Below are 71,602 nucleotides of genomic sequence, written 5' to 3'. Positions count from 1 at the left end.
CATTATGCAGGACAGATTGAACCCAAAAGTAAGTACCTTAATTCCAGCAGAAAACTGGAGATTTAGTTTGCAATGATCTGTTGATCCATTTACAAACATCCATCTATGTTTCCCGTCGAATGCAGCTTCACCAATTATACTGAAGAAACAATTTCACCAAGATTAGACCAGCCATTATACAAATCAAATACACTATAAAACCCGGATACTCGAAAAATTAAGCCACAAGTTATGAATAGCTTACCCTTCACCAAACATGTGGACTTGCACAAGCACATTATCCATTACACTTGCAACATGATTCTCATAGTAAGCATCTTCCACAGTTAACAACCTGATAAACACAAAATTTCCAAATTAGGCTTCAGTCATTCAGATCAAATCAACCACCCTCATTAATCTTTATTACAAATTAATTTAGACTACTTGCACATTACTCAAATCACAAATTTTAGTAACATGTTGTCAGTTATTTAATAAATTTGTCTTACTATTATAGTGAAATTAAAGAAAAAGTTGTATACATCTACATTTTAAAGAAATGGTCCAAAGTAACCAACCCCACTTCATTAGCATAAATGAATTTTATAATAACTGAAATTTCCTCAGTTTAGGAGTACTAAGATGCAGTATAATTAACAACTTTTTTCCTTCTCTTTTTTTGGATGTATTTTAGGTAACACAACAATGACCCAAAATTGTAATATAATTATTTATTCTAGAAAATCAAATTTGTTTAACTAATTGTCACACTTGAAAATCAAATGAAATTTAACACTAACCCTAATTTTTTAAATTTTTTGCAGCAATTATAATTAAAAAAAAAATAAAAAAAATAAAATTGAACTTACATATGATTCTGCGGATCAAAACGCCAAAAAACACCATAAGACCAACCATGGTTCAAGCATAAGTTCCTCAGTGTCTTCTTAACATATGATTCACCAATTTCCAACCCCATTTTTTATTTTTACCTTCCCCAAATAAATCAAAGAAATCTTCTTTTTCAAAGATTTTTTCTTCTTCTTTTTCAAATCTCAATCTTTCTCCTGCTATAAATCAATCATTTTACTGCTATAAATTTACCCACTTAAAGATCAAAACTTGCCAGTAAAAACCCAAAAAAGGAAACTTTTTTTCACCCAACAAATTTAGGAACAGAAGAAACACCCAAGTAGTAATTTCTGATTTCAGAGCTTTTCTGAACTCAGAAAAAGCAAAATTTCTAAATTTCCTCAAAGACAAATTAAATAATTTTCCTGCAAATTTAGAGACGAAAATGGAAACTGGGTATTGCTGATTTCACAGTGTTAATTAGAAAAAAGAGTGTTGTTTGAGCTAAGTGAAGCAGAAGAGCAAAGAATTGAAGATTGAAATACAAAAAAAGAAGAAAGAAGGGGTTTTATAAAAAAAAAAAAAGAAGAGAGGAGAGAAATGAGTAAAGGAGGAGAGGGAAAAAAGGGACCAAAAGTGGATTATGATTTTTCCTTTTTTGTAATTTAGCTATTGTTTTTGTCTCTCTCCTAAATACAAAAATCAGATGCTATGAAAGGGATCGAGGAGATCCTTCCCTTATTAATAATGCTTGTCATATCTTGCTCTTGGTATTGTCTATTTCATTGCTACTAGTTGTAATTTTTGTTGGTAATTTTTTTTTGAAATTTTTGTGAAGTATGTGTATTAAGTTTAATTACCATAAGGATTTTAACTTTATTGTACTTAGTATTTCATATTTTGATTTTTTTTAATTATCACGGTAGCTATCTCAAGTTAATCAAATGTTGACGAAAATAATAGGACAGTGAAGAAAAGAAAGATAGAAGATAATCAGGCGATCGATGGTTAACCAACTACCCCTAAAAAATAACTATGGAGTAGTACGTTAATTTTCAAAAATTAATTACTGAAAGTTTAATCAACAACCCTTAAAAGTTTCACTTTGCTTATCTACCAATCCTTCTCTTAAGTCATTTGATTAAATTTTCTCCAATTATTCGTCATAGAAATATTTAAAGACTCTTGTATTTAATTTTTTGCACTAGATTATCTAGTTGATAGTTAATTTTTTTTTTTTTTTTTTTACACAATAGTTAATTTAATTAAGGATTAAGCATTAATTGAATAATTGTATAAAAAAATTAAGGGTTGTATTACATGCATGTTTAAGGTAATAACAATAAAGTATGGAGTACTTTGCAATAGTATAATATTTGTAGGCAATATAGTCATAGTCCAAATAGTAAAGCAAAGATCACAGAGATCTTAAGTCACCATCCACAATTCAAAGTTAGCCGACCCTTAGCCTTTTCTGGTGCAAATACATTATGTAATTTTATTTTCATTTTTAAAAAATTTGGTTAAATTAGTTGAGTGCATGAGCAAAAGTATAAGAAATTAATTGACAAGATACGGGTGAATAATAACTAAATTCGAGGGATTAGGGAATAATGACAGTATATAAAATACTAGTATAATTATACCAGAATAATTCTTTTTTGACAATTATACCAGAATAAGGGCCTGTTCTGATACGATTATTTTCAGTTCAGTTCAGCTCTAATGAATTCATTTCAGTTCAGTTCAGTTCAGCTCTAATAAGTTCAGTTCAGTTCAGCTCTAATAAATTCAGTTCAGTTCAGTTCAGCTCCTAATTTCCTTCTCTTATAAAATATTCAGTTCAGTTCAATTCATTTCAGCTCTAATAAATTCAGTTCAGTTCAACTCAATTCAGTCAATCAGAACAAACCCTAATTCTAGATAATATAGAGGTGTATTGAAAGAACAGTAATATCGTATGTATAAAATTGCATTAAATGCCAAAAGGTAAACTCTAACTTGGTGTTGCTCAGCATCCAACTGCTTCGACCATGGAGCTCATAGTACTGCCACACCCTGTGAGGGACCACCGCCTAACCAATGGATGAAGCCTTATAAAAAGTTAAAAACATGGTTAATTATTATTATTATTATTATTTTTAATATATTTTTATTTATGAGGTTTAGGTGGTGAAATAGTAATATCACTCCTTACTTCATATTCCTAAGTTCAAATTTTATTGGTATAAAAAACGGAAGAACCAATAATGGATCTTGGCTAAATATATTGGTATGGAGGGGTCAAAACTTGAATCTCGAACTATTTGCTCATAACTAATCACTATCCCACAAAATTTTATAGTAAAATAGGACTATTTAAGTTTCATAACTAATTAATTAAATAATTTACCGAGGGGTGCATGTCTTGATTTGCCCCGGTGAAAGGCCCTCCTATAAAAAGAATTATGAGTAAATATATTTTGCTTAGATAACAATGACACGCATGGTTTAGTATATATGATCAACATTTCTCAATCCTTACTTGGATCATCCTTTAAAAACTCATGCGGCATTGTAGATCTAGCCAAATCGAAAGCACATTGATTTGACCAACACCAGGCACAGAATGGTATGGTTCAAGCCACATTAATACTAAATAACCACTAATTTTTTTTAAAAAAAAAGCCCTAATACCTAAAATTATTTTTCAACATAAGCAAATGTATTGTGTTTATAAGCACACGTACATTCTAGGATGAATAGTGCGTAAATTAAGATGTGACAATTACAAAGAAGCAGAATGAGTATTTTAATACTTGCAATGATTTATCAATACATGTACGCAAAAAGAATATAATCCGCTGGAGTACAAAATTAAAATATAATCAATAGGCTATACATAGAGTAGTCGTAATTAGCAACACAACAAACAAGAAGTTAAATAATAATATATGCATCAAAATCTAGGTTAATGTTTTTATCGATTATCTTGTAAATAATCAGCAGCCAGCTGTAATTTAGATTGAATCAAGGTGAAATTAAAAACAATGTACAGGTAAAGCAACATTTGATGACAGTACTCATACAAAAGGAGTAGGGTATTAAGATACTCCCTCTATCCCTCGATGAATATTCCTTCCATTCCTTAATTAGATTCCTAATTCTAGTATTTATTTCTCATATAATAGAGAGAAGTAGGAATCTAATTAAGTGATAGAGGGAGTAATAATTGCTTTTTATGAGCAATTTTTATAGAAATTAATAAATATAGATAAAAAGTAGTAAAAATGTATTAAAAAGGTAAATTTATATAGGATATACAAAAAAATAAGGAGATAAAGTAATAAAAGTATACAAAAAGACAAAATTTATATGAAAAAACTAAATTTACACAAATATTATTACAAATTAGAGGGAATTCTAGTAAAAAGAAAAAAAATGTTGAAAAAAGTAAAATCCTGTTCTCTTCAGATTATTTTCAGTTCAGTTCAATTCAATAAGTTCAGTTCACTTCAGTTCTTAATTTCCTTCTCTCATAAAATTCAGTTCAGTTCAGTTCCAATAAATTTAGTTTAATTCAGTTTAACTCAATTTAATTAATCAGAATATAGTTTAAATGGGGTAAATATTTTAAGACTAAAATTTGATTAAAAGAGACTATCATAAGGAACGAAGAGTAGTATGGAGCAGCGATTAGAGAAAAAGGGTTTTCGGTTTGGTCCAAAGCTATGCCTCGGGAAGTGATTGTATAATGTATTTTTATAATTATAAATTAGAACAAGGAATAAAATTGGAATTACAAGTGGACCCCCTCAATAACATAAACATAAAGTATACTGTAACAATTGTGGGGTTTGTAGGGATCATTTTCTGATATCATCTTCTGTCATTTTTGCCTCTTTTCTCGATCCACTCACGTCCCAACTAATTTTTAGTTTTACCTCATATGGTGATTGGCCAATACTTAAGATAAATTAAATGTTTATTGGGAAGTATTAGTACATCCTGAGCTTGATTATTTTCTGTCTAATTATTATTAGAACATCTAAGACAATATGTTCCTATACCATACGCGTTATATTGAGGTTGAAGCTAGTTTAGATAACATAATATGAAGTATAAGGACCTGTTCAGATTGATTGAAGTGAATTGAACTGAACTGAATATTTTATGAGAGAAGGAAATTAAAAACTGAACTGAACTTATTAAAGCTGAATTGAAAATAATCTGAAGAGAACAGTCTCTAAGTTCATATGATATAATATAAATTTAAACAAAATCAAATGAACTAAACAGATTCTTACAGGGTTTCAAAAAAAAAAAAAAAAAAAATAAAAAAAAAAAAAACTTAGAGTAAAACAACTTAAGATTGCATCAAAGGATCCAACAAAAAAACTACGTAAGAGATTAGTCGAGAGTCTCAAGAATTCTTTGTCTTGGTTCCTCCCCAATCCCCACCCACCTTAACTCATTCTTCCAACCTCATTTGGACCGACCTACTGCTCTCTATTTTGCTCATCTAAATTTATTCTAAACAAATTTATACAAGTATATGCGACGGATGCAAGAAGGACAAATGAAGAACAATGCAACATTCACAAATTTACGAGTTTAAAATAACAGTGAGTACCTTAGATATATCTATCCTCATGTACACATGATAATATATCTTATAAATCATATTAATACTAATTACGCAATAAGATAGGTTGTAAAATAACGACTTTGTTGTTGGTCATTCGTAAAGGACAAATATATCTAAAACACGTTCTAGTTTATATAATTTATTTTAAATACGATGAATTCAATCAAGTTATATACATATAAATATATCGATTTTAAAATGACGACTTAAGTATTTTAGGTTGGAAAGAGTAAGGTCCTAAACTTTTGAGCAGAGCAGAGCAGGTTAATAAAGTAGATCAGAATAACTTATTTATACTAATAAGGCTCGCAGAGTGGAATAAAACACCTTATTTATACTAGGTAAAACTAAGCAGAGCAAGGCTTAGCAAAGTGGAGCAGAGCAGAACATAATTGCCCAAAAAATTATAATGGTTTAGTGCTTAACTGAATATGATAAATGACACACATATTTACGTCATAATCCCAATTAAGAAGAAAAAAACAAATACTGACAGTGTAGGATTCTTAATGAAATTGGGATCCATGAAAAGGACCATGAAAATCACACCCACCATATTAATTTGATGTTTCTTAGGAATACAAATAAAGTTGCTTCAGTCAAGGTGACCATTGAGGGGCGCCATTGTCTTGGGAATTTTACCCAAGGAATTTTCGATTTGTGGTAACCTTGGGTGGTTAAATAATAGAGTAGAGTAGAGTAGACTACATCATTTAATTTTACAGTTAACCTACATACAAAGTATAGTGTAATTAGAGGGGTATACTTGTCATTATTCCCCCATCCTAATCCTAATTATTATTACTCATTCTTTTGTCGGAAGTCTTGAATTTCCTCAAACTATTACCATGATGCCATCTTGCTTATTATTTCACTACGACCCTATTAGCATCCGACCTTGCTACATCTATACATAGTAGTTAGATAACCCGTTAATAAGCTAATATGTTATTTGTAAAGATAATAATCTATGTAATTCGACCTATAAGATTGTTACTGAATATTCAATATATTTTCTAATATGATATTAATTTATAAAATCATAAAATGATTGATATTAGGAATAATGTCTGATCATGTTTAATGTATCTCTATTTTCAACTCATAATTTATAACCCTAATAATTATTTTATAATGAGTGAACCAAATTTGAAAGTATTGAATTGAATCCTACCACTAAGTAATCTCTACAAGAATGAAGTGAGTAAACCAAATTTGTTAGTTCGAGCAAGAGGATTGTGAATTGGCGATCACTATTAAGATAAGTCATGTATTAGTGTCTTGGTCAAAGATACAAGAGAGCATCTACAAGAAAAGAATCAACAGATTAAATAAGGCCATCTCATAGGTTATTGTAATCTTAGGAATTATAATAATGTTGTTGTTACTATATATGTTTAATCTGCGTAGTTATGAAAATGATCACATGATATTTAAATAATCTTCTTGGTTGTTGCATAAATTGTTAACAATTTATATTCATAGAAAAGTGTATATGTTTAAATCAAGTATATTTAACTTTAAGCATATTTGTACTCCCGAAATATGGCCACAAAATACCTACACCACCTATTCTCGAATTCTTGTGAAGCAAACTCAAAAATATGGTGGCCAAGCAAGCAAGGCTTGTTCAAAGTGAGTTCATTAGACCTCCTTAAAAACCCTTTCTCACAAACACATACACTAAGGCCCTATTTATTTGAGTTGTTGTCATCTGCTATGCTTTGCTTAGTATTAATAATCTGCTAATACTTGCCATACTAAAATCTACTAAAAAAAACAGGGCCTAACATTGTCAAAAAGATTAGGAGCATGCACAGCATGTCAAGGCATTGAATCTATACTATGTATTAAAAGGTGTTCTTAAACAAGCCTACATGCTACGTAGCTCCCTCATCAATTAATCGAGTTTTTAATTTCACATCCTTAAAAATATGAACTGTACAAGATTTGAACTCACAACCTTAAGTTTTAAACTAAAGTGTTAGCTACTAATCTATCACCATATTACATCTCATTTCACCAAAATATAATATAAATAAGGATTTCAATCATGTAATTAATGTAGTAACTCGGGACATTGTCCGAACCTAAAAACTAATTGGTAATTTATGGTGTTGCTATAGGCGTCATAAGTCTCATAACCGAATAATCGATATCAACGTCTCAATTAAACTTCAACTTAAGATTGAGTTAAAATGGACTTGTAATTATCACAAAAGTCATTCTTATATTATAAAGTGGATTTACATATTATTATAAAGTGGATTATTTATATATTATAACAAAAGGTCATCCCCATCACTTTTAAAATCTGTACATATATGAGTTTGATGGAAGTTGTTTCTATTAAATTTCTAATATTTGATGGCAACCGATTTTGTAAGATTATTTTAGCATTATGTAGGAGGAAAAATACAAAACAAACTCTTCAATGTAACATGATATAGATATGAAAATGAATAATATAGAGGCAATGGGTCCTTTGATTACAATGCATATGTATGTATTTCTCATCAATGCCTTATTGAAAAAAACTCTTCAATGTTACATGATCCTTTCCATTATCTCAATAATGGATTAGTATTAGAAATCAAACATAAAATTCATAAAAATACATATATAATTATATGGGTAGGTCGTATCTATTTTGTTTTGTTCCTTTCCTACCTTTCATAATGGTGAAAATGACCTAAATATATAAGGGACCTCTTAAGATTTAAGGACAAGCAAATTAATGGAGAAAATGACCTTGAAAATAAGGGACCTCTTAAGTTTTAAGGGCAAGCAAAGGGAGAATATAGTGATAGAGGTATACCCTATGCTAATTCTATGCTTTCAATGTGAGGGACCAAACCTAATTTTAATCACTTCTTCTTGTTTGTTTACAACGGTTCATAACCATTTCTTTATATTGTTGTTCATCCTCTTTTTGGCCTCTCTTAATTTTATTTTATTTGTGCTAAATTATTTTGTACGATGTTTTGGATATTTGACACGTATTAAATATTATGTAATGTAGGTACACTTCAATTATAGGATAAATATTCTATAATTCCTAATATGACCAAGCCTCTGCCATTTATTGGCCACTATTGACCGCAGTTTTGGACTTGTCTCGCTACTATGGTCCTTTAATATATATCACACTTTTGTTCTTTTCTTCGTCCTTTTTCTCATGTTTGCTACGTACCGTGAACAAGATCGATGAGGGCTCATTATCTTACGTGACTACTATGCATTTTGACCGAATTTACTATTGCCACCTTCATTTCAAATACGTAGTAATTTTTTTTTATTTTTTTTTAATTTTTTTTTACTCCGTAACACATTACCTATTTTTATTATCAATGTATTTGACATGTCACAAATACATATTAATCAAAGCTGTTTCTGAAAACAGAATACTCCTCGGTATGTTAGGTTAATAATATCAAGATGTCCTAGAGACTAAGTCTAATAAATGTCCACATGTCCTTCGGCTCCGCTTAGCAAGGGTATATCCGAGGGTTTCACTTTGATGTCCAAGAGCTCGTCCTGCAAAAGAGAGAAGGTTAGCTGCCCCGGGGGTGTGACCCGCAAAAGCCCCTCCGATGCTTAAGTCAGCGAACGTACTTTCTAGAGAGAAAGTAGAGAGAGAGAGTAATTAGAGAGAGAAGTGTAGAGAGAGAAGGAGAGAGAATTCAGAAAAAGTCCATTTCATTAATAATTGAAGAGTTATTTATAGATGTACTTTTCTGGTGGCAAGACTGTACTTAGTTGGACAGATTAGGAATAAATATGTACTTTGCAACCATTAATGATGGACTGGATAATAAAGGGGTATTTTCGTAATTTTAAGTCACTGGACTTAGGACAATGGAGTTGGCCCAAATAAAACCTAATAATATGTTTAAAGTTGCCTACTCACATTTTTTGTTTCCTTTACTTTTTCCACTACTTTTAAAAAAATTTGTACAACTTGTTATAGCACCTAATTTATGTAAGAATAAGTATGTACGGAATATATTAGAAAATAAGGTTTACATAACATGATATATAGAAACTTTGTGGGACGGAGGGATCAGAGTACATGTTCATTCTGTCATAGTTATGGTTGTTCACCAGTCAAGCTCACAGTCAAATTTCTACTCATTCGTAAATAAGACGGTATCAAAAACTAGTAGAAAGATATTGGCAGGGATCATTAATCTCCAGTATCCAGTTCACCACAAAAATACAAATCTGATTTGCATGAATGTATATTGAGATAATGAGATGCTCCGCATATTATATGGCTCCGTATCAAATAATAAAGAAAGAATGGGCATGGAATAATTATGGATCGTAATCTGCACCATATAAAAGCAAATATAATTTTTATGGACGTATATTTGAGATATGATTAATTAAATGTGATAATATAAAGTTTTAGGATTTATATAATTTGGATAAGAAGAGATTTAGGATTCTTTTTGTTTTTACTAAATTGATTAATTTTGTTTGCTTGTTTGGCCCCATATGGATTAGATGTTCATTGATTTTGTACACTAAAGTTGTTTCTTCAAGACAAATTTGAGAGTAAACATCATTATTAGATATATTAAAATTTGTAACTTCAACAACTCACAATTTGTAGATATTGCTCCCTTTATTTTACAGCCTTGCTTTGATTAGCTTTTCCATAATTTCTTAATTAGGTTTTCTAAATCATGTCATTTTGGAGCATTACCAAACCGAATGTTACTTGTGACGGTAAAAACTCCATAGTACTTGGTAATTATTTATTTTGAATAAATCAATCTTTAATTTTTATTTTGTACTAAATAAATTAAGCATACATAGTACGGGATGCATATATAATAAAATGGAGGAAATATTAAGCAAATTAATATAATACGCGTGAGTAGCATTACTAAAACGAGTTTAACTAGCTACTCCGTATTATGTACTCCGTACGTCATAGTACAAATAAATCATATTAGAAGTAAAGCGGTATTAACTTGTAATCACATTTATTGGAGGCTAGATTGTGTTGAATCTACTTTCTTCTAGAAGATAAGAAGAAAGATACTAATTCAATTAAATGAAAGCAACTAACATAAATCATACATTAATTTAGAAATGTGCTAGCTAGAACAAGACGACAGTTGAATCAACTGAAAAACATTGGCAAAAACAAAGTCAATTCTTAATTTTCAAGCTAGCTAGGAGATGTAGACCGCCACTCCTAGAAAAAAAAAAACCTTCCAGAAATTTGAGTAATTTTCATCTTCATTTTCATCTTAGACTTTAATTATTATAATGCACCTAAATCAGTCAAAGTGTTTTCATATAGACAAAATTGAATTATTGTACTTTATTTTCATATATGTTATTAATTATTATATTTTTATTTGACTCCCCTTTATTAGCAATACTGCTGTAGATATTTTGTTTTGTACAGTATGAAATATTCCAATTTGTACAGGATTGTTTCCAGATTAATATGTAGCAAACAGGTTATTGGTCCATGCTAGTCCAATAATAGTAAAAGGTAAAACTAAGGGAATTATTAATGATATATAAAATACAAACACTAACAATTACAACTCCACTAAAGAAAAACTAGGAGCATATTTCGCTATAATAATTAATAATGTGTGCATAGGACTATAGAAGAGTCAAGGGCATCCGAGGCACTTCTTCTAAAAGGAGATAGAGCATGCATAGTTCTTCATACGTACGGGTGAAAACGCATTGGCTAAAGGAACATGCTCATGTTCATGTTGTGTATATGTTTTCATTTCTCGATATAGTCTAATTTTGGATTCGCAATATTATATGATGTATGATACACGAATGAAAGTTCATTTGGTGTATAGTTTGATTGAAATCAAATGTGAATTATCGTCAATTTAGTAGCAAATTACTTTACATAGTCACGTTTCAGGAGTTTGCACTGATCTCATGGAATCACGTCTCATTAGGAGTTGGAAGAAATGAGTTTATTATATTCCTCGGCTTATTTTTTATCAGCTTGGGAGTCTATCAATGTTTGATAAATTGTATCTAGGTGTCATGTATGAGGAAGTTTTATTACTTGTATGTGCTTTTGATCATTGAAATTCATAAATAAGTTACATTCATCATTTATGTATAAAAAATGGTCCCCAAAAACATAATCTCCTTTTCCATGTATGAGAATATTGACTTAAGCACCTCTCCCTCTCTCAAATCATATCTTAACATTATAAACACACCCTTTATTTCACATTTTCACCCCCCTTCTCCTTTTAAAAGAATTTGGCCTTCCAGCATATAACAATATACAAGTATGATCAATCTTATCAACTTGACCAATTGAGATTTGAAACTGTCCAATAATTTTATGCACAAAAAGGCCCATTTTAATTGAATGTTATTATATTTTCCATGATTAAGATGTTGAAAAATGAAGCATACTTTAAAACAAATAAATGATTGAAAGACCTTTAAAACCGGCATTTTTAATTTTATTAGATTATGCTTGTTATAAAATTTGCTGTATACAATTATTATGAATGTCTGCCTATCCAAAACCTAAGAAACCCCATGTTAATTTCTTTTTTTTTTTTTTTGTTTTTTTGCTAAGGTGGAAGAAAAATAAATTAAAAATGCCATAATATAAATGATCATAGGGTGAAAAAAAAAAGATGACTTTTAATCATCATTTTTATACTGTAGTTCCAAAGTTGGCCCATTTTTTTCACTTCCAAAAAAAAAAAAAGTTGGCCCATTATTCTTGGAAAAAAAAAAAGATGAAAAAAGGAAAAAAGATTCTAATTTTTTTTTCAGCTTGCAAAAAAGCTTATAATTCTGTCTCCCCATAATACCACACGCCTCATCATGGCCGTTGAGAATGAGGTCAACGGCATCAAAGATTTAGCAATGTCATCACTTACAAAAAAAACCAAAATTAAAAATTAAAAAAAAAAAATTCACTAAAATTAAAAAAATGAATTTAACAAGCTAGAGGCAAAGTTTCCTTTTTCACTTTATTTTGTTGGTTAAAAGCCAAATTAAATCCCATTACAAAGATATGGTTTGCCTAGAATGCTTCTACTTTTATTGTGTTTTATCTTTCCATGTCAAAATATTTTTAATTAAATTTGCATGATTGGAAAAGAAGTCAATTTCTCATTGGTTAAGCATAATATAGTTTCTCAGATCATCAAGTCAATGATAGATACTTTACAGTTTGTATAAAGTCCATTCAGCAAAAATTCCTCTCCAATGTTGAAAGTTAAGTAATACTAATTGTAATGGATGTTGGATGATTTTTGGGGAGAATATGAAAACGTGTTAGTTTAGACTTTAGACATACCTATAAAAGGAAAGTAAGATCGAGTTGGAATTTGGAAAGCTAAGTCTAAGTAAAATTGTGCACTAAGAATTGTTGGCTATAGAAGAGTAATCTCTCAAATTATTATATTAGGTCTAGTTTCTCCATTCTTCATCGCATATATCCTTTGTAAGTCTACAACCATTTTATAAAAAATCTTCAATTTCAATAATGTATTAATGTATTGTATACAATTCATTACATGTGCACATACTGCACACTACATTGACCATGTGTATAATCATGCCTCGATCATAACATAATGAGGTAGCGCATGTATATAATGAGTGTATTAGTGACCCTTTTTCATAGACAAGTTTGTAATTGTTAATTTTAACGACGAAATATGGAGTATGTATTTTACTTTTTTTTTTTCCATAAATGATGTGATTTTTGGGGAAAAGAATGTGGAAATGCTATTGGAAAGAGAAGGATAATTTCATTAGTTTGAAAAGAATATATTATAGCCATTGGCCAAGTTTATGTTGTGGACCATTGAATACAGAGTTACATCATCAACAATCCTTGTTTCTTACAATCCCTTCTAATCCTAGATCAATGATCAAATAAACATGCGACTTAACCTAGTCAATTTACTGCTCCATATTTGGTCACTCAATCAACAACAACAATAATAATCAGATTAGCTAAAGAAAATCCAAATCATTAGTTATTTGTTAAAAATAATACTCGTATTACATTTAGGGACTGTTCTGATTAACTGAATTGAGCTAAACTGAACTGAACTGATCTGATTGGAGCTGAACTGAACCGAACTGAATAAAGCTGAAATGAATATTTTATAAGAGAACGAAATTAGAAACTAAACTAAATTGAAATTAAGCTAAAGAGAATAGGCCTTTATACTAATTATAAAGAAATTTGAAGCAATTTCTTTTTAAAAAAACTTATTAATAAATTGAAGAAAACTTATTAACAAGTGTCCACTTTACGTCATTCCCTTTTTGCTCAGAAAATCATCTTTCCCTCCTTGCCAGTTGCCACCACTACCATCGTTTGGGCCAATGTTGACAATAAACAAAATTAAATCTTTAATTAAGGGACTATGATTATGAAATCTTGGGTAAAAGCTACCAAGTAAGGCTAAAACGTAAGATTATTACAATTATATATATATATATATATATATATATATATATATATATATATATATATATATATATATAACACTTAATAGCCGGTTGTCCATTTTGTATAATTTTTTGATCTTAGGGCTTGTTCACTTCAGCTTAATTTCAATTTAGTTCAGTTCCTAATTTCATTCTCTCATAAAATATTCAGTTCAGTAAATGTGAACAGGCCCTGAGTACCAATTTAATACATATATTTAATCATGCCTGTATGCTCCTTAACTGAATAAAATACAATTTAACAAAAATAAGTTAAGTTTTGTTGTTTTGTTTTTTTTTTCTAAAAAAAAAAAAACTTTAAGCTCCAAAAAAAAAAAAAAAAAATGGCATCTTCATTCCCCTATTACCACCAATTAACATTGTATAGTAAAATTAAGTTAACTTAATGAAAACAAGTTAAAGTTGGCAATAATAGGATACAAAGGCCAAATATATTTTCCTCCAATGTTAAGGTCTAGGGGTGTTCATGAAGCCAAATTTCGTAAATTACATTAAAAATAAAAAAAAAAGCACAAAATAATAGGTAATTTTACTAAAAAAAATTGACTCAAAATAAATAATTAAATGGTTTTTTTATGATTAGGAAGACAGAGAAATGATTAATTGAATTGATCAAAGTATTTAATCAATTTAAATCTAATTCTTCTTGTACATACAAAGACTTGCTGCCTACTTTATAGAGATTTGAAACCATTTCTTGCATGTTAGCCTACAAGGCTACAACCTAATGTATTTTGAGTCACGCTTTAAGTGATATCTATGGATAAAATGTTGAACCAAGATGTAGTTCCAATTTGTTTGATCCCTACTAAGGTGAAGCCAAGAAGGTTCACGGCTTTAAATGATTATATATATATATATATATATATATATGATTATATATATATATATAAGAGAGAGAGAGAGGAGCTCAAACCACTTAAATTATCCCCTCATTATCTGATCAACTAGCTTAGTCGATCAAAACTGTTTAAAATATTTGAGATTTGAGATAAAATCCTATTTACATCACTTATTCTTTCGGCTCTCTTCATATCCAAAAACAAAAGCAAAAACATAAAAAAAAAGGGGAGTAATTAATTGAGATTAATAATGGATTGGTATAATTAGGTGAACAAAATAAGAGGCGCTAATGATCCAATGATAGAAGGGGTCAGTGTAGTGTACTAGTGTCCCAAATTCCAAAGGAATGTTATGGGTCCAAACGAGGTGGACCCCACCCACTCTAAAAAAAAGCCCAAAGACAGCCCGACACATAATTTTTCATCCTTCACATTTAGCAGACCTGTCATTGCCAGAGAATGTCTAAGCTAGCTTTACTTACACAGTTACACTACTCTACAGCCCGGTCCATTTTTTTTGACCCATCTACCGTTTTTGGTACTACAAATAACCAAGTTATTGGGGTAAATTTTTTTTTATTCTTGAGAAAGATAACAAATAAAGGAATAAAAACTATAAAGGCGCAGTAAAAGAAAAAGCTAAAACAAAAACGTGGATGTATATCGTATAATGACAGTTTGATCATGTTACCAAATTTACGCTCCAAATTTACCAAATTTACGATCCATATATTCTTGTGACTCCATATATTTGGTCTAGTTAGTAGCGTATGTTCAATTTAACATGGCTAAACGATAAGTCGATAAGGGAAAGAAATAATGGAGTGTGAAAAGGAAGATTCATTTTATTGTGGGTTTGGAGGTTTAATTAGCAGTTATTTTATAAGAAATCAAAAATAATTAATTTTCACATAATTATCATTTTGTTACAATCGAGTTGGAAAAAAGCAGAAGACTTTTTACTATTGGTCACTAGTTTCGAACATCTTCTTTATCACATAGATTTCTTATTGCCTATCAAACATCATAATTCAATTTGATGAGGCTATAACCTTATATAATGATTAAAGAGGACTTGGAGTACTAATTTGTTTATCAAATGCTAGAAGACCAAGAATGTTTGGACCTTGTTAACTTTAATAACATCATACTTGACTAGCTCAATAGCCCGTAGGTACCCTTAAACTGGCAATGTTGGCTAGTAACAAGCTAAGGGTCTGTCCACTTCAACTTAATTTCAGTTCAATTCAGTTCAGCTCAGCTCAGCTCAGTTCAGTAAATGTGAACATGCCCTAAGAGTGGATTGAACTATACATCTATAATCTCTAACAAGCTGTTTTCTCCTCTAAAAAATTGAGTAAAATTCTTCATGGATTAAAAAGTCTACAAATAAAACCCTATAAATATGCAATAAGTCAATAAGTATAAAAAATTTTAGGTGTATATGTTTAATTATTAGTAATGTTATCTATTTATGACCCTTATGTTTTTACTTCGTAATAAGTAATTTTTTTTTTGTATAATCAAAATACGTGTTATAAATACGCAAAAAGTACTACTCTTAATATATAGGTATTCAAAATACACTAAGGCTCTGTTTCTTTGAGATTCTGGGTAAGTAAAGCAGAATAGATTTCACACAAAGCCGAACAGAGCAAATTGAGTCAGCAGTGCAGGCTTTAGCGAGTAGAGTAGATTTCAGCAAAACAGAGTAGTCCAAAAGAACAGGACTTAATACAATAAGGTCTTATTTCTTTAATATGGAAACTTATTTTTAATTCAATTCAATTTGTCTTATAGTAGCTCTTTGGGCCTATTCCATGTCTTAAGCCTAGTGCACCCGAAATGATGAAAATACCCTTTCATGATCCAGCCCATCATTAGTCATTACAAAGTACGGAATTGCCCCTAATTTGTCCACTCAAGTACAAGTCTGCCACCTAAAAAGTACATCTATAATTATCTCATCATTTACTAATGATTGGGACTTTTCCGAATCTCTCTCTAGAAAGTATTCTCTCTCTTCTTTCTCATTCTAAAAAGGACAATTCGATGACTTAAGCATCGAAGGGACTTTTTTGGTTCGCATCCCCAGGGCAGCTAACCTTCTCTTTTTTGCAGGCTGAGCTATCGGACATCAAGGCGGAGCTCTCAGACAAACCTTTATTTGCAAGGTGGAACTTAGGGACATTTGGACATTAACTCTAGGACTTCTTGATATCCCCGGAATACCCTAACAGCCTTAGGAGGAATCTGTTTTCAAAACCGTAGCTATTTTTTTATACCTCAACTCAATTTAGTTTAGTTTAATTTAGTTGAGCTGAAAAAGTGTCGAGCCCCACGACTCTCCTCTAGTCTACTCACATACTCTCTTCAATACAGTAAACTAGTAAAGACCGCCCTACCGCAACAGCGAACAGCCACCAGCAAAACCGCTAATTCGCAAAATAGCCGCGCCATTTCTATGTCAGTACTTTTCTCTCTCTTCCATTTCATTTTCATTTTTTCCAGATTTGTTTCAGAGCTTTTGTAATTTGTTAATCGAATGCAATTTTTGTAAAATTTGGGTATCAACTTTGGATTTGTTTAGGAATTACTGAATTAGGGTTCGGCTGAATAAAAAGTTGAGCATATTTAGGTGAATTCGTAATTTATTTACTGTGTTAATTTCGTTTGATTATTTTATCAATTGACTTTCTGAACTTTGAATTTGTTTATTAATCAATCAGGTTGATATAATAGGTTCAATTGTTTGATTTATATGCTTATGAATTAATTGATTGACTGATTGATATTGTGTATGTGCCTGATTTTATGTTTATTTGGTAAAGTTATTATGCTAGTATGAATCAATTATCGGGGAGAAATTTGATATATTGTTGCCATTGCGTACTTTTGTATGGAATTGAAGTAGTGGTTGCTGTTGAAAGGTTTGATAATCGGTTGATCGTGTTATCTGTATTGTGAATTGTGTTTCTCGTTGTTCCGAACTTAATTTAATTAGGAATTGATGAATGATGTACTTAAATCAATTTAATCCGCAAACTATCTACAAACAACTAAGAATAATGATCTTAAGATTCATAACTTATGAAACACTTTCTCCTTAGTACATTTTTGGGTTACACAATTTGCATTACTTGAAAAGATAAGACATATAACATGTAGTACTCCCTCCGTCCCTTAATTATATGCCTATTTCTCTCTATTATGTGAGTAATAAATGAAATAAATAGACATATAATTAAGGGACGGAGGGAGTATGTCTTTTTTACTTTTGTTTTATCTCCATTTATGAAACCCTGGATTCCATTTCTGGTATAGCGAATTAGCTAGGGACTTGAATATCATAGCTGTAAATATGACGCTATTTCCGGACATTGATTTGCATGATTTATGTAGTTTTCTGATGTCAATGGCACTCGTACTTCATTTCAGCTGCACAAGTATGAGTCATTTTGACTTTTCTCACAACATATGGATGAAGCTGCAGTAGAAAAGAGCTGTGAACCCAGAGATGATCATAATATCAAAGACATCGCCGTTTGCTTGAGAACTAACGAGCAAGGAACCCAAAGATTATTCTTTTTTAAATCTCCCGTCCTGAAAGAAAAGAGCAAATTTTTTGCTGATCAGCTCCTGTCCCCTACCTTTGGTTCTTGCATTGAAGTTCATTGCTCAGTTGTTGACTATGATCACTATGTTCATCTCTTGAGCTACCTTCACCTTCCTGCCAGCTCACTTATTGACTCATGGAAAAGCATTAATTCAGCCCTCGGTGTTCTCCAGGTAGCAGTGTCTCTACAATGTGAAGAAATTGCGAAAACCTGTGTTGATTACTTAGAAGCTGTTCCTTGGGAAGACAAGGAAGAGGAGGAGATACTAAGAATTGTGCCTAAACTTGGTGATATAGCCTTGCCTATTTTGGCCCGGCTTAAGCCTCTAGATCCAAATTCTACCAAAAATGTATTTCTTGCTGCAATTCGATATGCCATGTCCATCTCTCCCCCTTGCCCTCCATTTGGGGATGAAATTAGGATCTCCGCTCAAGAGCAGATAGAGTATATGCTAGGGGAAGATGAAGAAACCCCACTAGTTACTGCTGATGATGAAGTAAGATCTGAGATAAGAAAGGGTCTTTCTCAGATGTTTATGATGTTCCAAAAGGAATTTTCATCACTCCTATCACACTCTGACCTTTCCTTTGAAAATTCTGAGAATAATATGTTGCACAATCTAAGTGGTCTTGAATGGTTATGTAATTTGCTTCCAAAGATAAATCTAATGGGAGATTTTGTCTTGAAGTGGGCTGATTTATCAAGCTTCATATTAAGCATGGCTGAACACCCAAAGCTGGAATCTGTCATGTGGAGTTTAAAGTTTAAGCTTATTGAGATTACTGCAAAGGTTTTGGATGCGGTGGGCTATGGCGTTGTAATTTTGCCTTCTGCATGTAGGATGCAATTGTTGAAGACATGGCTTCCTTATATTCAGAAAATGAAGCCTCTTCTGGATTCTGTGGGCAATGACGAGACAGGCTTCCCTTACAGGATGGATGAAGACCTATGCCAGGGCATCCAGGGAGCTATCGTTTCGGTTATAGTAGCATTGCCATCAAATGACCAGGCTGATATACTGGGTGATTGGATGGAATCTGAACAGTTAGGCTATCCTGACTTAACTGAAGCTTTTGAGATATGGTGTTACAGAACAAAGTCTTCTAAGAGAAGGTTAGTAGAGGGGTTGGATAGAGTAAGTAATGACTCGGTGAGCTCTGATTTATCTTCCTGATTATTCCTTTTGGCCCTAATCTGTCAGAAGAGTATGTAATTTGATCATTTTCTACTTACAATCCAATTTCAGCACCATTGAGAATTGTAAATCAATGGATTCAAGTCGCGAGCATTAACCTAAGGCAATGGTGACATGCTGTCCTAATTTTTACAAGCTGTCCTTGACCTGGTTTTCTACTCCTTTTATGCTTGCTGTTAGCTGTATAATTGTATATTGCCTTTTCATATATTGATTTAAGGCAATGGTGACATGCTTCAGTTCATGCTAGGCAATGTAAATGTTTGATGTTAATCAGGTTTTTCTGGACCTATGGTTCAATGTGGCTTAAGGTTTCAATTGAGATGACCAATTCATGGTGACAAGCTATAGTAGAATTACTTGAACCATGAATGTGCAGAATTTGTCACCATGTTGACATATTTTATACTTCACATGTAGTAACTAGTTTGTATCTTACCAGTAGATCGATGATAGGATCTAACTCTTGATTTTTTCCATACAGTTATGAATGAGAATGACCTTTCTTCAGAAGGTTCTTAGGGAGCCAGCCCTATTAAGTCTTTGAACTGTCTTTGTACATCATTCAAGTTAACAACCAAGAACAAAATCGCCTACAGCCCTACATCTAATTCTTTTCTGTCACTGGGCAATTTGATAGTCACGAACCATGCGAATTGAGAAGTACTAGCATTTAGGTCTCATACTCTCATCCTGGAATGGCCCAATATAAGATAGGCGCACCACACCGTGCATGGTGCTCACATGTTCCAAACCAAGCTGACCAAAATTATGGTGGCACATTGCGCATGAGGATGCCCACCTTTAGCCCAAAGCTCAAAATATGTTGTATTAAGCTCAAAACTTCATACAAGTTTACAAACCAAGAATAACTTTCTTCTCCTTATACGGAGTACACTTCTTGAATTTTCTTAGCTAAGTATTTTTTTGGATTGCTCATGAGTGCTCAAATAAATGGTCAAGCCTTCACACCCTCGTGCAGTTGATTTTATTGAGTCTGTCTTCATCTTAAAATTTGATCAAACGTTTCAATTTGGCTAATGTGTACAATGGTTAGTTTAGAATATTTGTAATTCAAGTCATTGAATTTATTGCATATTAGTATGACACATCAATCAACATTAGACATATCAAATAATCTAAATTCAAACACAAATTGAGTTTAAAGTCGAACAATTCTCTTTGAATAATTGGATATATCATTGAATAATCTTCATTGAGGGTATTTATATAAGAGAATTTAGTTATTCTTCTAAATATCTAATCTTGTAGTCAAATAAAGTGCATTCCATGACACCCACATTAAGAAGTTAACAATAGGAAGTTTCCTGCCATCAACCCCTTCAGAAAACAATACGGAGTATTAATCCAAATCCTTCCCCCTTAATATTTTTAGAAAAAAAAAATCAATCTTTTTCTTGTCTTCTTTCCCAAATAGGCCATATTATATTATTAACGCCCATTTCAATCTTTTTAGCAACCAAAAAAAACGCAACATCAATTTTCCAAATCAATCGAAATTTATAACACCCACTATTAAAGTGGATTAAATTAATTTCATAAAATTCATAAGTTTTCAATCTTAAAAGTGGTAGAACTAGAAGAAAATGGAGAAGAAAATGTATGTTACAAGAGAAGCAGCAAAAGAAATGAATAAGAATACAGAATGGGTAGATTATCCAGGTTTATGGAGTATTTACATTTTCATTCTCTTCTTTTCTTGGCTTCTTATTCTTTCTCTTCTCGGTTGTTCTTCTGGTTTGGCTTGGACCATTGTTCATCTTTCTCATTTCTTCGTAAGCTTCTTTTTCTCTCTCTCTTTTTTCTTTTTTTTTTTTTTTGATTTTTTTTTTACCTCATTTTCTTGATTGTTTTGATGTTTGATTTCTTGTTGATATTGTGAAAGTTGTTATTTATTTATTTAAAGGCTGGATCTTTAGGGTTCACTGTAATTGATAATCACCCAATCATAATACAAGTATAAGAATTTAGATATTGGGTGTTTCTTGTTAAATAAATCTGGACACTTTAGCTCTGTTTTAAGAAATTTATGTTAGTGGGGTACTGGGAACTTCTCTTGATTAATATAGGAAGAAATTTATCACTTTTTATTGAGTCACCAATAAAATAAGTCTGAAATTGGGCTTTGATTCTTACTTAGTTTCTTTCTCAAGATTGCAATATTGTATTTGAGATGAATCTACCAAGATCGCACATGATCGTGATTTATTAACTTTAATGATTATGTTATATTAGATTTAATTACTAAAGTGTGTTTGAATAGTACACAAGTCATAGTGTTGCAATTATTAAGAAAGAAGGAGAGGAGGTATTAATTCGGAGTTAAACATTTTGAGAAGTTAGTGTTGGTGGGGTACTGATACTGCTCTATATGCAGTTGCTAGCATAGTAGCATATCTTATGAAAAATTTGATGTTACAAGGGTTTCTTAAGTACTTAACTAATTAAGGACGAATCATTTTCTAATGATCTTCACTAATTAAGACAAAATATCGCAAGAATGGGAATCAAGCTATTGGTGTATGAGCTTAGTGCATTAAGGAAGGAATTTGTGTATTTATGGGAGAAGTATTGCTTTTGAAGATAATACTCTCTCTTTAGTTCTTTAAATTGAGTCGAAATCCAATAGAATCTTTCTTTGGACAAGTGAATCGCTAGGCAGCATGTCCATTAATCCATTATGCCCCTGGGAAGACGGAGAGTAACTAATAATGGATTTGTTACCAGTGATGAAGTGTATGTAGATGAATATCAAGTCTAAGTGAATAAAACTAAATGAATTAAATTGGTAGTTCTTTTACTAAATCGGGAAATTCATTTTCTCATCAAGTAAACTATATCATGAAGATAGTGTTTACGGATATTCATGATGAATATCAAAAGCATCATCAGTTGTTGATCTCAGTGTTAGATGAAGAATTGTTGATTTCATATCGCTTCACTTATCATGATGAATTCCCAATCTTGTAGATCAGCCTAGCAAAATCAAACATCTCATGTTATGCTTTCATGTTAACACCCCCCCCAAAAAAAAAAAAAAAAAAAAAAGTTGTGCTTTTAGTTTGTTTCACTTCTGAATAGAAGTAATTCTAGAATACAAACCCTAGCACACACATGGTTTACAAGAAAGTTACTTGTATGTTATCAATCAATCAATCAAAGCCATAATCCCATAAGTGGGGTCGGCTACATAAACCATGGTTGAATCAATTTATTTGTCACTTCAATCATATTGCTCTCATATAGACTCAGTTGTCTAGAGCAGTATGTATGCTTACTCTGGAAAACATATAATCTTCCATGGAGCATATTATTCATGAGGCACCTCTGCTCATTTCTGGGAGGTATAGTGTAGAAGCTTATGTAGTTGGGTTGTTATTTTAGGGTACTAGAATTGTTTGTTTTATGATGATTGCTAGGCTACTAGCTAACATATTCATTTTCATCATGTTGGATGCTTTGGCTACTAGCATATTTTCCTTACCATTTTTTCCCCACTGTTTTGTTTCCTACATATCTCATTATCTGTTGATCAAATTTTAAGTAATGTGTTCCACTTTTGCTCAGGTCACTTATCATTTCTTTCATTGGAAAAAAGGCACACCATTCTCTGAAGACCAGGGCATCTATAATGGATTGACCTGGTGGGAGCAGATTGAAAATGGCCAGCAACTTACCCGCAATAGGAAATTTTTCACCGTTGTCCCTGTTTTGTTGTGAGTACATAGGCCATCATAGTTACCTTATGAATGTGTTTACTCTTTAATTAAGTGTTTGACTTGTTTTTTCTATTAATTTTCCATCTTACTATAAGGCAGGAACAAAATATTTACAACTTTGTTAGATGAAAGGTTCTGGCAGTTATCTGTTTATTTTCAGGTTGTGACAGAATGAAGAAACTATGAAACCTGAGCCCCTGATCATCTGTATTATGTGGCATTATATGTATATTTTACCTATCAAGTGTTGTTGTATTTTTCCGTATTGGTTGACCCCTCTTAGTTAGATTTCGCTTCAGTCTGGACACTGTTCTTTGTGCATAAATTTGACCACTTGACTTTTCTCTTTATCTCAGTCCTATCAGCCTATCTTTGTAAGCAGAAAGCTTATCTTTAAGACAAGTACTGCAATACAGAATTACAGCAAGATTGACATGTGAATAGATAGAGTTATGTTTCTCACTTTGCTTTAATTTTGCATGATTTTTGGTCCAAAATGAATAGTCAAGTGTCCATGCCCATGTTAGAGTATCGGTTGTCTCATTGTGACACAGATAATTGCCTTTGTCAAGTTACTCTAAAGATCCCTGATGTGGAGCTTTTCGATTCTAATTGTCTGTGTTGTAATTTGAGGAATTTTATATGATTAGTTTTACTCATCCTTTTTCAGTCAAACTCTTGATGATTTTGTCTGTCTTGACCTCTCTAAACATTGAATTGCTCATGCTTGGTTGTGTTATTGGTACCCGGTAACTTTTATTATGAACGAATAGCTTTTTGTGAACACTTTGGTTATTTGGACAAATGTTTGATTGTGTCATCAATCACCATTGCCATCTGCCTCACTGTGATTTATGCTTTCCCTTGTTGGAGGTAAGATGTTTTGGTGTTTATAGTCTTATCACTTACCTGCTGTGTCGCTAAAGGAGACTGAAAACTGTTATTTTTATAGTTGTCGGAAGTTATAAGTCTTATAACTATGAACTCTCTTTTGTACCCTTTGCTTGTAGAAAAATGTTCTTATGTCCTGTGTCTTGCAGGTACCTAATTGCGTCTCACACAACAGACTACCAGAATCCAATGCTTTTCTTGAACACTCTTGCTGTTTTTGTGCTTGTGGTTGCCAAGTTCCCTCGTATGCATAGGGTGCGAATTTTTGGGATTAACGGTGAACAATGATTAAAAGTTCTCTAAGTATAAACTTCCAGTCTCAGCTGCTGTAAGCCTGTAACCCTGTAGGATCCTTGATTGTTATGCACATATTGATTGTTTTATAGTGAAAAGGTGTATTTTAAACAAAATTTTGGTGAAGTGTTTATATTTACTTCCATTAGTGGATGTTCGTATTAACATTCTGATTTTATTTGCTGATTACATGAACTGATTTCTTGTGAAATACATACCTTTTTCAATTCATGTCGGCGAACAGATAGGTAAAGCAATAGCCAATTGTAGACGTTTTGCACATTACACAGTTGTGAGATTCAGCTTTGTTTATTTCGGGCTTGCTAATGACCTATATTTCTTTGACGTATGCGGTATGCACTTGGGTGTATATGAACCGAGTGAAACTTGAAGGCACAGCTAGTCAGCTAGGCAAGCTTGAATTTCAGCTGGAAGCTGGTTAGGCTTTGCGAGATCAAGCTCGGCTTGTTCATCAAAAGTTTGGTTTGATATCTCTCTTAAAAGTCTCATTTTTGTTTTTGTAAGGTAAAGGAGAGTCATCCAAGGGGAGGAGTTAAAGGGAAATCTCCCAAAGAGCCCCCATGAAGTTTGATCGATAGACTAGAGGGATATGAGGTGGGGAACGATGTCATTACTCCAATTACTCCAAATTGTTTGTTGTAGACCTTGTAGTATTAAACTAGACCCCACAAATTGACTTGTGTAGTTGTGTTTCTTCCAACTGATTTCCTTCAACATTAAGAAATTCGTATGATTTTTCTCAAAATGCATGGCTTCTACTAATAATACTTGTAGTTACTTATGATTGTTGTGGTTGTACGTGTTAGGTGAACATGGCCTACTCTAGTTGCAACGCTCAAAAGTGAAGCTATGTGTGTTTAGTTTGGAGTTACTTAAGTGTAAATTGGCTCTAATCACCAACTTTTCCAAATTAGTTTGGAGTTTCTAGTGCTCTAACCCTTTACTTTTTACTTCTATGAAAGCATATGAGATCGAATTGTGCTCCTATGAGCATCTCAATCGCTCTATACCATGAAGAAAGCAAAAGACTGGGATGTGAAGATGAATGTTTATAGTTATAAAACCGAGTACAAGTGCAATAAACCGTATTATGATTGAGTTTGTGTAATGTTTTAAAACATTGTATTGTAATTTGTATTAGTAAGGCCCAATTTATAAATTAAAGGCATTAAACGTCCATTTTAACTACATTTTTTCAAAAACTAAGGGTTTGTTTGGCAATACCGTGGTTTTCTATTTTTTGGCTTTTTTGTTTTTCAAAATCATATGATATATGTCATATAATGAATAAAAAAATTTGTGAAATTTATTAAACTCATAATAATTTTGAAAACTGACAATAGAAAAGTAGAAACATTTTTTTCTTATTTCCTATTTTTGGTTTTTTATTTTAAAAAACTGAATACAAAAAATGATGCTAAATAAAGCCTAACTTATTTATTGAAAATCATATGACATTTACTTAAGAATTCAAAATTAACTAATACATATGTTTACATCTATAGTGGATTAAAGTTTTAAGAGAAACACTATATTTAGAAGTTATGATTGTTGTAGATAAGGTCTTCCAATTTGCACGTTCTTTAGTATTGTTGTTTCATACTTCCATTCACAAGGAATGATTAGTTATATTTTTTAGCTGGCCTTGATTTGACTCAATGCAGATGAAAAAATTGAAATTTTTTGATGCACTCAAGTACCCATTAATGAACTAATTTGTATTTTGTAGTGGAACACAAAGAATAATAACCCTCAACCACTCATTAAAAAAAAAATTAGAGTCGATATATGGATTAAAACTTATTTTGATAGAGAGAATGAACTTTGTTATGGATATAAACTTAAGAACTAACTATAAAAAAAAAAAAAAAAAAAAAAAAGGAAAACTGGGGCTAATATCAGCCAAATCACTAATGGTAACCTTTAGAGCTATGATTACGAGGGAGAGAAGCAAACATAATTCATATATACACTTAAATCAATTCAAAATAAACATAGTTTTTTTTTTTAAAAAAAGAGAGATTCTCGGCTTACTCCTAAAAAATTGTATAATGATGCAATAAAATAAAGGCAATGAAATTTGTCAAATCTTATCTACAACAATTATAACAATTTGTCAAAACAGAACAACTCTATATACAAAATTTTGACATTTTGCATTACTCTTGTATTTTCTTTAACCCCAATCCTATCGCTAATTTTAGTATGTTACGGCTACATCTATCTTTGTTTAGTTATAATACACGCTTCTACTCTTTTTTTTATAAGAATTATGGAGTATTTGACAAACTATTTTACTAAAAATTGCCCAATCGGGTTGATAAGTTGATAACCGACACCAAAACTATTCATTCTTATACGGCTACACCGTGTGGACTTTGAAGTTAATTGCACATTTGCACCTCAATTCTTATTTTAGTACAGTTTGTTGAGCCAATCTACAATAAATATACTTGTATAATTGTATTTTCGTAGAAGACTGAATAAGATTAATCCTGGAAATCGACCTTCAAAAAATATCCTACCCAAAACTTAGAAATCAAAATCTTCTTATACCCTTTATTTGATATTTAAAGTTTATACAAATTCTGAAACAAAAAACCCAGAAAAATTGAAGAAGAAAAATGGAGAAGAAATTGATGTATGTGAGAGCAGAAGCATCGAAAGAAGTGAATAAGAATACAGAGTGGATGACGTATCCAGGTGTATGGACTACCTACATTCTCATTCTCTTCTTCTCATGGCTTCTTGCTCTCTCTCTCCTTGGTTGTTCTGCTGGTATGGCTTGGACCATTGTTCATCTTTCTCATTTTCTCGTAAGTTTCTCTCTCCTCCCATTATTTTTGGGGTTTAATTTAATCCCCTTTTCCCGATTTCTTCGATTGAATTTTTGTTTTGTTTTTCTGGGTTTGGATCTCTGTTTTCTGGGTTTCTGAATAATCAAGGATTAATGGGTATATATGGCTGTATTTGATGATCAAGAAAAGGGGCGCAAAATTGGAAATTTGGTTGTTTTGAATGTATGGGAATTAGGGAAGATTTGTGTATTTATGTGGAAGATTTAGTTTTAGAATGGTATAAACCCTATAAAATTCTGCCTTGGAGGAGTAAATTGGATTAATAGTGTTTGATGAAGGATGGGTTATGAATGATTATGCTCGCTTGGTGAGATTATGTGGAATTCAATTTGTTGAGTAAACAAAATCCAAGAAATCTAATTACTTGATCTGAAAATTGTATATTGGTCAAGTAAACGGTGCCATAGAGGTGACTGATTAACTGAATTTTGCGGGTTTTGGTGATCGCGGTGTCATGGTGATTGTTGATTTATTTTGACTTTGGTAATCATGATCAGATTGCCTTGCAAGTTCAATTATCCTGAGGTTTATGAGCCTGACTAATCATGTGTTCAATTGTTCTTTATTTAAACTCAACTCAACTACCAATAGTTATACTGAATTCTGCCATTGAGCATATCTCTTCTGTGGCTCCTCTGGCTCGTCTCTTCTTGATTTCTGGGATGACTATTAGATGCATTTGTAGTTCTTGGTCGAGTAGTTTTTTAGGGAATTATACTGTTTGCTCTATGCTGTTTGATTTTTTGTTCAGTTGCAAAGAGTGGCAAGACATTTGGATGGTAATAAACCGTGTTGGTTGGTAGAAGAAAAATGTATACATATTTCTTGACCATGTTTTATTAATGCATTCCACTTTTGCTCTTTCACTCAGGTCACTTATCACTGCTTTCATTGGAAGAAAGGCACACCATTTTCTGATGATCAGGGTATCTACAATGGGTTGACTTGGTGGGAGCAGATTGAAAATGGCCAGCAGCTTACTCGGAATAGGAAATTTCTCACCGTTATTCCTGTGGTATTGTGAGTATCTTTAAAATCATATAAACTCTAAATGTCAGAAATATAGAATGGACATATGTAGGATGAAAAATGAGTCTATTTCAAGTTTTCGCCTTGTTTGTTCTGTAAGTTGCATTCTTGTGCTTGGGGTGAAGCCAACTGATTTACTTTTTAGGGGGCGGGGGGAGGGGGTGGTGCTGGAGCACAAAAGGGTAGTGTTCAGCTGTTAGCCATTGAGAGAAGAAAACACAAGGTTGAGGAGGCTTGAGCATGCGTCTTTTAGGTAGTTTAGGATATGATTGACTTCCATCCAAGCAACCATTATGCCAGAACCCAGGTTGCAATCTCGAGCTGACATTTTATATATGTATCACACAAACTCGCAGGGAGGCCCCTGTTAATCCCTCCGTAGATTCGTCCTTGCTCTGTGCACATTCAAACTTTTCGACCTTGCTCATAGGAAGGAACTATTGTTTGTCAACTTTATTAGAAGATTCTGGCAATCTGCTGCTTATCTGGTTGTGACTGAAGGCAGATATCTGGGAAATGTAAAGCCTTTAAGCCTTTGTCAGGTGTGGTAGCATTGTTTGCCCCCTCTGAGTCATTCGATTCACCTAAGAGTCCTAGACACAGTACTTCAAGTTGCACTGATTATTAATGTGGCAGGATAGTTTTATGTCAATGTCCTAGTGATTGTACTTGTAAGCAGAAAATCCCACAATATGTTACGAAGTATTTATTTATATAATACATCAATTACCAAAAACTCATGAATGATGCGCCTTTAAAAGTTTAGGGTGGTGTTTAACCTGTTGCTACAATAGTCATACTGGAGTAGAAAGTAAGTCCTAATTGACTTTTTAACAAGCTATGATACTCGGACTTGGCTGTCATATGAAAATTTTCCATGTTTGGGGTCCAAAATGAAGTGTCAAGTCTCCAGTTCTCCATTCCATGTTAGAGTATTAAATGCTTGACACAGATGCTTAAGGTGAACTACTGAGTTGGACTATCCAAGCAACATAGAAAGGTCAATTAACTTCGAGTGTTAACGATTTGGGCAGTGTAATTTGAGAAGCGTTTTTTAAGCTATCTATTCAGCAGTTCTCAATTTAATATTGAAGATTCGTTTGACTTTGTCTGTCATTTATGATATGAAGCCTATAGTTTGTTTCCTTAAAGTGATAAAATTTCTTTTGTGATTGGTCATTTTAATGGTTACAGATAATAGTAAGATATCATACAGCATTATGATTTGATAGATATTTGTGAACACTTTGTTGACGGGTGCAACTGTTTGGTTGTCTCACCATTTACAACAAGTTTTCCTTTTCCCTAGTTGGAGCAAGAGGATTGGGTGGTTATAATATGTCATTTATATGTTGCTTGGTAATGGAACACTTTGTAGTTGTTAGAAGTTACTATTGTTGAACTATTTCTTATGTGTGAAATTAGTTGTCTTACATATTTGCCCAGCCTATCTTATTCAACAATATGGTGTGATTTTATATAATGTAACCTTTAATACAAGCTGTGTTATTTCTATCCTTATTCCATCACTTGATTCAAGTAATCGTATGTTTGAAAATCTAATCATAGAGTAACTTGAAGCAAGGATATACAAAGTATGAGAAAATCCATTCATTATTCATTACTAATTACAGCACAAGTGACAGCCTTTTCCAGACATTTTATCATAGTACTTCATACTTGTATATGTTGATTCCAAAGTGGTATCTCTTGAGTAACTTAGCTTGCAGAACAAAGTATTTACTACGGATGTCTATTTTCTCACAGGTACTTGATTGCATCGCACACAACCGACTATCAGAACCCAATGCTTTTCTTCAACACTCTTGCTGTTTTTGTGCTTGTGGTTGCCAAGTTCCCTCATATGCACAGGGTTCGCATATTTGGAATTAATGGAGAAAACTGATTAAAGATTTCTCACTTCCATAATCTGCTATTGTATGATTCTTAATTGTTTTGCATATAACGGTGTCATTTTTATAATGGAAAGGGTGTATAACCAAATTTTTTGGCTAATTGGTCAATGGCAAGGCAATATCAAGTACCTGAGCTGACATGTCTAGCTTTTACGCATTTTTGGACGGCCTGTCTGCTGATTGCATGAACTAGTTACTCATGAAATAAACATGTTTGTCTATTAATGTCAGCATCAAAGGATAGAATAGGTGAGGCAATATCCATATGTAAAAGTGTTTACCATTGTCACAGCCTCACAGGCAATCCGCAAATTTAGCTTTTGATTATTTTAGGCTTGCCAATGTTCTTTGTTGTATGGAAATTAGGGTGTAAAAGGGCCTTAGTAGAACTCGATTACGCACCACCTCGGAAAGCTTGAACTTGAGCTAGAAGCTGGTTGTGCTCAAGACTTGAGAGCTTAGAGCAACTCCAATGGTTGTAGCTAGGGACTTGCTTGTAATTTGATTAATTCCCTAGCTACTAGCTTGACCATTAGAGCTAGAAAACTCAATTAACTTAGCTAAGCAAATTAGCTTTGCCAAGCTAATTTGTTTGAGAATTAAACTTGCCAAAATAAAATGCTCATTGCACCAATTAAGCTCTTTCCATGTATTTTCTATCCAACAATTACTATTAAGCAAATAACTAGCCATTGGAGCAAAAAGTAGCTAAAATGATAATTAGCTTAAAAGCTTATGTGGCATGTCAAGCTAATTGTCAAATTAGCTTGCCATTGGAGTTGCTCTTACGAGTTGATCCAAAATAGAAATGATCCTTTCCCATTTTAAATTAAGTAATAAGTTTTTTTTGAATAGCAATTAAGTAATAAGTTGAGAGTTGCTCATCTTCCTTGATCAACCATGATACAGTAGTATTAACGGGAGTATATACAGATTTAAAAAGTGCATTGAATTTTTTTCCATTAGAGAAGAGGTTCATCTTTGGTCATCTTATTAAAAGCTTTGAAATTAGAGAATGAAGAATCTATTATTTATATTTTGTTATTTATCATACAATAAGATAATTTCACCTTTGTCCCTGTTAAGCATGTCACATTTGAATATTTGATGCGAGTATATACTTCTATAATCTATACAAGTATGAAAGTTTAACTTCCCCACCATCTTACCATTAAATTAGGGAAAATTTCACATGAATAATCCAACCTTTGCCTCATTCTCCCTAAATAATCCAACATTTCGATTAACCCTGAATAATCCTAAGTTTATTACTTATATTCTCATACTGTGCCTATTTGACTGGTTACCTGAACTTCAAGTAACTTTTTTTTTTTTTAACTTAATTTTCCCCCTCCTTCCTTCTTCCCTCTTCAACTCTATTTCAAAATTTCAGCCACCATCACTACCACCTGTCTACCTGAACTTTCAGTCACCACCACCTCTACCATCACTTACCTCATCCCCACCCAAACCCAGACCCGAAGCCCTTCCCCCACTCCTACCTGTTAGAAATTAAGCTAAAATTGGACAACTTATCTGAAATTCATGAGACGCCATGGGAGATGTACCACTGCCCTAAATCAGAATTCCCCCTCTACGGTGCGGCAGGACTGCGGGATCCAACTCCAGGGTTAACGTCTCCTCTTCTGACTTCAGTGCACTCTAAAGAGAGGAGTAGGAGTGTCTCTTCAAGAAGTATGTAGTGTTAATTGTAGTATGTGGTAGACAGAGAGGTATAAAGAATTGGAGTATATAATTTTCTGTATCTTTCATAGCTTTTTGTAACACCCCCAAATCTCCCTCTACGGAAATACTAGTATAATACGTATAATTGTACCGTAGAGATAGACTTAGGAGTGTTACCGCCGCGTGATTACGTAAGGCTACTCAAAATTCTTAACTCAATAACAAAACTTGCAGCGGAAACTCAACTTTCGTTTATTAATACTTATAAAAATAGTAACATTGTTATGAATACTCAAAATAAAGATGAGACCAACATTCCTAAACTAGGTGAATCCATTCCCGGGACTCCATATGCTCAATTATTGACTCCACCTGAAATTAGTCAACAGTGCTTACCATTACGGTAAACAGGGCGAACCAAAACAAATAAGAAATACGGATTAGCAAATTATGCTAAGTACGATAAGTGCAAGATAATGTAAACTCAATTTATTTGCAAACATGCTTTAAAAATCAATTCCAATAATTAATCCAATAAATTCCAAAACCGATTCCAATGATTCAATATTCAAAATAATAGTTAATAAAACCAATTCCTTTATTAAGAACCAATTTCTTTTAATTCAATTTCTCACCCAAGTGTGTACACCCCCTAAGCTAGTCTCCTTATATTACAAGGCTATTCTTAAGGAAAGACCCGGTCATATAAAGTCCAAGGCCTTATCAATAAACCAAATCCGCATAGTGGGATTACCAACATAGTTATAAAGCATTTAATAATAATTCAATGGTTCAATAAATCCTTTTAATATCCAATATAATTCAAACTCCTTTTTAATAATTCCACACACTTCAAAATCAAAACCTTTTAAATAGATACTTGAGAATAAAATCTCATATTAATAACTTTTCAAAATCAATAACTCTTCCTTAAAAAAAAAACCTTTTATTTAATTCAACAAACCTTTTAAAATCAAATCCTTTATTTAAACATGATAAGTAATTCAAACCATTCAAAACATGATTTAAAAATCAATCATTCAAAATACTTTTATTAAAACAAATATTAAAATCAATACCTCCAAACATAATTTATTTCATAAACCATAATTCAAATCAATTTAATTCAATTATCATAAAATCATTCAAAACAATCACTTTCAAAGGTATCTAGCCACCTAAACGTACCTTGATCCTTGCTAGAAAAACCACACAAAAAGAACCTCAAGAACCTTGATTCCGAATATCAATCAACACTTCACACTTTTAAAGTTCAATCATGAATACACCTTGCAAATAACATAACCATAAGGTTATCATAAACTCAAATCTAATGTGCATGGACTATGAAACTCTTTTAAAATAATACTTTAATATAAAATTATAGCTTTGAAATAGGTATTTGTATTTTAGAAACTAACCATGAAGAAGATAAATGATTAGGATTAAAGAGAATTGAATTTTCGTAGGAAAGAATAGGCAGAACTTGCAGAGGTCATAACTCCTTCAATATAACTCCGAATTGGGTGCTTCTTGAGCCTAACCTCAAGGATTTTTTGAGAGGAAAAATCTTTTGTGAAACATCAATACCTCAAAAACTGATCAGAAGTGCCCAAAAACCGGCTTTAAAGGTATACGAAATAATATTTGTATGAAAAGTATGAAAAGGTTTAGGGAAAAGAAGAATAAGAGATAAGAAGAGAATTGGGTTTTCGGTGTGAAGAATATGAGAGGTATGAAGGGGTATTTATAGGCTAGCTCATGCAAGAATTATGACAAGAGAATGTAGGAAGAATTATGGTAAAAAGAATTAAGGAATTACTTGGAGAAGTGAATAAAAAAATATGGAAACTTTTGATATTAAGGTGATTAAGAATAATAGAATTTAGGAAAGTGTGTTTGTCATGAAAATAATAAAGAAAAAGAGATTACTTGGGGAATAATCAAAGATGAAATAAGGTAGGAAAATAAGATGATCAAATCTTTGTGAGATGGAAAATAGGAATTAAGGAAATAAGGTTTTTGAGGAAGATAATTAAAATACAAAACTAACAAAATAATTAACCTAAAATTAGCATATGGTGGCCGAAAATATTGAGCATATCTATGCGCATATTTTCGGACCTCCACTTATAGTTTTAAGGAAATATTTGCTAGATTTTAAGGATTAAAAATGATTGTGTAAATAATATATTTTGTATAAATAATTAATTAGGAAAATACCAATTATTCACTAAATAAAATAACTAAGAAAATCAGATTTTCTACACATAGAAAATTCGAAAATCATAGTTAATAATTTAGGAATTTTTGGCCCTTTTAAATAAATAATAAAATATAATTTTGTTTAATTAAAATATCCGAAATATATATAAATAATCCGGTTTTTAAAATAAAATAAATGGATAATAAATCTTATCTAAAATCCAAAAATAATAATTAAGTTTTAAAATACTTGAGGCCCCGAAATTCAAATATCATTTTGGCTCCAAAATTCAAATAATAAAATAAATTACTAAAATACCCTTTTTAAGAGAATACTAATTAGAAAATACATTTCAAAAATACGGGGTATTACACTTTTTCTCCATCGTATATATATAAGTATATTGAGATCTTATAATACCATATACAAGGGAGAAGAATCAGGGAGGAATATAAGTAATGGAGATGTTTATGCCCAAAATTATTGTATTGAATTGAATAATTTTGGGGAACAAAATAGGAAATATAATTTGGTGGGTAATATTTTGTGTCTGAGAACATATTGGACAAAATATCTTTCATTGACCATAAAATTAAGTTTGGAGCAATCAACTCCAACACTACCTAGGCTCGAAACCGCCCAATCCCACATAGCCGAAACCACCAGCCCCACATACCCAGACCTCGAAACCACAAACTCACCTCCCTGAACATTCCCGCCACCCTTTCCCCTCCCTCATCAAACTCCATTTATTACCTCCCCATGACCCTGTCAAATCTTATTTGATTTCCTTTTCTCCTCTCTCTCACTCAATTAAATATTGGGGGCATATGTCTTCAATTATGGGGTTGTAATAAGCAGGGGTTGGGGTTGTTTTCTTGTTGGTTGTCGTGGGTGGGTGTGAGCGGCGCGCCGAGGTGGGTGGTTGGTATTGCGGGTGTTAGTTGCTTATGGTGTTGTTTGTGGCGCTGTCGTAGGTTGTGGGTTGATGTTGTGGGTATTGATTGCGGTTGTGTTGTGGGTTGTAGGTGGTGGTGTTGGTGGTGGTTGGGAATAGTGTGTTGAGTGGTGTTGGTGGTTGATAATGGAAGAAGGGAGAGGAGAGAGAAACAAGGAATAAGAGATTTTTTTTTTTTTAAAAAAAATTTCAGAATTAAAAATAATGTTTTTAATTTAAAAAATAAAAAAAAAATCGACCAATTAGAAAATGCCACGTGGATGATAACTGGTTGTAAAGGGTAGGGTGACCTGCTAGGGTTGAGAGAAAATAAATAGCAAACTTAGGATTATTCAGGTTAATCCAAATATTGGATTATTTTGGGAAAATGAGTAAAAGGTTGGATTATTGGTGTGAAATTTTCCTTAAATTAGTCTTTTTTTAGTGTTTAAACTAAAGTTTCTTAGAGCTAAGTATGGACATACACACACTTTTAATGCTTTATGGGGATTATTAATTATGTATTTAGGGTTCTCTTTACTACTTGATTTTTCATTTATGTGTTTTATTGATGTAAAAAAAAAAAAATACAGTATAAACATAAGATTCATACTCCTTTTGTTTTGTATTATTCCCAATATTTTTCTTTATGTCCGTTTCATAATAATTGCAACCGTTTTTGTTATCTCTCTTATTAATTTCTCTCTCTAACCAACCCCACTTCACTACTTTTCTATGAGTATTATTTCTCTCTTATACGAACTACTGTATACTCCATCCGTTTTAAAATACTTGCTTCATTTCTTCATGCGCGGAGTTTTAGGAGAAATTGGAGAAAGTAATAAAATTTGAAGGTAGTTGGGTAGGCGAAAGAATAAAAAATTATAAAAAGCAAAAGTAGTGGAGAGAATTAGAGAAAAAGAATATGAAATGAACAAAATATGATTTATGTTGGGTCCACTATGTGAGAGAAATGAATTAAGTATTGTAAAAGCTTTCCAAATAAGAAAATGGAGCAAGTATTTAAAAACGGCCGAAAAAGAAAAGTGGAGTAAGTATTTAAAAACGGTGGGAGTATTAAAAGCCCTAAAGTCTACTCTATATTTTTTTAAGCTATGTGCACTCCTAATCGTGACAATTATTACAAAACGGAGTAAGTATAAATTAATTTACTCTATCCGTTTCATACTTCATAGTGATGCTATAAGTTTCTCTATAGGCTAACTCCGTACATCATGTTTTACAAAAATAAAATCTTGTTGTTAATCTTTGGCTCTTAGCCTCTTAGGTCCCAAAATTATTTCCCCATCTTCACCATAAGATAAATTTTTTTCTCATACATCCCTTTCACAGAACCACTACAATCTTTTTTAAGGTCAGAGTAATTCAGGGAGATCAATTTTTCTGACGGTAAGAAAGACAATATATACGTATGAGTTTTATAACAGAAACATTAAAATGAAATGGACTTTAAAATATACATTTTATTCTACTCACATCAATTAAAAACATGTACCGTATAAAGCCTTATTCTTTTGAGCTGTTATGGTTTGTTCTGCTCTATTGAGCTCTATTTTACTGACACCTATTTTAATATGCCGAAATCCGTTTGGTTCGTGTTATTTTAATATGCCGAAATCCGTTTGGTTCGTGTTGTTTAAATCATACTCCATATTAATGTCAAGTTTGCATCAAAAATTATATACGAATCAATTGAGTGTAGGGGGACCTAATTTAATTGATAAAAAGCTAAATATCTCTACAAAATCTTATCGCCCTATCCCCGTAGTTCGAAAGCTGAAAGCATCAGCGTAGACTGTAGAGCATATAAATTAAAGCATAAGGAATCCAACTTCATTGATATGTAAAATCACAGCTTTTTCTACTTTGATTATTTTGTCTCACTTTACATATCATTACTAATATCTATATTCAGTAATAATCTTTCAATAAATATTATTTTTTTCAATACGTGATTAATTATCAAATATTATCGATCTTCAAATGTTATAATCATACACTTTATCATAAAATATATAAACCCACTTGTTACATATAGTATCATACTATCATACTTGGTACGAGTATTAATTTTCACTTAATATAATTAAGTCAAAGTCTTATGTATAGATTAATCGATGATTATGTAAAGTCGTAAATAGTGTTTGCCCTTTGGCAGTTCCAAAGAGTAAAAATTAGCAGAAAGGTGCAATTTAGAAATTAATATAATGTTACAATGAGTTCTAGAACGATTATTGACATACCAACTTTATATTGTATCACAACTTTTTCTTGATTTCGTTTTAACTTAAGTTCACTTATTATACGAGAAATACGTGAGTATTCTTCAATGAAATTATCTTTTTTCTATCCTAGTTCTCTTCATTGACACCCAAACTAAAGTAAAGTCTATGACTCTCTTAGGGCCTGTTCTGATTGACTGAGCTGAAGTGAATTAAACTGAACTTATTGCAACTGAACTGAATATTTTATGAGAGAAGGAAATTAAGAACTGAACTGAACTTATTGGAGTTGAACTGAACTGAAAATAAGCCGAAAAGAATAGGCCCTTACTCATAGAGCTGATCGATATAGTTTTAAGGCTTTAACAAGTTCAATTGTTCAAATGTGTGCTTAGAAAGGTCAGACATCTTTTTTACTTATCTTTAAATGGTATTGTAAAGGACTTTATTCCGACCAATTATATGAAGTATTTCCAACCCTATGGGTTATATACACTTCCCGCTCATTGCTCATTTCTATCAACCTATCGTGGTATCACGTAGCTTCTTCAAAAAGGGAAAAAAGGAGACAATATCGACTTAAAAAAGACCTACTTCATCTAGATACCATGTAAAGATGTCAAAAAAATTTCAATCCAATCTGACTTGAAAAAATTCGATTCAAATTTTGACTCAACTTTAAAATATATCCAACTAGACCCACCGAACTTGACCTAGTATTTGAATTGCCACCTATAAGTGGTGGTTATCATGGTGTATGAGTGGTCATGGGTTTGGAAATGACTATTTTGCCCTTATCTTAGGGTTTGTTAAATTACTCTCTATTCCCAAGTCCCTAACTACTTCACTGGTTTTTATTTATTTGCCTCATATTCAATTTTGAGTCTTCCCTAATAATTTGTCCTATCTAAACTTGTGCTCTTCACTTGAACAAAGAGACTTGGTCTGATTTTAATAAGGTCTAACCTGGTGTGATCAGAATTTTTATTATTTAATCTGATTTAATAATTTGCCTAAACTTTAACCGCATTTTAATAATAATCTATATAGATAAATATTATCAAAATAGATATTATTAGATTCGTCTCATTATGAACTTTACAAATATATAAATAATTTTCATAATTTTTTAATATGCAATAAACGATATTTAACAATAAGTAAATGATAATTTAAAATTATAATTTGAATGTTTCTAATCTGATCTAATTTGGAGTATTTTGTAGTGTACATTTTACATGTATGGCAAATAAAGAGAAACGGAGAGAGTAATTATGAATGCTAAACAAATTAATGTTGATTCCCAATACAACAAACCAAAATCAGCCTTCTGGCCCTTCTCTCTATTCTTTTTCTTTAGTACGTACGATTCATAGGACAATAGGAGACTGGGGTGCTAAACTTGGAGACAAATGTTTATACTATAAACATTTGTCTCCATTTGATCAAACAGATATTCGACCTTAGGCCACAAAACCTCTAAAAAACAACCATTTTTCAGAAAATGGCTAAACACATGCCATAAAATTGCATGCTGAAGTTGTCTTTTTTACCAGAATTATAAATATTCTTGTTATCAGATAATATCATATAATCCTCCATATTTAATTTGTAAACAAAAATTCCTGAAAAATGAAAATGAAAATGAAAATGCAATGCAGTGGAAATGACAAGACAAACCCAAGGAGTAAGAAACAAGAAAAAGCAACTCCCTATGAATTCATCATCATCAGGAGGTGGGGAACTGCATATCATGTTGCATGCCTCTCTTTCTCTTTCTCTCTCAACAATTACCCACTTGTGACGCTCAACATTATGTGGTGGATAACAGCAAACAAATACACACTTTCTACATTATTACCCACAGTATAGTAAGGAATAGCTAACTCGAATCAGATTGACCTATATAATGAACCTATTTGATAATTGGGCGTACTTCTTTAAAAGAAAAATATACTAGTGAAGGCCTGTTCTGTTCAGCTTAAATTCAGTTTCTAATTTTCTTTTATCCTAAATAATTCATTTAATCTCTATTCAGTGCAATTCAACCTCAATCAATTCACTTATTTTCAGTAAATTGAAATAGACCCTAAATATTGACTAATAATATTGTATATACCAGTATAATAATATTGATTGTATGTTGTATAAGTATTAATTATATAATTAGGATATAATTTAAAAATTATCACATTAGAAGGTCTAGATCTAGATGGATCCATTAAGTGGGCAAGATTATTCCTTTAGCACACTACCCTAGGAGAATGTTTGTGGGTCCCAGCAAGCACCCCCTCCCTACCTGTTAGACCAAAAAACAGGAGGGTCTTTGTCAGATCTTTCACACAATCTCTAAAATATAGAAATATGAAAATTTTAAAAAAAAATAAAAAAATGTTGATATTAATTACTCTAAATCCACACTCAATAGGAATAGTATTATAGGTAGTGGTACTTGTTGAGCCAAGGGAGGAAGGAAAATGACTAGTGTTTGGATATAGAAATTTAGTAGGTGGAACCAGCATTATATATTTACATTTGTACATATTTGAACTTGTAATTTGATGATAGTGGAGCTAGTACTAATAGTGGTGGTTCGACTGTGTAATTAATACTCCGTACCCACCAGATAGATATAGCGTTCATCACTAAATTATACGGCATTCTCGGGAAAGATATATCATCCCCAAATCTAAAATTGCACAACAAAATAAGACTTACACTTAATTATATAACTTGAAAGAGAGAAGAGCTGTCTAACGTCAAAGACACTAACACTTTATTGGAAAGCCCCATGTGAAGTCATGAGAAATCAAACCTGGGATTTTAATTTTACTCTATTTATTTTGGTTTTTTATGGGCTTTAATTGCTTTATTTAAGCTCCTTTCATTATCATGGACAAAATATGCTTTAATTAATAGCTGCAAAAAATCTCACACTTGACCTTAAAAATGGGGCCTCCTTGTTATTAAACCTCCTAGCATGAACTCATAAAACAAGGGAAAGAGAATACAAATACAATCATATTCTTGAGCACCCATGATCTGACCTCCACTTTTATTCATTTATTTTTTTTCTCTTTTTGTTTTTTAATTTTTTGTTTTTCAAAGAAAAATCATTTTGGAGATCTGTACATGCTTATTTGGATAATCATATATCATCATTAAAAATTTCAAAACAAATCAATAAAAACGGTGAATAAAACAAAAGCATAGAATTTCATCATCAATTATGACTAATAGTAATTAATTCATTAATTAATTAGTATCAACATACAAACCCTTTGATAAAACAAGTACTCTCAATACAAAAACTACCAAATTATAGTAATTAAATACAATGATAATTAAACTATTTTCCTCCATATATAGCAAGCCAACCAATGACACTAAGACACTGATGCAACATCATCTGGAAAAATTCCTCTTCCAATACAAGACAAACACCATAAGCTAAGCTAATTAACTTTGCTTAACATGGTATATGGGCAAAGCCCCTCAAAAATTATGGGCTTTTCCTTTTTTTTTTTAAAGCAAAAAAACTAAATTTTTTTCCCACTTCAAAATCCCACAATCATCAGTAATTAATTAACAAGCTAATCAGAAATTAAGAGGAATCATAAACCCATATTGTATCCCTATTATCTGTTAGCTTTTTTTTTTTTTTTTTTCAAAAAAAGAAAAAAAAAAACAAAAACCCTTCAAAACAAGTCATTTCAGATATCACCCCATTAAGAAAATCTAAAAGAACAAAGGAGATAGATCAGATTTAAGAGATTAAAAACAAGAAAATTAAGTAAAGAAAAAGAAAAAAAACCATATTAATTACTCCATAATTTGTGCAAATCTTGAGTAAAGCTACCAAGATCCTCCAGAACCCAACATGCCACTCCAATACCCAGGTGTTGAAACATCTCCTTGTTCACCATTTTGTTCATGATGATTATCACCACTATTATTGTTAGTATTACTATTAGTATTATTATGATCACCACTAGTAGATTGCTTTAAATCTTCAAAAGGAAACAAAAGCCTTCCATTAGCTGTTTGTTGATTTTGTTGTTGATGATCAGATACTACTTGTTGATGTTGGTGCACTTCTCCTTGCTGTAAACTCCCATACCCATCTCCAAGACCTTCAACAAGCGAAAAATTCAAACTCGGCTTGTAATCTTGTAAGGGAAACCCGGATGGATAGACACCGCCGCCACCACCACCAACACTGTTGCCATTGGGATGATCCGGAACCGGAACTGGCATTGGCATGAAGGGGGTTAGTCCCCTTGAGGATGTAAGACCATTCAAAAGCTCCAAAGCCGAAAGATGATGATTATTAGTTGCAGCACTACTACCATTAGTACTAGTATTATTAGTAGTATTGGCAGAATTTGGAATTTGGGTTTTAGTAGCTTCAATAGTAGGCAATTGCATGAATTCAGAAAGACTTCTGAATTCTTGCTGATTTGGTGGAAACCCCAAATTTAAATCTTGACCTTGATGATGCAAATTATGAAGCTGTTGATGATGATGTTGATGTTGATGTGGATGATGAGGGTGGATCTTGTTATTAGGGTTTTGATGAACAAAATGATGTGATTGTTGTTGAGCAGCAACCAAATCATGAGAAGAAATCTTTTTCGACGACAACGGCGATGAAGATGAGGTTGATGATCTCTTGTTCTTCCTAGAACCACCACCAACAGGAATGTTTCTCAAAGAACCGCCTTCGGTCCAATACCTTCTACAAGTCTTGCAGAAGTACCTTGGTTGAGTAAGGCTGTAATTGTTGTAGTAGCAAAACTTGGTGTTGGTTGAATTGCACCTCGGACAATTTACGGCATGATCCTTTTGAGGCCTTACTTTCCTCTCTAAAGAAGTAGAACTCGGTTTCGAATTGTTGTTGTTATTGTTATTGTTGTTACTATTACTGATATTGGTGTTTATGTTTGTAATTTGGGCTGTTGCTGAGGATGAGCATGTGTTGGGGATCATTTCTTCCATTGGTTTCACTAATATCTCCTATAACACACAAAGAAAATATAAAAAAGGTGCCAAAAAATTAAAATTAAAGTGAACAAAAAAGAAAGAAAATAAAAGGTAAAGATTGTTTAGCTTCAAGATCCAACAAAGTTAGTCAAAGCAAAAACAAATTAAGATGAAGACAGGTGACATACAACCAAAACAACAAACCCCAACAAAAAAAAAGAACTTTTTTTTTTTTTTTTTTTTGAAAAAACAACAGAAAAGAAAATTCACTTTTGCAGAATTATAGCAGCAGTAGCAGCAGATGATATGATAATAATAACAAATTAATCCTTTTTTCCTAGCCAAAAATAAAAAGATGAACACTTTATTTCCTTTATACAAGTATAAAATCTCAAACAAATTATATTACAAAAGAAAAATAAAAAAAAAAAACACAAGAAAAACAAAAAGGTAATAAAGATTAGATCTTTATTTGCTTCAAAAAGATTAGATCTTTATTATCTACCAATAAAGTGGAATATATACCTGAGGCCATTGAGCGGTGTCCATGAACAGATGAAGAAGAAGCAGAAGACCCAAAAAAAAAAAAAGTGGAAGAAAAAAAATGGTGTTTATATTAAGATTAAAAGTAGAGGTGAAATTGTTTGTTTTTTTGAAAAAGGAGAGAAAAAGGAATGTCTGAAATGAGTTAGGTTTCTCTCTCTATGACTAGAAGTTGTTTGTCTGCGTTTGTTTGCTTTTTATGTGTTGGATGGATGGATGAGTGTAGTGTGTGTGTGTTTTTGTGTGAGAGAAATTAAAGTGATGAGAGAGAATTGAATTGAAGAAGAGGCAAATAAATACTCCTTTTTTTTTCGTTTTTTTTTGGGTGCTAGATTAAATTTATTACAAGCCGCACAGCAAGAATATTTGTCTCTGCCAATTTGATTTTGTTTAATTTAATTGTACTTTTTTCTCTCTCCTTTGTTAAAGACCACATTTCTAATGGATACAAGTTCTTTTTTAGGAGTTATGAGAGGAATTGAGAAGGGGAGTTGTATCACTAGTATGAGAATTATTATCTCCTTATGTGTTTCATTTTATTAGCAATAGTTTGGTATTTGTCACTATTCGTATAATTTGGTTTGACTGTGTTTAGTTATTGATATGTAAGGCAAAAAATACTCTATAGTTAAGAGATATTTTATTAGATTTGTCTCAATATATATGTTCATAATATCAATTTTATAATTCTTACTTAATTATAATTAAAGATATGTATTGTCTTGACACTATGCATCAACAGATGTGAATGTCAATAAAACTGTTGCAAGTAAAATGAAATGGAGGAAAATTTTAATACCATTAAGGGTCTGTTCTGATTTAATGAATTAGGCTGAACTGAAGTAAACTGAATAGTTTATGAAAGAAGGAAATTAGAAACTGAAATGAAGTGAACTGAAATTAAGTTGAAGAAAACAGGTTCTAAGTTAAGTTTAGTATATGCTGGTATAAATTTTAATCAAATTTATAACTTAGAAGAACAATGTAATGAATTTCTAAAAATTATTTAAGTTCAATAAATAACTAATAAATGTCCTTATAACAACTTAACAAGGCTTTTAATTTATTTATTTTTTTGTTAAAAAAAAAAGAGAAATTGAGTACCTTTATAGAAGCGAAGAAAGTATAATTTTCATGGTTTTCTTCACATGTTTGATTTGGATTTAAAGTGAAGCAAATAACATTGTACAAAGTAGATTATTAGTGAAAACAAAAGTTGATAAATAGTACTCCAGAGTATTTGAAAAAAGTGTGTCAAATATTTAGATACATAAAAAGTAAAAGTATTTTAGGGTGGATGGAGTACTTAGAATAACAAAGTATAAGGATTATACTTTGTTTAATTGGTACTCCTGAAATGAGTCTCATGAAGTTTAATACTTAGAACTCATAGATACAAGGTAGAAACGATATCATTACTCCATCACCTCAACTTATGCACAAGTATAAGGATTATCTTATGCGATGGTGGGTGGGTGTGTTTGTGGGATGTTGTGTGTACGTATGTATATTCTGTGGTGGTGGGCATTGTTTCTCCATGTTGCTGACCAAAATTAGTCAGAATTAATCAACTCTCTCACACTATCCCACTTACAAAAAGTTGCTCTCAACTTGAGTTTATTCAATTTAAGTTATTTAACTTAATGTTTACCGTAATACAGCCCCACCATTTTTTTATTATAAAAACATTCCATAGATGACTTGTAACATTAAATTTTAGAATAAAAGGTACTTTTTAATACTGTAGAATTTGAAACATAGAACATAGAAGAATTTAAAATATTCTTGTACAATAAAGTAGGGTTTATTTCTTCTTTCTCATTTTTTAAAAATCAAAATACACATTTTTATATTTGTATCCATAAGTACATGCATAATTAGTTGGTCATTACTCCATTCTTTCTTTATTTTTCAATACTTTATATCATTTTAACTTTTTTTTTTTTTTACACTTTTTCCTAACAAATTAAATTGACCATGTATGTATGGTAGTATGTTTACTAATTATAAGAAAATCAAGTTCATTATTCTAGTTATTGTTAAGCTAATCCCAATAACAAAAAAATAAAATAAAAAAAATCTCTAGGCATTTTAAATTAAAATAAGATTTTTTTTCTTTTCAAAAAAGCATTCGAGTTACTAGTAATTAAATATTTGAATAATATGATCAGAGTGTGTGCTGGCAAATGTTACAAAATAAAATTAATCAACTTTTTAACAAACGGTGGAAAGTATAAATGTACTCAACATTTATACATTCTCTGTTATAGAGCAATTTATATAAGTATACAATAACATAATCTCTATACATGAAGTAATTAAAATGACAGGAGTTAATTAAGAGTCTACCTAGAAAATATATAAATGTAGTAAGCCATGTGAAATACTAGGTATATATATGTAGATTTTATGCCACTAATGGAGAGATTTATCATTAAAATTTTGGCATCACCTAACATGTTATATACTTATATTTGTACAAGATTTTAATTAGTTGTATATTGATCATTGTAACAATGCGGCCACTCCTTGAACTTTAAGCACTCAAACTTCGAATGCAAGTCTTAAAGCTCCTAAATGGAGCAAGGTTGAGTAGGATAAAGCTCAACTATGATCAGCATTAATAATACAATAGTATAAATCTATATCTATACTTATATATTAAAAAGCGTTTCTAAAAATATTTATGTGCCACATGGCACCCTCGCCATGTCATCTTTCAATTATGAGCATATTCTAATAAAAATGTCTATCATGAGATTCAAACTCATAACCACAAAAATATACATTAGGTGTCTAACCATCTCATCCATATATTAATCATGTTTTTATACTCGACTCATAAATATATAAGTATATAGATTGGATAGAGATTTGAACATTTAATAACTGAAATTCTTTAAAAAAAAAAAAAAATCGATCCTATTATTTGCTAATTATGCTAATCGAGGTAATACATACATACAAGCAAGAAAAATTAACTATTGTTATAATTAATTTTAGTTATTTAATTATTTTGATAATAATTATGTCTTTATTTTCATTATATTATAAATTATAAACAAAGGATATGTTTATATAATTTTTTTTGACAGGAACACGTTTGTATATTTAATCAATAGTTGTTCCATAAATAATTTATTCAAAGGTTTAATGAAAAACTATTATAAAACGAATAAATAAATAATAAAGAATGATCCTATCTATTCAATTACAAGTGTTCCAAAAAAAAAAAAATCCCAGAGCATCGCCTGGGCCACACACTAGTTATTTTATAAATTAGAGGATCGGAGTATACTGAATTAACTAATTGTTTTGGTTGTATTAATTTGCTATGAAAAAAATGCTTGCTGCTAACACAAATCATTATTAAAAAAAATAAAATTGTACTATGCATATTTTAGCTATACATACAATGATACAAGAGATATCCAATAGTGCAATTATTGTCACAACATAATGTTTTATTTGATTCGACTCATGATCATTCAAGTTTCTTTTGTAAGTATTATAATTCTTCCGTTTTTTTTAGTTGATACGCTTTTATTTTTACGGTCTCCTAGATAATTTTTTAAGAGATGAGAGATAGGAAGAAAAATAAGATGGATCCATGTAGGTAGGAAAGAGATAAAGAGAGAAAAGAATGTTAAAAAATAAAATGTGTTGCAACTAATTAAAAATTTCCAACATAGGAAAGTGTAGCAACTAAAAAGAAATAAAGGAATTATGTCTTTTCATGAAAGAATAATTTTAACTTAACATAAAAGGTTAAATACAATAAATTCCACGCAGGATAAGTATCATAGGACAATAGAGGACAAAAACATAAATGTGTCACTCTTTTCACTTCTTAAATGCAATACCAACTTCATTGTACAAAAAACCATCCATTAATTCATTCTCTAGGCAGCAAAATCCATATTATATGTAAAATAAAACAAGAAAAAGAAGTACGAGTAGTAAATAAATAAAGTTAATTTGACCAAGCAGAAACCGTGGCCTTGAAGACAAGACCATAAATTCATAATTTGTCGTCCTTCTCTTTTTATCTCTTCTTTTGTACGTTTCTTAAACGATTGAGAAAATATTGAAATGGTCCCTTAGCTTTGAAAAATATTGCACCATATATTATATCTTATGTTGTGATGTTTATGATTGAATACATAAATATGACTAGATCGATCATGTGAAACATCAAATAAAGAGTAACAATTATCTTATGATAGTTAGACCTTGGCAAAGTAAGTCACTAGTAATTGACACCTTGATTAACATAGCCCAGCAAACTATGTGTTCCATTACTTATGAATTATGATGATATGCTTGGATTGATCTATTGTAATACACGCTTCCGATCCTTTGATTATTACTTCTTTCCAACATTATAGCCATTTCACTTCAAACTCGTTTTTCTTTGATGGTTCGTCATGGAACATGTGTGCGTGGCGTAAATATGAATGTATTTAAGTAGTTATTTGATATTTTACTCACTTTGCCGTTAGTTTGAATTTGTTTCATCTCATCATTTGAGTTACTTTGATAAGAATTGTATTGGATAAATTTGTTTTTATACTCTGTATATGGGGTAGTGGTGAATAAATTAGAGTAGAATAATTTTTCGTACACTACATGCATGAAAGAGTTTCTGTAAACCTTTGTGAAACACTAATTGAAAATTTAATGTTAACACAACGATGACTTAATATTATTTGCCGTTCACTACACAAAATTTTGATAAATCTGCAAAGTAATAAGGGTTTGTATACAAGTAGAGTTGAAGTATGACTTGTCACTAGCTAGCTAGCATGTTCCAAATAAATAATCAAAATCAACACACATAATTTTCTTCTATTGCATACTAATTAACATAATAATTAACTAAACTATATTATCTCTAGACAGTTCACACTTCAATTCACATGTAATAATAAGTAGGAAGATATCTTAGTTAGTGGTGTATCTTTGTTTTGAAGGTACAGTTAGAAAAGAATATCATAAAATTGAAGAAATAATACTAAGGACTATTTTAGATGGTTACATTCATAGCAACCTGTCAAGATCAAGTAATTAACTAGACAATGAGGTTAGCTTTTTTGGAACATAAAAGATTTTTCTTTTTGACTGAAAAAATAGTTTGTCTATTATGTTACATGTTCATGTTCAAATTCTATTCAACGTTTGCGTAAATAGGAAATAAAATAACTACAAAACTACAGTAATATATAAAAACTTTATTAAATGCTTTTTGTATGCATCTTGACTCTTGTCCTTGCTTTCAGAAGCAGTTGTTTACGTCTTCATAATTCTTCTACCTTTAATGTTTTGTTGAAACACTAGAATTGAAATTCAACTCAAATCTTTCCTAGTATGGAGTACTTGAGAGGTAGTCGTTTTATGGATACGATTACTTAAATTTTTTTGCATCATGCAAACTGTGAAACTAGATTTTCCATTTGAGGGGAGGGTGGTGTAAATGCTTGAACTATTTATGTTCTAAATAAAGAAAATGTTTATGGACGAACTGTGTCAAATATGGGATTGAGCCACACCCATCATGAGGAGGAAGTGTCCGGCCCTTCACACAAAAGATGGTTTCACCAGCTCAAAATATGTAGTTGTACATACTTTGTATCATCGTATGGGAATAAGGGGAGCTACTCGGTAGCCTAATAAATTAATAAAGTGAACACGTATCTGATCTCTTCTATCATCAATGCTTATAATAATCATAGTATATAAGCTTTAAGTTGAGTCTTGAATTTTCAAATTAACTGTCTATAAGCGTTAAGAGTCTAAATTTTCAATACTCCACTTTAAATTTTGTTAAGACCAAGCTTCATAAATGCATAAAATAAATAAATATAGTCTTGTCTCAAGACCATAAAATTAGAAATTGATGATGTCATATAGAGTCTTAAAATCTAGGACTAATCTTGCTCTTAAAGAAAAAATATAATAGAAAATCAATAAAAATATTTTTAGTTATTAATGAATATTACAATATTCTTTCACGGGTAAGTTTTTTCCTTATATATCAATAAAAATTCATATTCAATGATGTATTTTGACTTCATAAAAGAAAATAAGGCAAATAACAAGGAATAGAAAGGAAGACAAAAATTACAAGAAAGAAACCCTTTCTGAATATTTTAGGAAGTTTTTAATTGATACTACTTCGTACAAAGTATTCTTGTTAGATCGATTGCATGTCAAATCTAGACGCTACATTCTTCAACGGAGTACTGTTCTCTGACTTTTGCCTCATTTACAAGATATAGTAATACGTTAACATTGAAATGAAACCATTTGCACTGTTTATTCATTGTAGGTTAACACATAATAATTGCATATAAATCACGGGTTAACCAAAAACAGTTTCCTTACTATAACAAGTTGTCCAAGTACGAGCATAAAACAGTAAAACTTATCAAGTATGAGAAAATGTTTGTGAACTTTTAAATATTGTAATTCTTGTCATTAAAGTACATTTCATCTCAATGAGTTGTTTAGTCTTACAAAAATACTTTGTAGGCTGGACTTCTTTGTTAATTGAGACAACTTTCACTAACAAAGACAAATTTTCTTATACTACGATATGATTTAAATTTGTTAACCCATGAAATGACCACAAATGCTACGTACACAGTGAGTTGAGGTTTAGGGGCGGCGATGTGGGCTTAGGGGTGGAAGTGTGGAACATCAGCTATGGTACGGTCTTCTATTTTAGCTAGACTTATTAAAGCATCTTCAATGGTAAGCTAATTGTTAAATTAGCTTGTCATGCTATATATGATTTTTGACTAGTTCTCTTTGTAACTATTTTGTACCCCAATGGTTTATTTACTTGCTTGTTGATTAAATAAGCCTGATTTTCTCAATTAGCTTTATAAATATAATTATTTTAATATGTTAATCTTTAAAAATTTTGGAAACTTTTTTCTCAAGCAAATTAGCTTACCCAAACAGCTAATTTGTTTGGCCAAACTAATTGTAATTTTTAGCTCAAATGGTGAAGCTAATAGCTAGAGAATTTTGAAAATTACAAGCAAGTCCCTAGTTATAATCATTAGAGTTGCTCTTTTTTAGATATTGAACTACGGTATCTTAGATTATTAACACGAAGGAAGAAAAGATGGGAAAGGGAATATATTCGCGGGAGAAGAAAGTGGGACAAAAGAGAATCAAAAGTGTTTGGCAAAACACAAAGTCTTATATGTGGCTGGCCACATGGTATGACCATCCATCACGAGGATTACTTCGTTAGTATTATAGGGGTTACTCGTTTAGTTTTACAGGGTTACCTCGTCGGTGTTATAGGGGTTCCTAAGAGATTACTTTGTCAGTATTACAAGGGGTTATCGGGTCAGTGTTATAGCGATTATATTGTTATTTAATAAGTGGCCACATGGTGTGACCAGCCATACACAAGAAGTATCGTCAACAAAATACTTGAAAAAAACAGGTAAATTAAATTAAGCAAAGTAATTGAGTCCGGTAGAAGGGGGGGATTGTAAAATTTGAAGAAAAAAGCGTGCGGTTGCGATGGGATTGGGCGGTCTTCACTATTTAGTGGGCTTCCGACGGTGAATGGGTCCCTCCTTTTACTCTGCTGCGCATGCGGAGTACTTGCTGCGGGTACGTACCACTATATTCTACGGAGTACATTTTTTCATTTTTTTCCTTTTTGAAAGAACGTGTTTTCAATGACTCTCGCCCGCGATATCTATTAGAGGTAATCATGGGTCAGGTCCGGTTAGACTTTAGCACTTAGGCTTATTTAAAATCCAAATTTAATTCAGTGCTTACAAAATCTGATCAAATTCGGGCCATGTAAGTCTAAATTTTATTTATTTGCCCCATTGAAGGGGTTAAAGTTTATAAAATTTTGACCACTAAGTTTCAGTTATCTATGAGAAATACTGGAATACAATAATTGTTTTTTTATTTTTTTATTTTTTATATTGCCAAGGAATTGAACGACAACTGGTATTTTATTACAGTGTCTCTGTATGGGTTTGGCCATGCCTAATTCACCCTTTAGAAAGTTTTGACATTGCACAAGAGATAGCAAGCGGACTCAGTTTTGGGCCATCCCTAAAGATGGCACCGAAAGAGCCTGAGTTAGACATGGATTAGTGTTGACACGACACAACATAATATTGTGCATGTTGGATCGCCTTTATTTAGGAGAAGCACAACAAAATATGCTAAAATCAATGAAACGTGATGTTTAGGCATGCAAGCACAACCTGGCCCGGTATGATGACATGTGGGCTTGGGCCGACTTTTTGATAATTTTGACTTGACCTGACACGGTATATAGCTCGTAGACTCGTACTCCCTCCGTCCCTTTATTAAAACCCTATTTCTCTTTATTATGTGAGTAATAAATATAAGAAATAAGTTTCTAATAAAGGGACGGGGGAGTACTATTTAACTCCAAAGCACATTGATTAAGCACGTGGCATGACCAACATCCATCTTCACTTATGCCCAATTTTTTTTTTTTTTTTTTTTTTTTTTTTTTTTTTTTTTTTTTTTAAGTTAGATCATATTCAATTTGTGCTTGTGAAAGTTTCTAAAATGATTTAATTTTGCAAAAAATTTTAGAGAACCAAGTTCACATTGTTTTTTCAGGGACCAAAGTCTCCATTTTTTTTTTGTTTGAGGGGGGGGGGGGGGGGGGGGGGGGGATGGGAGGGAATTCCTTAAAACTAACCTAAGGCTTTATTTAGTTAATTTTTCTAGAAATTATGAGATGTTCTATCTACCTCGTTGCAAGAACAAAATTATAAAAACACAGGCTAATTGGGCAAAAATAAATCAAGGCAACCGTTACAGAAAACCAACGTCCAAACTGGAGAAATATCAATTATAGCCATTCACATATTTATGTCCCAAGGTTTTTACATTTTCTTTCTTAATCCTAATTTGTTGAATTGCTATCTGAAAATAGTTTGAACGTTGCTTAATCCACATGAAGTTGGTGAACCTTGAATCTGGTTGATAAAATTTACATAAGAAATTGTTGGTGAGCAAATACCCTGGACTTTTAAATTTTTCCAGGCGTTGATCAAATTGCATCTTTAAGGCAACTTTGTGCATGTTGGTTTCACTGCATTTTTAATCAAACATATATGATATGAACTGGTAGTTCTTGATCATGTTTCAGAAGTTTAACGATTTGTATATGCAGAAGTTATGTTGTAGTCCACGTAAAAATGCATTCGTTTTACAAATTTGAGGTGGTTTATATTTTATGTTCTTATGATGTGCTACATTGATTGGTAGCGTGGTTACTTCTATGTTAGAAGGCTGATAAATGTCAATGTGATATATTTTGACGTTGAATTCGTGTTTGATGAGTTAGTAGTTGGAAGGAAGAGGGTTAACAGACATTGTAAGAGAAGTTATGGTTAATGCATGTATAGAACATGATGATTTTTTTGACGCCCTTGAAGAGATTTCTTCAGAATCTAGTTGTGTTAGTGGATCAGATTGTTCTGAGAGCTGTACTTCTGAAATTCACCAAGCTAGTAATAATTCATTTAGTAGTCTGCACTATGATTTTTGGAGTGGAAACTCCAAAAGTATTGATGAACGGCGTGATGATTTTATAAGAACAACGGGTTTTGTTTTAGATCGGTGCCAAACTGCAAGAGAAGGGCCTGCTGATACTTGTGTGATCACAGTGAGTACTGATAGGACGGCAGGAGCTAACAAGCATGAAAAAGGGAAGGGTTTGGCTTGTTGGAATCATGAAGCAGTAAATGAAGAAGATCAGGATGAGTTGTGCAGAATTTGGTGCTTGGAAGATGGGAGAGAGTTTGAGTTAGAGGAGACAGATGATGAAGGAATGCCTAGGAAACTTCATGAAGTTGGTTCGAGTTCTTGTTATACAACTGATGAGTTTCAGGAGACATATGGATCATCTAGTCTTGTTGAAGACTTCATGACAGCAGAATCATCAAAAGGGTGTAATAAGGTGTTTAAGAGGAAATTGCAGTGCAAGGAAGGCTGTTGGAAGAGATTTAGCTTCAAGGCTGCAAATATGTTTAACAAAGATAAGGAAAAGAATGAGGTGTTTCACAACCGCGAACTCTTTGGGTCTAGAAGCCAGATAATTCATGTTCATTCTCACAAAAAGTGGTCAAAGGAGTTGTCTTCCATGTATCATATGCAAGAACTTTCTGCTCACAAGGGCTCGATACTGTGTATGAAGTTCAGTCTTGACGGGCAATATCTTGCCACTGGTGGAGAAGATGGAGCTTTGAACGTATGGAAGATAGTTGAAGAGGGATGGATGACTGTTTCTGACCATTTGAACTTCAGTGTTGCATCTGCAGGTTTGAATTTTTCTGTAAATGGTATTCCAAAATTGGCCTGCTTTCTGAAGTGTAAAGAGGAAGGGAATGTGAAGAATAAGCTGAAGAAATGTGCAGATTCAGCTAGCAATGGCATTATGGTCCCTCGCAAAGTGTTTCGTATTTTAGAGAAGCCTTGGCATGCGTTCTGCGGACATGAGGGTGAGATCCCGGATATTTCATGGTCTAAGAATGGGGTTAGTATGTTACTAATTCAGAAAATTCATGTTATACAGAGTTATGGTTGCCTACAAATCTGCTAGGTTAGTGATCATAGAGGAGAAGGGAGGGAAAGGTGGTAAGTGGCGGAGTGAGCTTGCTTCCCAATCTTTCCAATATCCCTCTTTTTCCTTCTCATCCCTCTGCCTTTTAATCCGCTCATTGCCTCACTCAAACGTACCTTTAAAATTCTAATTGTTCGCAATAATTAACTGCAGTGTTGCTATAAATAACCTGTGTGTGGATCTCTATGAATTCCTTGTTTACCTTCAATGCAGCATTTGCTGTCATCCTCGGTTGATAAGACAGTGCGCCTGTGGAAAGTGGGATATAGCCGATGTTTACAAGTTTTTCATCACAATGATTTTGGTAATATGAAGTTCATGTTTATGCTAGATGCGATTTTTTCTTATCATAAACTACAAGTTTTTCTCCGTCATTGTCTTGACTTAACATTTTGACTCCATCATTCTATTGATGTAGTAACTTGCGCACAGTTCAATCCCACAAATGATAATTACTTCATCAGCGGTTCCATAGATGGAAAAGTCCGCATCTGGGATGTCCTAAGATGTCAAGTGGTTGACTGGATTGATATGAAGGAAATTGTCACTGCTGTTTGCTATCGTCCTGATGGAAAGGTCATATATAGCAGCTAGCTTCTCTCTTAGCCCTCTTTCTAAGTTATGTTGGAATTTTTATGTGATTTTTTGCCAAATTACAGTGTGGTATTGTTGGATCAATGGTTGGAAACTGCTCGTTTTTTGAAATAGCAGGTTTTGCTTCTTACACCTGTGCTAAGTCATCTGATGCTAAATTTCATCAGAATTGGCAATTAGCATGAAACTTCATATAAGCTTGTTTTTGGTAGAACTTCATATAAGCTTGTTTTTGGTAGATAAAACAGACATTTTATGTCCTCTTTTGTAAACTTTAGCATAATTTTCATGCTTGTTTGAGAACTTTACCTAGTGTCTACAAGATTGGTTTGTTCTGTTATTATGTTTTGCTGGTATTCACTCTTCATTCCTTCAATTCCATCAAGCATTCAGAAAATTTGTAAGGGTTTTATTATGTTTTGCTGGTATTCACTCTTCATTCCTTCAATTTCCGACTGGTATAGGGTTTTAGATCTTTGATTTCAATTTTTAAGTCAGAATTCAGAAAATTGCTGACACAATATTGCATGCACCAGATGATGTTATGCATGGAGCATCTGTTATGTACTTGCAAGACAAGAAGAAGATAACTTGCAAGAGGATAACTGGCTTCCAGGTTACAAGCCTTTTCATTTTTCTTTTCTTTTCTTTCTTTCTGCGTTTATTTTTTAATTTAATGTTGAATTTGTCTTTTCTTATCACAGTTTTCTCCAAGTAACCCAAGTGAAGTAGTAGTCAGCTCGAATGACTCTCTAGTCCGAATTCTCAAGGGAGCCGATATCATCTGTAAGCTTAGAGGTTGGTTATCTTAACATCAACTCTGATTTCCAATAGAGGAGAATCACTGAATCATACAGTAGTTCATTTGACAGCTATTACGTAAATAATTGCTGAGCAATTTAGGACTTTCTCTTAATTGTATCAATTTTGTTCTTTTTAGGTTGTGTTCCACTAATTGATCGAAGAAGCAAAGTATTTGCATCTTTCACTGCAGATGGCAAGCATGTTATCTCAGCTACTGATGATTCAAATGCTTATATCTGGAATCACACTAGCGATGAGAGAACTACAAACAGCAAACCCAAAAACATTTGGTCTTCTGAAAGTTTCTCATCACCTAATGCTCTGATCGCAGTACCTTGGCATGGTTTTACATCCAACTCAGATATATCATCCCCGACGACTAGACAACCTAGTACACCAAGACATAATCAGAAATCTTCTGTTTCAAGTGGCAACTACTGTTCTGTGAAGAAGGATAAAGAGTCATCAACACCTGCCATAGGAGACATTGATAACGAGTTCTTGAGGAATGTATGTGAAAGCATATTGAGTGGCTCACACATGTGGGGGCTTGTGATAGTAACTGGAGGTAAAGATGGTTTTATAAGAACATATCACAATTATGGACTTCCTATTCGATGTCCGACAAAGAAATCCCTCAATCCTCATTCTCTTTATCTAATTTTAGATACCGATGCATAGATAACTGCAGTAGCTTAGGAAGTTCAACTAGTTTTGATTAATAGTTTAGAGTCTTTAGACAGCAGAAGGTAGATTAAGCATCAGTAGGTTTACTGTATATTACATTAGTAAATTTTATATTCAAAGAATTTACTTCTCAGATTTTGACTACACGGAATAATCAAATTTGGTTCATGTTAGCCGACCCCACTTTTGGGATTAAGGCTTTGATTGATTGATTGATTGATTGATTACTTCTCAGATTTGATTATTTTGTATAGTGACCATAGTATCAATTGATTCAGATCCCCGTTTTTATTATACGATTTTGCCGGGCAACTGAGTGACTTGAATGTCTTATTTGAGACTCTTTTCATACTCTATTATGTTAGAAATCAAAAAAGGAGCAAACACCATTCTCGAGTCTGCTCTCGTGTATATTGGTGGATACTGGATAGTTGTGGTGACCTAACAATGAAAGGGTCAAGGATCAGAGGCCAGGAGAATGGACGAGGAAACCTTTTGGAAATTATCTAGGCAAAGCAAACCTTTCTGTTTCTTCCTTTTATATTTTTATTTACACTTTCATATGGAATATAGTCTTGAAAATCCAGCCTAATACAATATCTGTCATATTATGCATTTATCTTAAAATTTATAATTTTTTTTATGTTTGTAACTTTGTAAGCCTATAATTTGATATGTAAAACTACCATGATACCAACTCACCAAGTGCAACAATTCACCCAAAATAACAGCTCTACCCTAAGTTACTGAAGAAAAAATACTGTAAAATGTGGAAATAAACCATGACTCATGTTTATACATGTAAAACTAACAAGTTCAAAAAAGCATTCTTCGTATAGTATGACTGCAGTGATGGGAAAAAGATAAGGTAAAATCTAAAATGTGATAGGAAAAAGATAAGGTAAAATATGGTGGTAAACTTATATACATGATACATGAAGTGAAAGGAGATATAAAGATCTTGCAATCACCTGGAGCAGCTCTTCTGGATAGTCCGCTAGATTGCTGGAAGCCTGATGCACCTGAGATTCACGAAGGTAAAGGCACACCTTGGTCCATCCAAGGAGACCATGTTAGCCCGCATTTTTAAATATAGTCAATCTGAGGTTGTAGCTTGACAGAGGAACAAGCAAATCCAAGGCCAACAGTCACAACTGAGATTTTTGTCCCATTAAGGTCTTCATAGTTAATTTGGGGCACACAATCTTTCTTCACCCCCAAAAAAATCCTCCACTTTGATACCCAAATTGAGCCATCCAATCGCAATAGTGGCTACTAGTATCTTGCACGATAAAATGTAAGCATCTAACACGAATCAATGTACTGCAATCTTGAATCAGATTGAATTCAAGAAAGATGCTACTCTCCATTATTGATCCAAATTGAGCACTGAGTATTGACTATAGGCTTCACCTACAAAGGCCACAAATCCCCCCATAAAGACTTCCGAGCTTGATGATGTAAGGTTGGATTTTTAGCCCGAGTAACAACCAAATGATCAAATGAGCCTTCTGAACCATCATGCTCGGTAGCCCTACATACATCCATTTCAACACGTCTACCCCTCTTTTGAGGCATGAAGATGATTCTACCCCAACCACTTCCCAGATCTGCACGGCTTGATTGCTCTCCTTCCTCTTCATCTTCATGCTCAATATCCGTACCAGATTCTGTTGCATCAGAATCATATGAAGGAGGAGCCTCAGAGAGAACAATCTCATCAGGTTCTAGCTCAGATTGGTCCTCTGTGGCAACAGAAGAGTTCAACAGCATCAGAATTTATCAGTGATCACTAAGACAAGCTGCACTAACCAGAAAAGATGAACCTTTCCTTCACCTGTTGGGCTAAATGCCAACAAAGCAACCAGGCTACACTACACAAATCCTCAAACACAACTTAAAGGCCCTCAAAACTGGACAAAAAGTTTTAAATTGTGCTAGATAATGATTCCATTAGGAACAAAAAAATCTTTGGCATGGGTAATATCCAAGCAATGTTATAGACAATAAATTGTCTAGTTATAAGACATAAACTAACTAAGAGCATGAACACAAGACTAGAGCACCTGGTTTAGAGACGTAGTTCCTTGTTCAAGACACAAAATTTACCAGATTTAGTCTTAGGAAGTAGAAATTCCTCTTTCATTCTCTAATAGCTAAGCCTTGTTACAAGTAGACCACCTATTTCACTAAAGAAGTCCTTAAGAGTGTGTTTGGATAGAGAAAGGGGAACGAAAAGAAGGGGAGGGAAGGGAAGGGGTGGGAAGGGAAAGGGAGGGGAGGGGAGGGAAGAAAGATAAGTTTTCCTTCCAAATCTCTCCATTGTTAGAGAGATCAATTTCTTATAATTAAATCCCTCCATTTCTCTCCCCTCTAATTCTCTTCCTTCCTCATTTGTTATCCAAATGAAAGATATTCTATCTCTCCATTTCCCTTCCCTTCTTTTCCCTCCACTTACTTCAATCCAAACATAGTGTAAGTATTGATAAACCAGCATAAAGCAAGCCTGTTACAAAGCTTACCAAATCCAGACAGAAAGGTTGCAATAGTGTACAAGATTACAATCAGCTATAGATTTCTTTTAGGGGCCTCAAGAGTCGAGAAGACAAAACCTGAGCACTAGAACTTGAGAAAGCAATAATACTTTTGTCAAATTCAAAGAAACTTCCCACATTGCTCATGATGTTTCATCCCTAATAATTTTTTTTTCTTTTCTTTTTGGCAATTAAACTTTATTACTTGCCAGAAAAAGCCAAACCAGAGTTTAAAGAGTAAGTAAAACCAGACCAAATACAAGCCTGAAAAGCATCAATATAATTGTTCCTCCTTGGAAGGTTTGAATTAAACACTCTATATGGAAAGCTAGAAGAAAATAATTCCTGCTATTTTGTAATTTTTGGTTCCCAATTAGCAACAAAAGGGGAAGATCAAATTAAACGTGTGTTGAATGAGCTTCCAAAGACAAGGATTTGTCAATCTAGTCATTCTAAGAATGTAATCCCACTTCCTGCCTCTAAGGTGATCATCTGATATATATAAGTGTAGTCTTGCGGACTGTTAAACTTCTTACTGATTTTAATATATATAAACAGTACCAAAAGGTTTTAATGCCTTTTCAACTTTTTGAGAGTTATATATTGTTTGAATCAACCAAAAGCCTGGAATGTTGATGACAACGCAAGTAAAAGACCTCAGTATAGAGCATATAAATTAGGTTTCCTAATTCACTATGTTGTCAATAATATGGTCTACCCTACCCAACAGATCTCAATTTCATTACTACATCAGCCACTAATGTGACCAATGGAATGAAAGCTTCCAAGAATTGCAAGCTATGATGTACTTATTTGTTAGGGGCTGTATCTATCAGCAAGCCCTCAGACATTAAAGCCATGGGTTTCAGTCACTGGCCTTATCCATCTTGAAGTACATGAACCAATAGAGAATTATTTCCAAATCTTAACAATATTACAACAACCATGATCTATTTATAAATTGACCAAGTATACATAAAAACCAGTAAACCACTATAGAGCAAGTTCGAAGATGAACTGTATACAAATCTCTACCCTACCCCAGTTGCTTGTAGTTCAGAAAAACAAGAGGTAATAACCAATAGGAAAGAGAAACCGACTCTGCTAGGCATAGGCATCTCATGTTAAGCTAAAAGGTAAGCTTGAGCCTGGAGGCTCTTGCATTCACAACCATTAGATTATCAGGAAGTTAAGACTTCCCGGAGGCTCTCGCATTCAAAACCACTAGATTATCAGGAAGCTTAGACTTCCCAGAGGCTCTCGCATTCACAACCATTAGATTATCAGGAAGCTTAGACTTTGCTTTTACCAGATTAAGCATTATTTAGCACCAACACCAAAGAAAAATTCCAAAAATAACATTTTTGGCCAACTAAAAAGCTAGCTGGGAAGATGGGACCTTTGGGGCCTTGGGGGAGTAATCATTGCATATTTGTTTACCAATGCACCTTCCTCTCACAATAAAGTAGTTATCAATAAACTGAATAATAGTTGTGAAGGGTAGGAGCAATGATCTGGATCTCTAGGAAAATAAAATAATTATGCGGATAAAGGAGCGTACCATAATCAATTTCAAGTTCCTCGGAATTTCTTTCGGCACGCAATTCTTTTAAGGTCTCAAACTTAATTCCGTCAAGAGGCCAAGGATCCCTATTCAGTAATTAAAAAAAAAAATTTTAAAAAAAAGAAAAGAAAAGAAAAAATCTTCATTCTCCATGGAAATTCAAACCTATATATCAAGAACAATCAATAGCAAGGAAAAAGTGGAAAGAATGGCATTAAATTATTGGAAACAAATCAACAGAATGTATTGCAGCAGTCACAAGCAAATTATGCAGCTTTTCTTCCATGAAAAGCTCACATTTGCCTTTCTTCCTACCATTGTTACCCCAACATCCTGAATTCCACATAGTATCCGTGTCTTGGCACAGATCAAGATATCAGACACCTCAAATGGATATGGTTACTGGGTATGCACTTTGAAAGTTATAGGAAAACGTAGAATAGCAAAGCTTCATATAAAAATGGCTACTTTATCTTGCACCCAATCATCCTTTTCAAAGTTTTCTTAAACATCAAATCTATTAGTGAGTAGAGCAAAAATAACAATGGTAGTATAATACTATATCATAATGAAATTTAATTGCAAGTGTAAAGCTTGAGCATAAAATACTCACCGCGGCCTTTTTCCTCGTCTCAAAACTACGTAGGAAAACTTCTCATCCTCAAATCCACGTAAAGGTGAACCGTTTGATCTCTGCAAGACAAAACAAACACAAAAGCTTGGTCACAACATAGCTCACTTTAATATATTTCAGTAATGTCACCCCTCTAATACACTGATTTGGTTTCTATTAGACACACTGCCCTACTCTTTCCATCTCAAAGACAACCACATAGGCCAAAAAAAGTAGGTACTTAATGGTCTTTCCTTGAACCCTCAACCATATCAGAATCTTAACCCAGGATGACTCTTAGTATACCCAAACCCAATCATATATGATTTGTATAAATAATACTACTACCTCCGTTTCACATTATGTGCAACAGTTGAATTTTTTATCTCACAAAAAATACCTAATTGCTGCACATGATATGAAACGGAGGTAGTACAATGGTTTAGTCTCGACTTGGTGTCAACCGATTAAACCAAGTATACCCAATCAAGTGTGAACTGCATAAAGATTATTACAGTGGTTTAGTACCGACTTGATGTCAACCAACTAAAATGAAAATTCTCCAAGCTTAAAATATATGCTAAACAGCATTTTGAAAAGCTAACTTGGGAACTAGATATGTAATGAGAAATATATCTTCTGTTAAAAAAAGTTTTGAAATCCCAATTCAAAAATCAATTCCAATACAACGACAACAACAACAATTGAAGCCTTAATCCCAAAGGATGGATTGGCTGAATTCCAATACAGATCATATGATTTCTATAGATACTTGAGGAGGGATAAATATATTTGGTCATTTCTTTTTTCTTTTTTTTTTGTATTTAAGGGATAAATTCCCATAATATACATATGCAGTAGATTGTCTACCCATACATTATTGATACAAGAACAGTTTAAAGTGTATCTTCAATATTGAGTGCATCATCTGGTGGATGGTGTTATGGGGACAGACTACAGAGGTAAAAGAACTTTTACAAGAGATAAGAACCTTAAATGCACGTTGCGAGTCTGTTCTCTCTAGTCGCTGAACAAAATGACAATATTTTCCACTCTTTGCCAGAGGACAAGGCCCATCGTGTGGACACTGTGACAAAAATATGTAACAAAGGTAAGTGATCTCTTCTTGCCATGTTTTGGGACGGGAGCAAGGAAGAGAGAAAAATGCAAAGTTATATAGTCATATACTCACAGGAGCAATCACAAATGCTCCAACACTGGAAGCTTCTAGGTTTGCTGCAGCACCATTAGTTTTACGCAATTTAGCTTCAAGTTTACGCCGTTTCTAGAAATAAAACCACACAAATAATGTTATACAAATCGATGAAAGAATAATTCAAAGAGAGCATAATATATAGACATATAAAGATGATTACTATAAGTATGTGCAGAAGGATGAGAATCGCCCTATAACCAGATAGCTCTACATGCTCATACTTTTAAGTTCACTAAGAGCTTGTGTCATACATTGATTTTTAAACAAGCACATCATTATGAAACCAAAATATGCAAGGTTTTTAAAAATTGCCACCACAACACATATCTATGTCTGGCCCGAGTGGTTGAGTCCGAGTAACATAGCCTCAAGGCCCTCAGGCCTCAACATATCCTAGAGGGTACTGACACAAGTCATGCACCATAACACACAACTTACCCTCTTCTCCATCCATAAAATATGTGATCGCATTTGAGATATAATATTAAACCCTTCGGGTGTGCCTGGTTCAACAAGTACCTAACATGCAGTGAAGAAACAGGAATGTAATTAGCATAAGTAAAATTCCAATTTTTTTAGTCAAAAATACAAACAAAATACCAAGGTAGCTAGACAAAGTAAAATTTAATGACTTTGAAGCATCTCCCTCAACAAGAGAAATAGCATACTCATTCTCACTAAATATTGGCATGAAAGCAAGGAATATTTCAAAATACCAGAATATCTCGAGTAAGACCCCATAGTTGACGTGCAATAGCAATCCTATCCTTCAGTGATGGAATCTCTCCAAGAACATAGGACTTCAAAGCAAAGAAGCAAATATGAATAGCAGCACAAATTGTAGTTTATAGTGACAAAAATATAAAACAACAAACAAACATTACAATGCAGCATTTGAGATTAACTACACTATGTAGTAACTTACAGCAATGACAAGGTCATGTGCCCTTTCAGCCTTCTTGATATCCTGAGTTAAGGATTGAATCTTATTGTAGCTGTGAACAAGTGGCAGGTCCTTGATATCTAAGGAAAGAAAATTTGTTTGAATCAAGAATAAAAATTAATGCAATGCATACAATAGGCAATAAAGTTCACTAATTACCTCTTACAAGACTAACACCAGCACGTTGCATTGATTGAGAGGGCTCAATCAAATTGATCCGTTCCAATGCCTTCGGCCAAACCTCTCTCAACGCCCTGCACAACATCATCCACAAAACAATTTTAACACCAACAAACAACTACTCCACCAAGATTGCAAAATTAGAGAAATAGATTCTCACCAAAAAGCCGAGCCAGTACCAGACCCAAAGTCCAACACATTAACAGGAGAAAATTCAGGCACCCTTCTTTTTATCTACAAACATCAACAAGTCCCATTTGTCATAAACACCTAAATCAAGTTTTTATACAAATACAAACCCTATCCGTTGCCTCGAAACTGAACCAATGTTACAAAATTCACATGATAAATTTGGTACTTGTTATTTTTCGCTGAATTCAACAAAACTAGGTAGCAAAATACATTTTCATGCCCACTTTCAATCGCCGAATGATATTACACTGACCTTAACATTAAGAGCATCTCCGAGTATAACATCAACAATCAAACAATAGCAATTAATTTGTGAAAAGAAATAATCACCTCACGTAAAATTCTATAACAAGCAGAATAAACAGCAGGCATTCGAGTGGCAACATAAGCAACAGTTTCATCATCAGTATAAGTTAATCCAATATCACCATATTCACTCTTGATTTTCCACCTCTTTGATTGTTCCATCGACTTCAATGGATCCTCAACAAGCTCCTTTGAAATCGAGATTGGAAGCAACCGATTAACATCCTTAATTTCCGCAAATGATGCTGATAATCTCAGTACTTTCTTCTTCATATGCCCCATTTCTTGCTCTAATTAATCAATTAAACAAAAATTAAATTGATTTCAGCTCGAAATTGAATTTTTTTTCCCAGAAATTGAAGGAGAGAGAAAAGAAGGACAAACCTTGAAGATATTTTTCAATGGCGCGGCGAAGACGAACGGGGATTACGAGGCATTTCGACGATTGTTTCGCCGCCGAACGGATACTTTCCGGCGTAATTAGTCGCCGGGAAGTTTCCGGTATTAACGCCGACATGTTTTTCGCCGGAGAAGGGTTTAAGGAGAGAGAGTGAAGGGTTTTAGCTTGGTTCTTACAAATAGTTGGTGAAATGAGGTTGAAGATGTGTCTCTGTAAGAGGGTAAATTTGGGCCGGCCATTCGTTTTAGGGTGATATGATTTGAGGTTTGATCCAGAATGAATAGAGAGTGGCCCAAAACATGTATAGTCCAAGAAGTATGCTTGTTTAAGATCAATAGGTTGCTGCGTTGGTCTCCTTATAGCAACGGGTTGATTTAGGTCCTGTCTCTTCAGCTTAATTTCAGTTCAGTTCAGTTCAATTCCTAATTTCCTTTTTTCATAAACAATTTAATTTAGTTTAGTAAATCAAAACAGGTCCTTAGTCCATGTCACCAATAAAAACACACACACAATGGCTTAGACTTTGAGAAGACATGGGCATAAAATGTTTATGTGCGAGCCAAGGCTACATGATGGTTTTTTGGAAAAGCATGACAAGGTAAGACATGACTAGTTAACACAAAAAGCACACTAAAACAAGTAATTATGAAGGTAGAAAAAATCTAATTAGGATTCATACTAAAAATTCGAAATATTATGAATGTCAACTAGTTTAGTTGTTAAAGTTTTGAAATTATATCCAACATTTAAGATTAACAATCAGTTTTGTTTATACGAAATACATATAAATTAATAAATCAATCAAATAAGTGATCCAAGTGCTATTTAGTCCACTAAGTTTTGGGCCCATCAAACATTTAACACATGAAGATGGGTCTGAAGATGGACATGTCTGTGAAACAGGGCTCACCCCCATCATCATTAGATAAATACCACTTTATCTCCTAAGACAAACCTAAGTGGACGACTACTAAGGTGGAAGGTAGCCTGTTACATTACTCAGACTCAAAGATAGAGTATAATCTATAAACACAAAAAACAAATAAAAACAAGCTAAACTAATTTGTTAAGGTAGTATAAGGTTAGTTCATACTTCATAGTGGATCTTTCAAAAAAAAAAAAAGGTTAGTTTATAGTGGAGATGTCAAATCTTGCTAAAAGGCAACAAATTAAAGCATTCCACGACAAATTCAATCAATAATAAGTTCCTCAACTTAAGGGGTCTAATTATTTGGACTGTTTCGAACCCTTTCTTTTTTAAGACCATGCTTTAGGCTTTTTCCAGCATTGATCATGCTTTGCCTATTGCCATTTGGCTTGCGTTTCTAATTATGGAGTAGGTATTCTTATGCTTCGTACTTTAGACAAGTGACAATCGGCTAGCTACTTAGCTATTGCAAATTTGCTACCTCTCACACCACAAGGTCTAAAATATATGGTAATTCTATTGCCTTGAAGTTTGGGATGGCATCATCGATCCTAGTTATATATGCACCCGATTGTACTTAGTTCTGAGTTTATTATATGAATGAAGTATATTATTATACTTGTATTATATTAAGGATATTAGAAAATGATATTATCGTGTGCATGTAGATGTTGATGTGTAATCATATTAGAAAAGGAATAGCAATGCTATGAGATGAGCGACTAGGAACATCTTGAGACATTCGAAATAAAAATACATTTACATACATTATATTATGAAATTGATGGAGTATATGTTGAAAGATTGTATACAAGATCCAATTATAATACACTATAATAATTTTAGATGCTACATATTTAATTTGTAAATAAGATATGAACAAAGACAATACAATGTGACAAGACATCTAATTTAAAAGAATGGATATACATATAGACCATTAAATAAGGTCAAAATCAATAGTAGGCAACTAGGCATGCATAGGCGCTTTGAATGACATTAACCCTTGGAGAATGTAGCTTTACTCATTTGTCAATCTCATCTTGTCGGTGAAAAAACATTGACCACATAAAACCAAAGTAAAGGAAGAAACTAAACCCAACAAATTGATCGTATTCTTAACTAAGATAATCAAATTTATAAGTAGAATAATTGCATTAAGGTCAAACATTACATTGAAAGATTTGATTTTGTTGCTAACCCTATCAAATTATATAAGAATAATACTCTACTAAACTAGACTATTACTACTATATAATACAATTAGTTGGCACCACAACTCATTAATCACATCATATTATTGGACCTATAGATATCTAATTACAAAAAATTAATATAAATTGTCTTAAAAATGCCTTATAAGTCAAAGATAATACGTGTGGAAAAATGATCACCAAATTATAGCAAACGACAAAGAAGTACTTGCTTGATTTGCATGTCTTTTTCTAAAAGTAAAGAACAAATAATTAAAAGATGCGCTTTGGTAAAATTAAATTGGTCCATAACCTATATATATGACCTAAGTTGTTCATTTACTACGTATAGTGCAAGCTAGATATATATAGGTAGCTAGTACTTGGTACAATTTCAAGTTGTGAATATGACTTGAGGAGCAAGATAGTAGTATACCTAGAGAGTAGAGAACCACGATTTTATTACTAGTTAGCCTTTGACAGTGACAACTAATTAATAAACATGTTATTAATTAATACATTCAATGTCATTTATATGGTACTTTTTTCTCCATTATTTCGAATAATGTGAGATTTGTTTGTGTTTGTTGTCTCTTTTACGCGCCTAGCTAGAGGCTACCAAGTATAATTTTTGTTCCGTTTCCTCATATGAGTGTATGACTTATGAGGTAAGGAATTGAATTGTGTTAGTTGTAAATGTGGCCTTAAATCTCATTTAATTAGTATGAGGATTATTGTTGTTAAAATCCTCTAGAAAAATTACTTTTATGAGGTCCTCATGCAAAGTTGCTTAAGAACATAAGTACAAGTAAAAACTCCATTTTAGCTCAAATAGTTGAATATTGGGCGATCTGAAACGTTTAGCATGATCAAGTGATAATTGACTAATTCAAAGAGTTCTCAAAGCTGAATGTTTATCTTTAGCGAGTTCATGCGTTGTAAACTCTTATAAGATCTTGAATTATGGGTGTAGGTTATATTTTGACTGTCTTCAAATTACATGCATATGCATATACAAAGACTAGTAGTACATTTTATTGTAACTTTTCTTTTTTGAAAGATAATGTGTGGTGAATGAGTAAAATTGTTGTCAACAACCACACTAAAAGGCTTATAAGGTAAATCTTATCATCACCTAAAATGCGTGCTAACACAAGAATAAAAGGGTACACTACTATAGGTTTGAATAGAGCGAATACATCGCACATGTCTCCTTTTTTTTAAAAAAAAAAAAAGAAACTTTTTCTTATTGTAGGAGTATTATTAAGTGTGTGTTAACCGTTACAAATTAAACATGTGATCATTTGTGTAGAATCATTGTTGCTCAGGGCACATACTCTACCAATGAGTCGGCATAACTGATTTGATTGTCTTGCTCTTGAGCAATCTCGCATGATTTATTTGTAGCAGAATTTGAGAAAGATCTCCGATTATCTCAAACAACTGTATACAGTTATCATTGATCAATCAACTAACCAATTTGTCTTCTTCATCTTCTTGTTAAATATATCCTTTTTGGACCAGAACACTGCTCCTATTATTGCACACCAAATGCAGAACCGAAAATATTTAAAATGTAACACCCACATGCCATTAGCCATTGACTAATTCCCGCTAATTACCTGTATTATTATAATTATTGCTGCAATTATTATTATAGGACAGTTTTGCAATGGTTACAATAAAATTATAGCCATTATAAAAACGAAATCTACACCATTGATTAATATTATGTAAATAAGGGCCATTGATTTAAGTTGACAAAGAAAAAAAAAAACCCCAAAAAAATTTCTTTAACTATTTTCCTTACTCATCTATAAACTAAACTACTACGACAGCTTCCAATCTTGCATTGATAATAATTTGCAAAGTATGAATAACCACAATCCACTAGAAAAATTATGCACCATTGTCAACCAAAAGAAAGATATTGCAATTTAATAACTTTCCGATGCTAAGGATTCCGACGAATTTGCATTTATTGTCGAAACTTGTTGCCGAAAATGAGCATCAGAAACTTAATTCATAAGATTTATGGGGAGAATTTGATAGAAGAGTGGGGTGCAGAGAGGAGAGAGAATCACATAAAAAGAAATCAAATTAGTGCAAGAATGAATTTGATCCTATCCAATCATCCATGTACTTTGTATTAAATTATCCAATGTATAAAATCATATTTCTTTTTGAAGATTAGTTGGTAGATTTCCATTGATTGTTTGTTATATATACTTCAATCATACCCATGTTTTAATTGTTCCTCTATAGTTATTTAATGGAGATTAGGATGAAGGTTAAATACTTAGAAGATTATCGATGGCAGTGACAACTGACAAGTAGTTTTTTTTCAGTTTTTTTTTTTTTTTTCAAAATAAATTAGTTTTCAAAACATTCATATTTTAGAAGTCAAATATTGAATGGATAAGATTAATTATTAATATTTAAACGATTGAGATTGAAATTAGTTACAATGGTCACATTTTTTATGTAGCCATTGAGTAGTCTTCCTATTATTATAATCAATTTTAATATGTTATTTTTATCATCTTATTTTTCTAGCTAGATATATAATCAATTTTTCCTAACAAGCTCTAATCCCATTTTCTTCCTTACTCATCACACAATTCACAATCATTACTCGAATTTGGTAAAAAAGAAATAATGCACTTAGGGTTGTTAAATATATTGTACATATATTTAGTAAAAGTGTATAAATTAGTCTCATGTATTATAGCCTAGTTTATAGCCTTGTTTAGTCAATGTACGTTATTGGTGGATAGTGAATTAGTGATCGATAATGTAATTAGAACAACTTAATTTAAATAGGAGCGGTTTATCACTATTTTTATTTTTTTTTTCCTTAAATAATCTATTTATCAATGAGATATACGAAGTATGGAGTATTAAGTTTCATGATAACAAATTAACAAGTGAGGACATTGACCAATTCAATCAACTACAGCTTTATTATAATATTTAAATCCAAGTTGTATATAATTACTCTCAAAAGGGACGGATTACACATGATTTGAGCACATAAACAACATAGAAAGGCAAAATACAGTACATCGACTTAAAAGAAAGCCAAGCCCCACAAAATATATGATGGTTTATGGTTATATACATAAATAATAAAATAAAATAAAATTTTACATAGTATTATTAAACAATATAAATCTCAAAAAAGAACTTTATAGTACAATAATAATTTTTATTATGTACTAAAACTTCTTTATATATATGAAGCTGGATTGAAGAAGCAATAAGATTGCTGTATAATTACAAGCTAAGGTACAACTTTTTATAATCATCAAAATTATGATCTTCCATAAACAAAGATTTATATCCTTGCAACTCCACTTCTAACTACTACTAATTCTAGTAAATATTTATAAATATTTTTTTTGAAACAAGTACACTAACATACGTATATATAGTATCATATATCTTAAACTACTCAAACTTTTTCTAATCTTCCTAATGATATTTATATTAATTATACATGTAGAAGTATATATAATATACAAGACTAATTTGCTAATTAATTCATAATGATAATGATATTTATAGATGAAAAACTAATTTAGGATTTTCAGATGCCGCCATGGTTTCAGACACGTTCCATAGTCTTTCGGCCTCGAACGAGTTCGACCCGAGCTTTGACGGGGACGCTTCGTTACAATCTGCAAAGTATTTCCCTGATATGTTTTCAAGTCTGGGGTGTGTTGCAACGTAACATGTGGTTGCTGCGGCCTGTACACATACACGTAAAATACTGTTAATTATGTTTTCTAATATATCACTCGTAAGTATATATTTTAGACTAAGTTAGAAGGTGATGAAGTACCTGAGGAATAGTTTTTAGGAGCTTAGAAGCCAAAAAAAACACCAAATCTGCAAGTAATACATACATGTATATCATTATTTAAGTTATGTTGAATATATTTGTATATATTGACCTTGACTTTATATTCACGTCATGTTATGATAAACAAATGAAGTATTAATATATTTATGTAAAAAAATACAGTAATTATAAGTGAAGTTACCTGTTATAACGCCTTCACGGTCTCTAGTGAGTCTAGTCCTCACAATTCCAGGATGTACACAATTCACTGTAACATTTGCCTTCATTTGCTGCATAAAATTGCAATTTTTAATTAGAAACTTATTAGCACTTAATCTAATACTCCGTAATAAATAAATAAACAAAAACATGTTTATAAAGCTTAATTGGTAGGGCTAAATGTTATGTTTGGCTTGTGGAAAAACATTTTAACGCAATCCCCCTCACCCAAATTCTTCCCTAGAAGAAATTACGGGAACATAAAGATAGATGTACTCGTATGTAAGTCATAATGAAATAAGTTATCGTGTTAAATGATTATAACTGCCAACCAAATACGCTATACTGTAAAATAAATTAAAAGGCGGGGAATGAAAATAATCTACATACCTTGAGTTTATGAGCAAGCTCTTTGGTATGAAGTACGTTGGCAAGCTTAGAGAGAGCATACGCACGTGTCGCATCATACTCACTGCAATTTAACCCAAATAAACAAATTAATTTTAAAAAATAAAGACAAACTCTCAGAACTACTTAAACAAACAAATTAATTTATCTTCAACCAGTTAAAATTTGGTCAAAGCTTGTTAATCCCTATAAATTTATGATGAAATTAATATAGTCAAAACAAAAAATAATCGAAGATGGCAAAAAATAATACTTGTACTAATTAAGATTAAGGAAAAATACCTTTTGTTTTTAGTTATGAGGTCGAGGTAAGGAATCATGTCGCCGGTAAACCAGCTGTGAATACTTGATGACACGTTTACTATTCTCCCTTGGATTCCTGTTTCTTCCGCCGTTTCCACCATTTTTTTCACCAACAGTTTTGTTAACAGAAAATGACCTGTTTTTTTTTAATAATAATAACACCACTTTGATTAATTATATATACATAACATTTTCTCAATATAACTCTGTACATAATAACTACATACATCACAATATCACATGCAATACTATAGTTTTCTGTTACTTACCTAAATAATTAGTTGCGAAGGTCATCTCTATTCCATCTTCTGAGATTCCATGCCCATGCGAAAACTTCCCCGCATTATTTCTGTTTTCATTCATATATACATACGTTAGTATAACACTCATTTGTCGAGTTATAATATATGTACATATAGTATTACACTATCAACGTGACAATTAACAGCAGATCTTACATGAGGAGGTTAAGAGGCAGTTGGAGGGACTCGAACTCACGAACAAACTTTCTAACGGAGGATTGAGAGCTAAGATCAAGTGACATAACGACCACCTTAGCTTGAGGACACTCGGCTAAAATCCGAGACTTGGTATCCTCAGCCGTCTTATAGCTTCGAGCCGGAAGTACGAGCCGAGCCCCCCGTTTAGCCAATACTCGAGCCGTTTCAGCCCCTATCCCCGACGTTGCACCTATAATTCAAAAATCATGGACCACAACACCAAAATGATAAGAAGCCAAACAAAATATAACAAAAACAAAAATGAATTAGCGTGAAATCGAAGCTTTAATCATTGCCCAATCATAAAAAAATTTCCTACTATATATATTAGTTGTATCATATGTACTATATAATATAATCATGCGTCAATGATGAATCACCCTTGTTGTGCATGTTACTTTTGTATTAACTAAAAATAAGAAATTAAATTAAACTATTACCAGTGATGATGGCGGTGATGTGGCTGAGATCACGACGGTTCTCGGTGACATCCTCCGCCGTTGATTTTGACCCGTACCCGCTAGCCCCGGCTGCGCCAATCAAGTACTTCAAAGCCTCCAACATTTTTACA

The 71,602-nt window shown here is 32.4% G+C and overlaps 7 protein-coding genes, 1 long non-coding RNA gene and 1 pseudogene across 10 annotated transcripts in view; 4 read left to right on the top strand and 5 right to left on the bottom strand.

Moving 5' to 3' along the window:
* The window catches only part of LOC145569251 (transcription factor bHLH157-like), a 4,103-nt gene extending 2,705 nt beyond the window's left edge, over nt 1-1,398 (bottom strand). The window contains exons 1-3 of the mRNA XM_081628614.1: nt 852-1,398; nt 245-334; nt 37-139 (exon numbers count right to left, since the gene is read on the bottom strand). Coding sequence (XP_081484740.1) covers nt 37-139; nt 245-334; nt 852-961 — 303 coding nt within the window. The 5' untranslated portion in view covers nt 962-1,398. The remainder of the gene's footprint in view (nt 1-36; nt 140-244; nt 335-851) is intronic.
* Nucleotides 1,399-17,063: 15,665 nt separating this feature from the next.
* Nucleotides 17,064-19,896, top strand: LOC145569250 (BTB/POZ domain-containing protein At3g05675 pseudogene; annotated as a pseudogene). Of its 2 annotated transcripts, none has more exons than XR_014096077.1 (2): nt 17,064-17,262; nt 18,199-19,896. The product of XR_014096077.1 is annotated as a BTB/POZ domain-containing protein At3g05675 pseudogene, transcript variant X2 (transcript). The 2 variants fall into 2 exon arrangements; XR_014096076.1 differs by having other exon boundaries at nt 17,065-17,262; nt 18,235-19,896.
* Nucleotides 19,897-21,093: 1,197 nt separating this feature from the next.
* On the top strand, nt 21,094-24,703 carry LOC145569249 (uncharacterized). Its single transcript, XM_081628613.1, has 3 exons — nt 21,094-21,404; nt 23,197-23,345; nt 24,389-24,703. Exons 1-3 carry the CDS (start codon nt 21,216-21,218, stop codon nt 24,525-24,527), a joined length of 477 nt encoding a protein of 158 aa, XP_081484739.1. The 5' UTR covers nt 21,094-21,215; the 3' UTR covers nt 24,528-24,703.
* Nucleotides 24,704-26,981: 2,278 nt separating this feature from the next.
* Nucleotides 26,982-30,497, top strand: LOC145569248 (uncharacterized). The gene is made up of 3 exons (XM_081628612.1): nt 26,982-27,370; nt 28,284-28,432; nt 30,209-30,497. Exons 1-3 carry the CDS (start codon nt 27,179-27,181, stop codon nt 30,345-30,347), a joined length of 480 nt encoding a protein of 159 aa, XP_081484738.1. The 5' UTR covers nt 26,982-27,178; the 3' UTR covers nt 30,348-30,497.
* Nucleotides 30,498-32,271: 1,774 nt separating this feature from the next.
* LOC145569247 (uncharacterized) lies at nt 32,272-33,931 on the bottom strand. The gene is made up of 2 exons (XR_014096075.1): nt 33,465-33,931; nt 32,272-33,332 (listed from the first exon to the last, which is right to left on the bottom strand). It is a non-coding gene; the product is annotated as an uncharacterized LOC145569247 (long non-coding RNA).
* Nucleotides 33,932-41,126: 7,195 nt separating this feature from the next.
* LOC145569246 (dof zinc finger protein DOF3.7-like) lies at nt 41,127-43,260 on the bottom strand. Its single transcript, XM_081628611.1, has 2 exons — nt 42,938-43,260; nt 41,127-42,445 (listed from the first exon to the last, which is right to left on the bottom strand). Exons 1-2 carry the CDS (start codon nt 42,959-42,961, stop codon nt 41,285-41,287), a joined length of 1,185 nt encoding a protein of 394 aa, XP_081484737.1. The 5' UTR covers nt 42,962-43,260; the 3' UTR covers nt 41,127-41,284.
* Nucleotides 43,261-52,367: 9,107 nt separating this feature from the next.
* On the top strand, nt 52,368-55,682 carry LOC145566890 (uncharacterized). Its single transcript, XM_081626166.1, has 8 exons — nt 52,368-53,516; nt 53,817-53,907; nt 54,022-54,179; nt 54,263-54,314; nt 54,734-54,813; nt 54,902-54,999; nt 55,093-55,115; nt 55,171-55,682. Exons 1-8 carry the CDS (start codon nt 52,368-52,370, stop codon nt 55,680-55,682), a joined length of 2,163 nt encoding a protein of 720 aa, XP_081482292.1.
* Nucleotides 55,683-56,458: 776 nt separating this feature from the next.
* On the bottom strand, nt 56,459-63,794 carry LOC145569245 (uncharacterized). Its single transcript, XM_081628610.1, has 12 exons — nt 63,621-63,794; nt 63,261-63,526; nt 62,899-62,972; nt 62,718-62,812; nt 62,541-62,638; nt 62,332-62,415; nt 62,054-62,134; nt 61,592-61,684; nt 61,391-61,486; nt 60,400-60,479; nt 59,784-59,872; nt 56,459-57,433 (listed from the first exon to the last, which is right to left on the bottom strand). The coding sequence occupies exons 1-12, from the start codon at nt 63,751-63,753 to the stop codon at nt 57,102-57,104; spliced, it is 1,521 nt and encodes a 506-aa protein (XP_081484736.1). The 5' UTR covers nt 63,754-63,794; the 3' UTR covers nt 56,459-57,101.
* A 5,286-nt stretch (nt 63,795-69,080) lies between these two features.
* The window catches only part of LOC145569244 (short-chain dehydrogenase TIC 32 A, chloroplastic-like), a 2,760-nt gene continuing 238 nt past the window's right edge, over nt 69,081-71,602 (bottom strand). The window contains exons 1-8 of the mRNA XM_081628609.1: nt 71,472-71,602; nt 70,990-71,221; nt 70,801-70,880; nt 70,511-70,667; nt 70,211-70,292; nt 69,804-69,891; nt 69,602-69,648; nt 69,081-69,507 (exon numbers count right to left, since the gene is read on the bottom strand). The exon at nt 71,472-71,602 is cut by the window's right edge and continues 238 nt beyond it. Of these exons, the coding sequence (XP_081484735.1) occupies nt 69,319-69,507; nt 69,602-69,648; nt 69,804-69,891; nt 70,211-70,292; nt 70,511-70,667; nt 70,801-70,880; nt 70,990-71,221; nt 71,472-71,595 (999 nt within the window). The 5' untranslated portion in view covers nt 71,596-71,602 and the 3' untranslated portion in view covers nt 69,081-69,318. The remainder of the gene's footprint in view (nt 69,508-69,601; nt 69,649-69,803; nt 69,892-70,210; nt 70,293-70,510; nt 70,668-70,800; nt 70,881-70,989; nt 71,222-71,471) is intronic.

The sequence above is a fragment of the Chenopodium album genome, chromosome 11 (assembly GCF_948465745.1).
Source record: "Chenopodium album chromosome 11, dcCheAlbu1.1, whole genome shotgun sequence".
Taxonomy (NCBI): domain Eukaryota; kingdom Viridiplantae; phylum Streptophyta; class Magnoliopsida; order Caryophyllales; family Amaranthaceae; genus Chenopodium; species Chenopodium album.
This window is presented reverse-complemented; position numbering and strand designations above follow the sequence as displayed.

Bases quoted from the DNA above. Each gene is read 5' to 3' on its own strand.
- LOC145569248 (XM_081628612.1), top strand. From the start codon at position 27,179: ATGGAGAAGAAATTGATGTATGTGAGAGCAGAAGCATCGAAAGAAGTG. The intron at 27,371-28,283 runs GTAAGTTTCTCT...TCTTTCACTCAG, and splicing joins TTCATCTTTCTCATTTTCTC to GTCACTTATCACTGCTTTCA. The intron at 28,433-30,208 runs GTGAGTATCTTT...ATTTTCTCACAG, and splicing joins ACCGTTATTCCTGTGGTATT to GTACTTGATTGCATCGCACA.
- LOC145569245 (XM_081628610.1), bottom strand. From the start codon at position 63,753: ATGTCGGCGTTAATACCGGAAACTTCCCGGCGACTAATTACGCCGGAA. The intron at 62,973-63,260 runs GTGATTATTTCT...TGATGTTTGTAG, and splicing joins GTTATAGAATTTTACGTGAG to ATAAAAAGAAGGGTGCCTGA. The intron at 62,813-62,898 runs GTGAGAATCTAT...GATGTTGTGCAG, and splicing joins GGTACTGGCTCGGCTTTTTG to GGCGTTGAGAGAGGTTTGGC.
- LOC145569246 (XM_081628611.1), bottom strand. From the start codon at position 42,961: ATGGACACCGCTCAATGGCCTCAG. The intron at 42,446-42,937 runs GTATATATTCCA...TGTGTGTTATAG, and splicing joins ACACCGCTCAATGGCCTCAG to GAGATATTAGTGAAACCAAT.
- LOC145569249 (XM_081628613.1), top strand. From the start codon at position 21,216: ATGGAGAAGAAAATGTATGTTACAAGAGAAGCAGCAAAAGAAATGAAT. The intron at 21,405-23,196 runs GTAAGCTTCTTT...ACTTTTGCTCAG, and splicing joins TTCATCTTTCTCATTTCTTC to GTCACTTATCATTTCTTTCA. The intron at 23,346-24,388 runs GTGAGTACATAG...TGTGTCTTGCAG, and splicing joins ACCGTTGTCCCTGTTTTGTT to GTACCTAATTGCGTCTCACA.
- LOC145566890 (XM_081626166.1), top strand. From the start codon at position 52,368: ATGGTTAATGCATGTATAGAACATGATGATTTTTTTGACGCCCTTGAA. The intron at 54,180-54,262 runs GTCATATATAGC...GCCAAATTACAG, and splicing joins GCTATCGTCCTGATGGAAAG to TGTGGTATTGTTGGATCAAT. The intron at 55,116-55,170 runs GTATCAATTTTG...GAAGAAGCAAAG, and splicing joins TTTAGGACTTTCTCTTAATT to TATTTGCATCTTTCACTGCA.